Raw genomic sequence first — 71,878 nt, forward strand, 5'->3', positions numbered from 1 at the left:
CTGAGCGCTTCAGGTATATGAGGAATATTCAATCTAAATTTAGCACAAAAAGTAAGGAAATTTGTGTTTGGTAGATTCTTGGCAATAAATCATATATATGTGGGTAGAGCAGTAGAGTTGAGTATGTGGGTTGCACCCATGAAAAATTTGCCAAATCTTCTCTGCCAATGCCAAACAGCTTATTTTGCTGTTGCTATTGACTCTTGTTTTGAGCTTCTGGTACCAGGTGCTGCCAATCAGGTGCCTGATTGGCAGCACCTGTGAGCATGGGCCCTGCTACAGTGGTCAGTAGGTGTCTGCTCCAAGAGTCGGCATGCCACGTTTGACTGATCTGGATAGGGCAACTTCAAGCTGGTGTTCCGCAAAACCAAGTTGCGGAATTATTTGGAGTGAGCCCTAGTACCATCTCCAAACTGAAGGCCAAGTTCCATATAACGGGGGATGTCAGAGACAGAGATTTGGCACATTTTCCATGGGCGCAACGAGCGCAATGAGATGTAAGAACACAGCATTTCACCTGGTATGCAGCAGCAGGAAGACACATGCGAGGTGTGCACCAGATTCATAGACTGGGCAAAAAAACAAACTCCTCTTATTGAGTGATTTAAAGGTTGATGAGCAGGTGGTCAATACAAGGAAGTATGCATAGACTGTCAATGAATGCAGTAGAAAACAAATGATCTGTAGTGTAAAATAAATATAATATGTGGAGACAATGAATGACAAAAGACATACAGAGCTCCATAATAATAATAATAACAGAGGTCAATAATCAGGAAAATAAGCGGTGAGCAATATGAAAGTCATGTTTGCATCACCAAAGCAATCATTCACCTCTACCTAAGGACAGCAACAGCCTCAGGTGAAGTAGGTGTAAACCATTTCAGCCTATGAAATATGCAGCCAATATTATAGGCTACATAGGTTAAAATCAATGTACCACAATGCACACCCATGACAACAAGAACATCACTCCCAACTCACGCAAATAACTGTTACCACAGCCGCACAAAGCTCTGCAGATAGCAGCGGAGGCTGGCTATCAGTTAGCAAGTGCCGTCACTTGGCCCACGAGCGCATGAACACACAAGCAACTACTGGAAAAAGAGCCAAAACATCCACCGACTAACACGCGCGTTAAGACAAAGCAGCAAAGACTTAGCTAGTCGCAGTGAAGTAGAGCTCCTCGTGGGCGTCACAGTGGAGACGAAAGCCTTCAGAGTTGAAACCGAAACACTCCGACCATGAAGCCTCTTGACCTCGCAGGTGCGTTGGATGTGCTGCAGGTAATCTGACAAACGGCAGCTGGGGCAAGATAGACTGGATTTACATTGAAGCAATGCATGTGTGACTGGTCACAACATTCATTTTACTATGGGTGTCTAGACTGAAAATTAGAGGTGGACAAGTGAAAACTATTAAATGTTATAAGGGCTTGCCATAAGCAAGCTTTGATTGCATGTGGAGGATGGAGAGCGCTCTGTGGTATTTAGCCCTCTAGCGGACATGAGAGGGATCTCAGAAGGCAGGTAATGGCATACAGTGTGATACAGACTAAAATATGTAAAACAGAGAATGTAGCTTCTTCACACCTGTTATTTATTCTTAGGCTTTTCATCTTTATTTCCCTCCAAAACAGCAGACAGAAGCAGTCTGATGAGGCCTACAGCTGTACTTCTGTAATGAAACCCTTTGGGAGGAGAGTGTCATTTGTTCAGTTGCCTGAAGGAACGGATTAGATTTTTAAAACATGGTGGAGCGGGTAAACAGTAAATGCTGTGTGCAGCAGAGGGGAGCTGCTTCATTATTCATGAGGTAAAGACGGACGTGTGAACATGGAGAGCGGATTTCGAGAGTGTTTGCTCATGTGTCTTGCTAGAAGTTAGACAGGTGCCAATGACAGTATGTAGGTGAATGCTCCATCAAAGGTTAAACACCTGCTAATGACACCGTCAGGACACGGGCTAATGTTAGCCTCATTAACATACTGGAGTAGAGCTAAAAACACACCACACAGTCCGCTGACACACTCACCCATTCTCTCTCACATTGACAGGTAACAGCAACCTGTCGACACCTTGATCAACATGTGTTAACAGTTAATAAATGTCCTTCTTGGGTCAGTCAGTGGAATGTTGATCTTCCCACGTCACAGTTGTGAGATGTGTTGTTCCTTTTGTGACACTGATATCGTTTATTGCTGCCTGGTTTCACATTCATACGTTGAAAACTTGCAATATAACTTTCATTTGAGCCAGCAAAGACCTCCCGGGGAAGTTAAAGTTTCAGGTCCTGAGTTACACAAAGCTAAAGAGTGAAAATGTCTTTCCAAAAATGCTTTAGAGCCTTCCTGTGACCTCGCCAGCAGCTGAACAACTGCACAATTTAAAATGATTTGGACAATCCCTGCAAGCAATTTAGCATCTACACATAACAGGAATAATAGCTGGCAAGTAAAGGAAGCACAGTTGTGTGTGTCCATTCTACATGACTGGCTGTATACCTTAAGCTCTTTTTGACTATATTTTTTTATCTCAAATAGTTTTATGATTTGAATGTTGTAGTAAGGACACAGCAGAGGTTATGCTTAATGGTGTGGGTATTAGTTGAAGGTTACATCTTCAAGGTTCAGAGAGAGAGAGAGTGAGAGAGAGAGAGAGAGAGAGAGAGAGAGTTAAAAGCTAAAGCCTGCCCTCACACCTTTAATGGACCTTTTAAAAACAATTGCATTAGCACTTCATGTTATTAGTTCAGTCTGCGGCTCACCCCATTTAATGTATGAATGCCGTTCAGCCTTTTCATAAGACTCAACACATTGAATGTCAGTTTGAAAATGAGCTTGTAGAGTCTAACATTTGACTCAGGCTTTTTAAACAGACCTTAAACCTGTTAAATTCCAGCATTTCTTCAACTTTAAGGCAGTTTCTATCATGAAAAACCCCCACCTACAGTATTTATACCCATTATATTCAGTAGATCTGTACTCTATATATAGAAGTTACAGAACCAATACATTACATATTGATTTGGTTATAAATGCAGAGATATTAAAAGTATCATCATAAATTAAAAAGATCATGAATGTTTCTCATGTTTAACCCTCCTGTTATGTTGCGGGTCAAATTGACCCGTTTCAAAGTTTGAAAATCTAGAAAAAATATTTTAAAGTACTTTTTCTGTATGAAACTTCTTCTGCTTGCCTTAATTAGGGTAATCAACGTGAAAAAAATTAAATAAAAAATATCATGTATGTGCAACCCCCCCCTGCAGGTTTATATAACAGAGATGATGTTCGGGTTAATTTGACCCGGCAGTGAAAGTGGAGGCTATAAGGGGTCAGAAGGGTCAAGTTTAGACCATTTCTTTCTTTGAAAATGTGAGACAAAGTATCTCTTACTCCTCCCAACATGTTTCACCCCATTTCACACACACACATACACACATACACACACACACACACACACGTGCGGTCTCACTACCGCACCTGTGCGAGAAAGATACTATTTTGGCGAGAACCTTTTTTTTTCTCGCGGGAAAACTCCGCCCACACTTAGCAGGAGAGGGGAGAAACATATGAAAGGGTTGCTTGGGAGTCCGACCAACATTACACTCTGCAGATACATTACATGCAACACAGTAGCTTACTGGAGGACAACATGAGCAACAGAAACAAAAGGATGACAGCCCTGGAGGCTCTGGAGCACATCCTTGATCACGACAGTGAAATAGAGGAGGATGTGTCCGAACATGAAGACCATCTTGAGGTCAATTCAGATTACAATGTTACTGATTATGAACCATCAGATGAGGAAACTGATATACCTGATCCTCCAAGCGAGACATTTGTGTCAAAAAATTGTGAAATACAGTGTTCATCCTCACCCAACACACGTATACCGAAAATATTATAAAGACAGTGGCAACATGTATCAGCACAAAGCACACCGTGATGACATGTCACTCGTGTGCTGTGTAGACAGACACACACACACACACACACACACACACACACACACACACACACACACACACACACACACACACACACACACACACACACACACACACACACACACACACACAGACACACACATACACACACACACACCTCGTTCATTGTGTTCATATCTTGTTAATTTTTGTAAATGTCTGTTCCTTAACACTACAAGTAAACATGAGTACAGTTTAATTTCAATACAAATCCTCATGACTCATTTGGCTTGATTTTGAGTGAGCGGGTCAATATGACCCTGAACAGCAGAGGTGTCTCATCTCCATTTATCTACATCACCCCATGAAAAAAATAATGTTTCAAAATGTAAAAATAATTTAGAGAAAAATACATGTTATGGTAGACTAATGCAATTTACATCTAGGCTTTTCAAATGTACCTAAAAAATTGTTTTAACATGTATTTTTCATTAAAACGAGTGAGTTACCCTCATTGAACTATGATCTATGGAGGGGTGAATAACTTCATTCCACTAAATACTGATTGAATTGTTAGTAAGGGTGTTGGTGATGAGGTACAAACTATATTTATTAGGATTTTTTGGTTTCTGACAACTTTTGGATGATTAAACATGCACCGGGTCATATTGACCCACGAACATCATGGCTGTACCTAAGAAACGAACATAACAGAAGGGTTAATATTCAGATCATGTATAATCACAACATCATGTATTTGACTACTGTATTTTTTGTAGAAACAGACAAATGTTTGTTCTGATCTCTCAGATCGAAAAGCAATAATTTGTTTCCCCTAAACTCTACCAGCAACGTCTTTCTTGTCACATGTCAGCTGGTGCACATGCATCACACAAAATAAATGCCCAATAAATGTCTCACAATTACATTCTGACCCATTTCTGACTCATTTTCTCAGAAGTCCAGCAGTGATCATTGCTGGTGCAGTATGAAGAAAAGAAAGCCCCAGACAGAAATCCATTTCCTTTATGAAATTGCAATGGCCTGTCATACCCAAGCAAAGCCAGTGTCATTTCGCCCTCGCTGAAATTGGAAGGGCACTGACCTCCATGTTGCTTCTGCTCACTGAGAAAGAAAAACTCAAACCCACTGACAGAATGAAAGCATTTTACTTTTCATATTCTACATTATCTATCTACATCTGTGTCTATGCATACATAATACAAATTCACGGAAGATATTTTTTCTCTTGGACTTTTTTTCTCTTTGTAACTCTAAATGTCGCAACCTCCCTGTCTCATGTATACGCATATCTGTCCATCTAGCAGTATCTGTGTGTGTGTGTGCGTGTGTGTGTGTGTGTGAGTGTGTTACTTAGATGCTGACACGCAGCAATACATTCGTTCAGTTTCCAAAACTGTCAATGTGTTCTTCACACAGGTGAGCGAGGTGGGGGTGCACAATTAAAGCTGCCACCTTTGTCATGACCCTTTTTTCACAGAGTGTTTGTGTGTGTGTGTGTGTGTGTGTGTGTGTGTGTGTTTGTGTGTGTTTGTGTGTGTGTGTTTGTGTTTGTGTGTGTGTGTGTGTGTGTGTGTGTGTGTGTGTGTTTGCGTCCTACAATGCGTCAGTGCCTTCAGTTTCTGCGCCAGCAGCAGGCTCCTCCCATGTGTCCAGACCCCTCCCCCTTCCTGTGTGTCAGTATAAAAAATGATCTCCTCTCTTGCTCACTCACTCTCAGTCTGAACACTGGAGGAGCAAAGATCAGCATCTTCAGACTCAGCATCTCTTGGTCCATTGCAACAACTGCAGGTAAGAATAAAAAAAACGGATTCTGAAATGTGTGTCCCTGGTTGTTTGTGTGTTTCTGTTGAATGAGGACAAATGGTTCTTGAAATGAGTTTTCTTTTTTAATCATTTGTCCTTTTTTTTCTTGGACAGATACAGAAATTGTGCGTTTAATCTGAAAAGTTCAGAGGAAGAGGTTTTCAAATTTGGTTATCATATTTAGTTTGATTGATTTTTTTAATCTTTTCACAATAAATGTATTATTATTTTTCTCACAGTTTCTTTAGTTATCTGAGTTGTAGCTTAAAGGGAAAATATAATCTCGAACGTGTAATGTGGATATATTGGAAACCACTGACACGTGTTGAAGTTTGTTAAGGACAGTACATTTAAAATATGTAACAACGAATAAGTGCATAATGACAGGTGGCCAATTTACAACTGTTAGAATAATCAGGCTGTTTAAGGTCCTCTGACTATCTGAGTGTGCAAATAATCAGATCATTACTTTGGAAATGTGTGTCTTCGCTTAAGTTTCAAGACAAAATCTTGTGTCTATATAATATTTATCATATTTTCTTTGTTAGGTTATTATTGCAGCAAATATCACAGGCAAGATCGTGCTCATTAATAAAAGTAGGTGAAAAATGCAAATGAAAGTTAAAAAAAATGTCATCTCTGAGCAACAAGTGAACATAGACGTGTTTCAATCATTTTTTTAAAAGGAATTCCCTTTGAATTTTTGAATTTTAATTTTTTCTGAGAAGGGGAGAGGAGTACAGTACCACATCATTACCAGCTCACTGAATAATGAATTAGAGACAATGACCAGCTGCTAACAGGAATTCTATTAGCATCAAGAGAATGACTGCTTACACCACTGCTGTGTCAATTTAAACACAATTATTCAAACGGACCGTTGCATCGAGTTACATTGAAAAAAATGACACTGATATCATTTCTAGATATAATTTTGGTTGAAAGGCGTTCCAAGGTTTCATTTCAATGCTGCATGTTCAGGTTGATGAAGAGAGCTGATAATCATGTCCAGCGTTAGAGGAGATAAAGAACTGCTCATCCAAGCTGCTGAGGGATGAACACACATTACTTGAAGGACACATCATTAAGAGTTTTGATTCTGTTGAAATATTCACTGAAAAAAATGTTAAAACTAGTTAATGACTTCTCCTGGCTGAACTCACCGTTTTACCCACCTCTGTGTTTGTGTGTGTGTGTGTGTCAGTGCTTTACTACGCAAAAGGACCATTCTTTGAATTGTAAAGAAATAGAGTTGAAAAATAACAAACAAATATTCTGTAATAGTAGCACAGAGCCAGTCGGAGAGAGTGGGTTTTGAACTGTTGGAGATTGACAACCTCAGAGCGACTGGTGTTGTTGATTTGATCTAATTGGATGATTTGCTCTGGAAGAATGTTCTGGCACAAAGCATCGTTCATCAGAACTAATATGCTGCTTTGGGCTCCAGAATAAATATTGTGTTAGAAACCTGGCTAATCAGTCTGACAAATGTAATATCGTGCCATTGTTTAAACTACATCCGCTGTTTATTATCTAAGCAGATATACGACAGTAGATTTTTAGGGCAGCAAAACAGATATGTTTATTTATTTCTCTCCCTCATTATTTTTTTTTTCCCCAATACATTTATGTTTTGACCTTTTTATACGAGCAAAAGAATAAATAAAATGGTAAAAAAATGTACATAAAAACATTGACTCTTATGTGAACACTGCGAAGAAAAGCATGGAGAGCCAAATGAAGATTTAGAGATAATTGGTGTTTCCTTTGTGATTATGTCAACGCTGACAGTGTACATTCATCACAACTACGCCACACACCAACTCTGTGGGTGTGTGTTAAATACTGATTTGTTCTGAAAGAAAAAAAATTATGTTTGCCTTATAGGTTCCAGTGGAACCAGCAAAGGTTAATCTCCCTTTAACGACTGTAAAATAGATTTATTGCTGCTTTCTGCAAAACCTACATTGCCTGTGGTTTTTCCCCTTCAGAGTCACACACTCAACGAGCTGAAGGGAGACAATAAAAGCAGGCAGTGGAGAGACAGTAAAGAGCAACGAGTGGCCTAATAAGAAAATTACCACAAAGATGTAGATGATTTCTTTTAACTGCATTTTGTCCCCCTCTCTCTCTCTTCTCTCTCTCTCTCTCTGTCTCTGTGTCTCTGTGTGTGTGTCTCTCTCTCTCTAGTCATGAATGTAGGTATCTGTGTGTGTGTTCTCCTGGCGGCTTTGTCCAGCAGTTCGCTGAGTCTGCCCTCACAGTTCATGGTAAGACACACACACACACACGTAGCTAGAACTGTCCTGAAATCTGTCTGCATGGATTTGCAAAATAATGTTAAACCTGAATTATTCTAAAGACAGCACCACTCACATTATTCAGTCTTTTCATAAACAGTCGGTACAACCGAAAGTGGTATATGTTTTAATCCTACACACATTCATTAACCCTCCTGTTATGTTGCGGGTCAAATTGACCCGTTTCAAAGTTTGAAAATCTAGAAAAAATATTTTAAAGTACTTTTTCTGTATGAAACTTCTTCTGCTTGCCTTAATTAGGGTAATCAACGTGAAAAAAAATTAAATAAAAAATATCATGTATGTGCAACCCCCCCCCTGCAGGTTTATATAACAGAGATGATGTTCGGGTCAATTTGACCCGGCAGTGAAAGTGGAGGCTATAAGGGGTCAGAAGGGTCAAGTTTAGACCATTTCTTTCTTTGAAAATGTGAGACAAAGTATCTCTTACTCCTCCCAACATGTTTCACCCCATTTCACACACACACATACACACACACACACACACACACACACACACGTGCGTTCTCACTACCGCACCTGTGCGAGAAAGATACTATTTTGGCGAGAACCTTTTTTTTTCTCGCGGGAAAACTCCGCCCACACTTAGCAGGAGAGGGGAGAAACATACGAAAGGGTTGCTTGGGAGTCCTACCAACATTACACTCTGCAGATACATGCAACACAGTAGCTTACTGGAGGACAACATGAGCAACAGAAACAAAAGGATGACAGCCCTGGAGGCTCTGGAGCACATCCTTGATCACGACAGTGAAATAGAGGAGGATGTGTCTGAACATGAAGACCATCTTGAGGTCAATTCAGATTACAATGTTACTGATTATGAACCATCAGATGAGGAAACTGATATACCTGATCCTCCAAGCGAGACATTCGTGTCAAAAAATTGTGAAATACAGTGTTCATCCTCACCCAATACACGTATACCGAAAATATTATAAAGACAGTGGCAACATGTATTAGCACAAAGCACACCGTGACGACATGTCACTCGTGTACACACCCACACACACACACACACACACACACACACACACACACACACACATACACCTCGTTCATTGTGTTCATATCTTGTTAATTTTTGTAAATGTCTGTTCCTTAACACTATAAGTAAACATGAGTACAGTTTAATTTCAATACAAATCCTCATGACTCATTTGGCTTGATTTTGAGTGAGCGGGTCAATATGACCCTGAACAGCAGAGGTGTCTCATCTCCATTTATCTACATCACCCCATGAAAAAAATAATGTTTCAAAATGTAAAAATAATTTAGAGAAAAATACATGTTTTGGTAGACTAATGCAATTTACATCTAGGCTTTTGCAATGTACCTAAAAAATTGTTTTAACATGTATTTTTCATTAAAACGAGTGAGTTACCCTCATTGAACTATGATCTATGGAGGGGTGAATAACTTCATTCCACTAAATACTGATTGAATTGTTAGGGTGTTGGTGATGAGGTACAAACTATATTTATTAGGATTTTTTGGTTTCTGACAACTTTTGGATGATTAAACATGCACCGGGTCATATTGACCCGCGAACATCATGGCTGTACCTAAGAAACGAACATAACAGAAGGGTTAAGTATTTAGCGTGAGGATGTGTTTTTGGAAAACACACAAGTGTACTTATTCTTATTGGGTTGAGGTAGATACACTTATATATATTTCAGGTTTTGGTTTTAGACCTTTTCCTCATCTCTCTTCTCTCTGTTTTTCTCGTCCTGTAATGTCACAGAGAGCCGAGGGTGAGGCTCTCGTGTCGGACGACCTGCCTCCCCCCTCGTCCCTCCACACACGCCAGGCCCGCTCGGCCCCGGAGCCCCCCTCAGGGCCCTTAGTCAACTACAACCAACTCAAGGACGAAGCAAACGCTCGCAACAGCCTGAGACAGCTGCTGGCCAGAATCATCTACAGGAAAGGTGGGCGGGCAGATGTACAGCATGAGATGAAACTGAAAGTGTAATTAGAGCAAAAGTCTTTTCCTCTATATTCATCTCACGTCATGACACACAGAATGTTTCCCTCCTCCTTATTCTGCTCCCGGTCTTGTTATTTCTATCGTCCCAACATCCATCACCCATGCTGAGTCCTGTAGTCCAACCATCTGGCATTTTACCGCCTCCCTCTAGCGCTCTCTCTCCTCCCTGCATCTTTCCGTACCTCCTCCTCCACCCGTCTCCCTGCCTCCTGTCCTCCCTCTAGCTCTCTCTCTCTGTCACTGTGCATCTCTGTGTCTCTTTCAAGTCAACACGGTGTTGACTGGGAGACCTGCTGAGCTCACTGGTCTCACTGAAACACACAAAGACAAAACAAGTCGGCATGAGTTACTTCAACCCCCTCATTCAGAGTTCTATATTTTCATTATAGCGCTCAGTCAGTATAGGTTGTAAAATGTGCCCACATCATCAGTTTGAGGAAGAGTGACGGGTGTGTCTCTGTCTCCTCAAGGCTCCCCCTACGAGACCAGATCCTCCCTCACCACCAGAGCCAGCGGTCTGGCCCCCGGCCACAGGATAAAGGACAGAGACTACGAAGGCTGGATGGACTTTGGAAAACGCAGTGCAGAGGAGTATGAATACGCCTCCTAAAGGCATGGCCTGCTTTCGCTGCAACCTGAGTTACAACCCTTATCACCGCCAATAAAAAGCCCACAAAAAAGAATGAGCCCTTTTCACACTGCACTTACTGTAACCAAGGGCTGACTTGACTGGACCCCAGAGTGAGTTTAGCATCATAATATATAAATGGGGGGCATATCCTGCAATCTGTGGACCCTCATTCTCCATGCTGAAGTAAAGAGCACCTGCCAAACCGCTACTCACACTACGTCAGAATTGTATTCAAATGTTAGATAATGCTGACAATATTCTATATTGTTGTTATTGTCAGGAAATCCTGTGAAAAAAAATGAAATAAAAACCAACAGTGCGTTAGTTCATCTCCCAATATTTTCTGACTTCTCTACCTTATATGAGGCTGTCAAGCCCTTTTGTTCCAATTGAAAACATAAATCATTAAAAACAGCTCCCAAATAAATGGTTTCATTCTTACAAAGACTCAGTAATGTAGAAACTTTGAATATATGTAAATTCCAGCCTTTTCTCCCTGTCTTACGAATGCATGTCACTCAAAACTATTAAAGGGTCTCATTCTACTGACGATTAGGAATGTATCGAAGGCCTTTATATTGGACCGAGTCTAATCATATCATACCATCTCTAATGAAAAAACAGTGCGATACATCATTACATCACAGTACCAGTATGGAGTCAGTAAGAATTGGAACAAAAGTTGCTTTAAACAGCCCCAACCTTTCACCCCCTACCCTGCCTGCTGACGGTAACCCTGGGCTCAAAATGTGCAGTGTGAAAAGCACAAGACACGTCCGAGAAAGCACAAGGTGTCGTCTGCTGTATATGAGATGCTTGGAAGTCGCCCTGTCATTGCATTATAGACCTCAGAGGCAGAAAGTACTGCAGATATGAAAAGGAGAGTTTTGTTCTTTTTTTTGAAAGACCATGTATGTATGCACTCTGATGATACATTATATCTTTTAACCAACTTTCAGATTCAACAAAAGTCAAAATAAAGCTCCATTTCCCCCTGACGTCAGCAAGAAATGAAAATGCTTTTGTTTGGGATTATGATGTTATTATGTTTCGAGGGCACAGTTGGTGGGCTGATCCCAAGCATTTCATGCATCCTCTGACTGCGGCTGCCATGTTAGTCTGCGGGTGTCCTTCCACATGAGCATTTGGCGTAATTCACCAGGGCATCCTCGACTACATGAAAGCCACGACATTATCATTGGACTATTGTTTACAAAGATCAGGCTTTCCCAGGATTAGCACTTGGAATAATGAGCCAGTGTCCCGAACAGGGAATCCATTTAAATTGAAAACATTTTAGAAGTGACTCCGAAACACATCTTGAATTTAAATTTGTTATATAAGTTTTAAAAGGTTAATATCAGCCATCTTTGTTGGTCAATTGTTAAACCTGGGAAATGAAACTGAGCTTTAATACACTGCAAAAAGTTAGGGAATCATACAGCGGACTTCAACCGTCATACCAGTTTTTAACATATGATTTTATGCCTCCGGTTGATTTAAATCAAACGCTAATGAGGAGCAGAGGAGCAAAAGTGAAAGTGAGGGATTCTCTGCATCGCTGGAAACCTGAATGCACCCTGTTCGCAGAGAGAACATGTAATATAATAAAGCTTTTAGTTTGCAAACACAACAGAAAATAGATGGTCATATATCTAATGTAAATCTGTTTGTACGGACATGAAGCAATATAAGTGTATGTGTATATAATTTTTTGATGAAAAATAGGGTTTTATGTGTTCAAAGTGAAGCAAAGACGGGTCTTGATTCATCAATTACTCTGGCTTGGAATGAATAAAATACTATATTGACTTGTGAATAAAACTCAACTGCCTTCACACGTCCCGCTGCATAATGTCCCCACAGAAAACACACATTACACTTTCTCTTCACCCACTGAGTGCATCATCAGACCGGTTTACAGACAGGAGATTAACTGTGCTCTCAAGCTCCATTAAACAAAGAGACTATATAAATACATACACAAGAAGCAAAAGATGGGAGATGTATTCAGATAATTAACTTGACTAAAAGTACAAATACCACACTGTAAAAAATACTCCATTATAAGTAAAAAAAAAAACAACAAAAAACTTTATCTAGCTTAAGAAGTAGAAGAGTTTTCTCAGCACATAAACTAAAACCTGATCAGTCTCTCAGAAACATTCAAATTCACCAAAATTGGACACAAGGTTTTCGCTGGACAGGCGTTGTATACAACTTGTAATATAAAAAGTAACAATTAACACATTTAAAAATGTGTCTCTGAGATGTAGAAGAATACAGTTGCATTCAAATTTAAATATTAAATCAAAGTACAAGTACCTTGAATTTGCAGTACTTGAGTAAATGTAGACCTTCTTTGCACCACTGACAGAATCTCACATTTTTAGTACTTGTTTTTTAATTTCTGCATCAGAACAATTCAGTCGCAAGAAGGTGTACCAATTCATGAAAAACATTTTTCACGCTACATCCGGAGATAGGATGCAACAGACTGTAGGGACACACAGCAACACACAATATACAGCGCGAAGAATGACGTCTGTTGTTAACGGGTTGTCATCCTCCTGTCTGAAACACACAATAGTTGTGTTTACTGACCGTCTGTCTGTAAGCGCTCATACTAGAGCTCAAGTGGCTCATATTTACTCTGCTGCTGCTAAAGCACACGAACAGAGAGAACAATCGCAAATTCAGTCGATGTAAAACTCCTCGTTCTAGTTTCAGATGGGTCAGACCAACAGCTCCAATATGAGATCATGTGAACAACATGATACACAGCTGGTCGCAAAATAAATTCACAAAACATCACTAAGGCTTGAGCACACTTTTTAATACACTAAAACATTAACATCGACAATGGATTTGATCAAAAAGCATGCAGACGACCCAAGGGATATAAATGATATATATATATATATATATATATATATATACACACACAAACACACACCGATATAAATCAGTGATGGAAAAATGCTGCATTTATAGGCTGAGAGCATGTGTGACTAACCTGTGTGTTTAAACTAAGTTGTCCAATCTATTGTGACATGAATTGAAATGGTCTGATCACAAAGCCTTGCTCTTTACTGCGCTCATATGGATACAGAGTGAAGTACACTCACGTCAGACATTTTAGCAAACCAAAGAAATCACCAATCTTACTTTTAATGGATCTTTTTATTTCTTTATTTTAAATACATTGATTGCAATCATCCACTCTGTCTTCTGGTCCAGCGACACATGAGAAGTGACATGCACACATTCAAACATGTAGCCATGTGTCAAACATACAGCGACATTCATTAACAGCAATAAACATAATAAAATAACAAAAGAAAAACAAGTAGATGACATGGGAACAAATCATATCAGTAGTATAAAGTTAATAACAGTTTTTAAAACTAAGTACATAATAATTACTATTTACCATTCACCCTAAACCAGCCATAGTGTAGCTACGAGTCCCTGTTTGTAGAACATCCAATACAACCGATAGCAGCCTTTTACATTTGATAGACGAATCTACAGCATGAATGGGCTTTTTAATCGTTTTTCCTACCCACAAAGAACTCATTATGGGGAACATTTACTCTTCTGTTCCACTTGAAATAACCGAAAAAAAACTATATAAAAGCATCTTTTTCAGTTATCTAAGGGCAAAAAACAAAAAAACATTTGAGTCTGGTGAAGAAAAATTAAGATAATAAAAAAATAATAAACAGGTTGAGCTACTTGTTTGCCTTTTGGTTTTTAAATCAGGGACTACATGACAGAGTGCAACAGAAATATTTAAGGCAAACATACATATATTAATTTATTCTAGGAACAAACAATGTATTGCTGTCACCGGACTCTGGACATAATCTGTCACCAAATGTATTTAAATGAAGATGCACAATGGATTATTTTTGCATCCTTCTTTGTTGGCATTTGAGTGAGTTCATTTGGAGACATAAAAGTTAAAGTTACGTGCACAGACATGATACACATTCACACACATATTTACACGACAGTAAGAGGTCTGCAAACCTACAACTGTAGTCTAAAACTGTACAAACTCAAACATGTAATGCAATAACGACCTGGAAACAACATTAAGTGCATTCAAAGTGAGAGTGAGAGAGAGAGAAAATCATTTACAGCATCTCTATGGCGCTATTATAATACATGTTATCAATGAACATTTGGCACAAATTGTTTTCAGCATGGCTACACTGGTCTGCTCTGCCTAACAACACTGGTGAGTAATGGTTTTATTGGCTGGAACTGGCTGGTTCAGACTTCTCAGTTAGGTCTCACAGAAATAGTTACACGAGGATGCAAAGCCAGACTGAAGAGGAAAAAGGCTCCCCTCTTCAAAATGATCCTGATCTGTGATTTGGCTGGTGTGTGTATTTATGATGGCTGCCACAAGATGTCTGGAAATGGTTCTGGTGGTAATTAACGTTCCTGCAGAACATGGCTGAACACTCATGTGACCTGTAATGTGAAACTGAATCAATAAACTGTGTGCAGATTAAACAGGAAGTGGTCAAAGCAGCTGCCTGTGGTGGACCAAAGGAATTATTGTTACACCAGGAAGTGTCCAGTGTGGCCATTTAGTTGTAGTGCTGGTAGTGATTTATAAACAGCATCATCATGGCTTAGAAACGGGGGGCGGGGAGTTTGGCACCAACATGTTTATGGTTGTTGCTTAACTGTCTTGACTCTGTTCTGAACAAGCCAGTTCACATGTTAGCTACTGTCCTGCTCCAAAAACAGGACTATTAAGCCTGGGTTGTTCTTTTGACAAGGACGGTCGCACGGAAAGGAAACATTTGGATCTTTAAAACTCTGAGCGGGTTTCTCCTCGAGGCTAACCAACATTTTTAACCTCAAAATTTTACATTTTCTCCTGCCGCACAGGTTCCCCGCAAAGGGCCGCGTCTGATGGTGTGACGTCACTTTGGCTGCGTGGACACTTGCAAGCATAAATCATAAATGAGCACAAGTCCTGCTGTTACAGATTGGTTATTAAAGTGGATACCGTCTGTTTATTGCTGGCTGATTTACCAGAGTCAGCTAGATGATCTGGACTACTGTACACTGCGATGAGATCGTAACCATCCCGTTTTCTTTCAATTACATCCTTCAGACTCACACACACACACGCACGCACAATCTGAGGGAGGGTCTTTAAACACAAAAACCAAGCCCTCTTTATTGGAACCATCTCTGAAATCTCTGAAAGAGAGTATAACTGAAACTAACATCCACAACACTATCATGAAATGCTGGTATGACGACACACACTCACTCACGCACACACACACACCTCAGCATGTCATGTGGATTTGTTGTCATGAACTTTAAATGTGCATTACTATTATATTTTTCAGATAATATTTGAAGAAACTATATTTATTCTAAAAAACATTTTACTCAAGTGTTTTTAACTGTTGCATTAGAAACTTCTCGGCGCACGGTACATGTTGACAGAACGGAAGTATATCTCTGGTACCGTCACTGACAGAACGCTAAACACGACAGACCACGTCGATCTGCATGGAGCAACACAGTCTTTGGTCACTGAAGTATCAGAAGAATCAACACTTCCTTTCAAGTACCACAGTAAAGTGTCAAAAGAAGCTTAGCAAAGCTGCTAACTGCTAAATATATGTGCATGTGTGCGTATGAATAAGTACCAGTCTTCATTTTGTATGATTTCGTTACATTGGTAAATCTGACAGTTTGGCTTCTGGCTCCGCAGTTGTTCCCACTTTGGTCCCTGTTTTTGGTTCTAATAAAGGTTGCAGTTGCGATATTTGAATACGTTATAGTATCTGTACATTTAATAGTGGGCCAAATCCTAAATATTCTTTGTATTTTTTGTCTTCTTACGTAGTGGTGACTAAGATTTGTATGTAGCTCTTTGTCTTTGTGTGTGTGTCAGTGGAAATGTCCCATGGCCTCAGCAGCCTTCATTCTCACCACAGGATCTGGATCTTGGAGAAGCATCACTAAACCTGGGGATGAACACACAGACACACACACACACACACACACACACACACACACACACACACACACACACAGTCAATACAACAGAATGAGTTTACATGTCTGAAGAAAGAGAAGGTTGTGCAGTGAATCACCTTTAGTGATGGTGCCCATGTTGAGGTGGGAGAAATGCTCCTCTTGAAGATTCCCCAGCAGAAACCCTGAAACACACAAACCTTATGATCAGGTCACGTCATATACAACAGGAACGCACTGTTTCTGACCCATACATCCACTCAGGTTCACTGACAGAAATGTTCATTTTGCAGTCATACCTATAAACATGGCAGCTCCTGCTCTGACCTCGGCCCAGTTGCTCTTGAAGAACTGGATGACTGATATGTGATAAAAGTTCAGCATGCCTGGAAAGTCCTGAATCTATGAACCACAAAACATTCACTGAACGTCAAACACGAATAAGCACTTCTCATGTATGTCAACAACATCATCTATTCTGACTTTGCAAATAATCTGTGAGGTTGATCCTTAAGTTCACTTTGTGTTAAAGACAGTAAATGTACAACTACTTTAGATATTTGTGTGTGTGTGTGTGTCTCACCAGGTACTTGGTGAGGTCATTGATAAACTCTCCATAGTGCAAACTCTTCTCTTCGTGAAGGTGGTTCTGAAACATGGTTGTGATCTGCTCTGATCCCACGACAGGAGCACACACTCGCATTGAATACTTACACGCCTGGACAGATGAGAAAACAAGATCCACATTAGTATGAAACAATACAGTAGTTATATAACTTACTTTTGTCCCAGTTCTATTTAATGATAATAACCCTGACATGAATGCACATTTCCTACTTACCTTGACCACCTGTGGGTTTGGGTCAACCAGGTGTAACAGCAGGCTGACCAGGACATTGTGGATCTGGTCTTTGAACACTGGCTCTCCTGAGCCAAACTTGGACAGGTTCCCCATGAGATGGATGGAAGCACAGCGGATCTCGTCGTTCTCCTGGACGAGCACAGAGACAGAAAAGTACTGTTAGCGTTACACGTGTCTCTATGTGAGGGGAAACAACTTCACCTTCTAGGCTCAACGGACTAACAAACCTAAGCTCTGAATAATTAAAAAGACACAAATTTAGATACTTTTGATTACTCTGAAAATAATCGTCACAATATATAACATCACAAAACATGTTGAAAGATTTAAAGGAAACTTACACTCTCCAGGAATGGTTTGATCTTCATGAAGATATAGACCACCAGTAAGTGGACGTTCTTCTTGTCCAGATAGAGGAGAACTTTGGAAAGACCCGACATGGCTTCGAGGGTAATCAGCTTACCTGCAGGAAACGTAAAAAAGAGCATTTCTACAAAAAACAACCAATCCAGGACGAGAGGCTGAACATGTAGTACGACAAACATGATGGAAGTGAAACCCAAATCACTAGACTGTAAGCTTTAGGAATCACTGCAATCAATCATGTCTACTGACCTGGATCGTCTTTCTCCTCCATGCCTGAACTCATGGCTGCCAGCAGCTCCTTGGCATATTTGTTCACCTGGTGGGAGAAGGAAGTGAGAGTAGGAAAGAGGACGCACGGAAAACTCATCCATCAGTGATCTAACAGCAGAGCATGTGCTCTTGTACCTTCTCAGGTGATCCCACGGCGATATTGCCCAACCCCCGAACCGCCAGCATGCGGACAGTGCAACAGGGATCCGATATCCTCTCCATCATGTTGTTCATCAACACATCTATCAACATCAACTCCGTCACCACGTGATGGTTTAAGAGCTGGAGTCAGTAAATGAGAGAGACGACAGGTTATTCATGTTCTTCATCGGTTGGTCAACGAAAGCTGATTTGATATTATCATCTTAAATAAGTGTTGATTGAAAAGTATGACGCAATATTTCATGGTGCATCACCTCGGAGAAGAAAGCAGTGACGGTGATTCTCTGGCACTCGTAGATGTTGTTCAAGGAGGGACACAGGCACTCCACGATGGAGGGCAACCTGGGACCAGCATGCTTAGCCATTGCCCTACACACAAGACAAACATGCTAGAATTTACAAAGGCTTTGTATAAAGGGGGGATTCATTATTTAGACACATATTTTCTTTATGAGAGAGAGAGAAACACGAGCGGAATGCAGTGAAGGAAATGTATTTTAATCCTCGTTAGAATAGATTTGTGTTTCATTTACTTTTTAACATCATGTCCCAAACATATTCTTTTATCAAATGGATTTTACACATTTAGTTTCCAATACTTTTGAATATACAAGTCACGTTTATCACAACAGTATTGATGAGCAGCTTGGCAGAACTGTGTTGATCCAGCATTTATCTGCAGTGAATCTCTGATTGAGATCTCAAACTGGACTCATCCAGCTTAGCGAGTGTGTACGTACCTTGCCAGTAGTGTAACTCCAGTAGTGTGCGTATTTGGTTCCTTCATCGCGTCCCAGGCGTTATCTTCATCCAGTCTTTTAATCACCTCATCTAACTGGGCCCGTGCTAACAAGATTCGCAGAGCATCGGCTGCGACCCTGAATCACACAAAGGAGGACACCAAAATGTTAGCTACACCTGAAACTAACTGACTTTAGAACTAGATTTGAATAGATCAAAAGAGGAAGAAGATGCCCACCCTGCTACATGGATGGAGGCAGTTTGTTTAGTGTTGTTGTCCTTCGGTGCAGAGACTCCGACACTTGCTCCCAGTCTGACAGTGAGACAGGAGAAGAGCTGAGGAAACAAGCTGACTGCCGGCTCCTGACTGTGGCCATTCATCAACAGCTCTTTGAGACCACATGTCATCTGGAAACAGAAAAAAACACACACACACACACACACATACACACACACACACACACAAAATGTGGGTGACCTACTCCCAATACCATCCCTGAACACTTCCTGTGTTGATACACACACACACACACACACAGGACTAAAGCTGCTGCTCTGCTATGTGCTGCTTTCGCTATGCAGGCTGTGTAGACATTGTGTAAATTAAGAAAATGGCTGATGATCATTGGGAAAAATACAAATTCAACAACAGTACCTTGCCAGAGGACATCAAACTGAAGACCCTACAACCTTTACAGGTAAATGCTACTTTATGATTTGCCTTAAATGGCAATGCTTTCTTATTTATATTTAGTGTGAATTGTGTGAGTTGAAATAAAAAGGACTCATGCATGAATATCATCCTCTTTATCTAGAACTTAATACATACGATGTATTTAGCGACATGTCTGTGAGAGTCTGTGACTTACAGCCAGCGGCTGACTGGTGGCCACCTTTTTCGTCCCTCCTCTCATCATTGACTCCCTCTGGTCTACGTAGGGCGCCATGATGAGAAGCTTCTCAATCACCATCTCAATGATCTGATTGGCTATAATGGGGTCTGCTCCCAGGGCCATCCACATCTCACTGGTCCAGCTGGCCAGAGAGACAGAAAAAGTCAACAACTCAAGCGTCTTTCATTGAAAACACAAAATTCTTTGTCCTGCGAAAGACACAAAACGAGCAACTCACAATCTAAAGAACAAGGTTACTGAATTTAATGTGTTAGGTAGTAAATATAATTATAGGTTTTGTGACTATACCTGTCATAAGGGAGTGGTTGGTTAACTAGTGTGTTGATAACAGCCTGTAGATGCTGAGAAGCCAGGATTAGTACGGTCTGTCCCACCGCCACTCTCACCTAAACACAGGTACAGTAACAAACAGTTCTTACAGTGCGGGTATAGCTCATAGATGGTTAATATTTTGCTCATAGGTGGTTAACAAGATATAATTACACAATGAGCAGATCATTATTGCAAAATACCCCACACAAGGGTGAGTGGGTTACTCAAAACAGTATTAGAATAACAAAAAAAAGCTCTTAAAAAAATGAATCTTTGCTGAATATCGTCACACTGATGTGTGTTCATACCTGCTCCTCTGTGATGCTCTGCAGACGCACATGTAGCACCTCCATCATCTCTGGGACCTAACATACAAACAAGCACTGTGTTTGCTATTCCAGATGTGTGTGTGTGTCAAATAACTGAATTAATCAGCAGATGCAACAAAGGGCTGTGTGAGAAGTATATGTTTGTGTGTGTGTGTGTGTGTTTGCTACCAGCTCTTGTAGTCCTCCTCCTCTGTTCTTCAGCAGAGTATTTAGGATGACAGATGAGGCTCTGCAGCAGTTTGCCTGACTGTCGACCAGCCCTTCAAACAACATGAACACCAACGTCGTCAGCTGCTCCTGAGGCAGACGCTTACTCATCACCTGACACACACACACACACACACACACACACACACACACACACACACACACACACACACACACACACACACACACACACACACACACACACACACACACACACACACACACACACACAGGAATAGACGCAATAGAACGGTTTCACTGTATGGCTTACGACTGTTCATACTAATTTGAAATGAACATAAAGAAAAGAGGTAACAATGATTGTATGACTATATTAAGGTGGACCTATTTAAGCAGAATAAAAGCAAAACAACTGAACGGTTTGTCATCGAGTGCTGTTACTAAAGGTCACAATAATCTATCTGGGCAAGGAAATGGAAAGGAAGTACAGGTAATTGATTTCTGAAGACAGACTTGCTGAGTGGTACAAAGTGTACCTTGGTGAGGTCGGAGCAGGTCTTATATAGAACTGAATGGTCAGGGTTATCTAGCCGGTCTTTTAGGGGCACCAGACTGTCCACACCGTCATCCTTATAATCTAGGGAGAAACCTACACACAAAGAGTCGAAACATTTTAGGTCAAAGCTGGACTATTTAGGTTAAATGAGAAATGTATTAACCACCGTTTTAACAATTATTAAGTGATTGCAAATAAAATGACAAAAGGTGAAAGGTCAGGGCTCTGTGTCTCTGTACCTTCATAGCGCAGCTGAATGTAAAGCAGATAGTAGATACAGTCCACAGCAGCAGTGCGTACAGCAGGGTGAGGGTCGGAACATCGTGGAGACAGTCGACCCAGCAGAGCTCCAAGGTTGTGGAAAGACACCATGTTCTACACAAAGGTGCACAGAAAGGAAAGAAAGGAAAGGCACAAAATGTCAGTTTTAACATCAAGTGAAGACAAAATAACATCCGCACTGACGTGATACTTTAGTGACCTTCAATGGCTGAATACACGTCATACTTTGGAGCATTTCGATTTGAACGAGTTACAATTCACCCATTATCAAAACTAAGATCTGGGGTGTGTCCGGGACAGTTAAGTTGTCAGAAATAAAACAAACAAGAGATGCAGATATACGTTTGAGTGTGTGTGTGTGCGAGTATGTGTGTACCTTGACAGTCAGGTTATCCAGGTAGAAAGCCAGCATGTGAGCAGTAGTTGTGACAGCTCTCTCTCTCTCGTGGTCCTGTCCGGAGCTCAACCATGATTCAATGTGCTGCACAGAATAATAACATACATTGTGTCAGACTGCACAGTGTTGCAGCGTCACACAGCTCCGTCTCGATGTACGGCAGTTCACCGAAGCCAGTTGTTATTTTTCAACTAGACATTTTTCAAATGCACAATTAGAAAACAGAATAACGTGGTGATACAAACATTACTGGGACTTAATAATACGTTTAAGCCAAAAGAGCGGATTCATCTGAAACACCAAGCTTCACCTTGAAGACACTCTGCAGGCCATCAGGAGTGGGATCCTTGGCCAGAACACTTTTCAGCAGCTCCTGCAGTGCAGCCAACGTGTCTTTGTACAATGCCTGTACATATTTACCAGGACACGTTAGTTTGACAACATGACAGCCTTTGACAAATGTTGCACAACAGTTGTGAGCGTTAAAATGGCACAAGACAGATATACAGCAGATTTGTGAAGTATACTGTGAACACTTCTCGGTCTGATTTACGTCACCTTTCTCTGCTTGGGGTCCAGTGTCTCCTCTTCTTTCATTTTCTCTGGCGTGTGTGTCTCGGGTGGCAGAGAGAACACACTGTTCACACAAACCTTTAGCAAGTCAAAGTTGTCATTCTCACTCAGCGCAGGGTCCAGAGGCCTGAAGCACTAAAGGTCAAAGAAATAAAAACACTTGGAAATGACAGAACCTCCAGTGCAAGAATGCAGGGATACCACAGCTTTCTGTGTCGTCACTGAAGCTGAAGGATACATTAGGTTGGCACACGTGGTCATCACAAGATGGCGCACTGGAGTCCTCAACGAATCAGCTGGCTCTGCCTTGATAAAATCCTGACCAGCGTAGACGAAACAGCAGGAAGACAGAACAGAAAATAAAAACATTGTTGTTTTAATCGGCAATTAAACATTTATGACTCGTTTTAACGAACTGAAACGACAGACTACTGACCAGCATAACAGTAACGAGCTCCTGTTTGCGAGAGAAGACGTAGCCTTGTTTCTTCACACACTCACTGATGGCTCTGGCTATGAGCCCAACGCTCTGGATCAAACTGAGTTTCATAGTCAGGTCCTGAAATGAGGGGAAGACACACACAACACAAGATGCACAAGACGGACAAACAGGATAAATGAAAGGGCATACACAGATCATGAGATTCAGGTCAGGAGGAAAAGTAGGCTAAATATGAAGACAATTAGATAATTGCATTTTCCAAATTGTCAGGAATGCAAACGAGGCCAACTGCAGCACCGGTTCAGCAGATGCAACTCTACAAGCGACTGAGTGGAAGCAAACACAAACCAAAATCATTCCAGCAATATGAAAATGAAGCAATCAATCCACTCAGTCCATCAATCAATCGAATAGCGATATTGATCTTCCATGCCTATTGGATGGAGAGAAGTTTAAAATCAGAGTTGTGAGATTAGAAATTAGAGATCGGTTGAACGGCACACCACCTGCAAGCTCTGCTCTACGAAGAGCTGTTAAAAGAGTTAGCAGGAAATTACAGAAGCCCTTTTACACTCGGCGCGAGTCATTTGTGAGAAATCAAAAGAACAATCCACCATTAAGCAACGGAGAGAAGAAAGAATGACGGGTTCAGAAAACACAGAGGCTTTTGTGGAATTGTGGCTGCTATCAAGATTAGATTAGATTCAAGGTTGGAAAATCCATCTAGTAACCATGTCACTGGTTTTACATTCCTGCAGTAGAGTGATAATCGACTGTAAAAGGTGTTTTGATACTTTTTCTTGGTGAAGATTGGCTGGAATCCTTTATAACGGACTCAATTCAAGCTGACCACAGAAACTGTTGTCAATCAATGTGGAAAGGACACACTTGTGAACAGCCTCCTTTCAAGCCTTCTGTGGGTGTCTGCTGTAAAGCTACAGTTCACAGAGGAAGAGCATTTTCACTTAGTACAATGAGGACAGTTATAGTCAACTTGCAGCATTAGTGTTGGTCTGTGTTTTCTTATCAAAATTGCTCCCAACCGATCATTTTCTGCACAAGAGCACTAACTATGACCCCAGTTGGCCTTGTTGGTATGTTAGGGATGAATGCCTTGAAGATACGGTTACTGTACAGTTACTGTATGAAGCTTTGTTTTCTTGGCTTGAAGAGTTTCAGTAAAGGTTTTAGTGACAGTATCACCACAATGTGTGCAGCAGTGTAAGAAAGAAGAGCAAGACGAAAGGGAGGAAAATTTCACGAGCAAAGTAAAACAAAGAAAACTGAGAGAGACGGCCCCTGTATTCCTGTGACAATACCTTTGTCTCTACTTTAATCCCCAGAACCTGCATGAAATAGAGGTGATATAGTCATGAGTGCACATACAAATACAGCAGCCTTACCTGCAAGTTTCTAGGCACTATTGTTCTCACACAAGAGCAACGACAAACACAGATCAATAGGCGTTGAAGCTCACCGTGTGTGCGTCTCCGAGCACATGCGCTATTTTGGATCATATCTTAAAATGTGAGCAGCATTTGAATCAAAAAGATTTAAAGTATAAAACATGACCAGGATGTGAGCCGCTGTAATCCAACGTTTTACGTCAACATTGAGTTATAACTGACCAGTCTGGTGTGTGTGTGTGTGTTGGTGTGTGTGTGTGTGTGTGTGTGTGTGGATATTATTGGCATTCTGGAGTTATTTACATGTAATCTAATTAAGGTAAGCACAGTAGACGGCTCTGTGTAACAGTATTTCTCAAATCTGCAGATTGACCCACATGTGTGTCCTGCTGCCTTCAGACGGCTGCAGGGATTTAATGACCTGAAGAACAGATTTGTATTCAGCATGAAGCAGCTGTGGAAAGCAAACCGCTGTTTTAATGTGTAGATAAAGGCAGACTGCTTTTCCAGCGTTCATGTTAACTACATTTAACGTTATTTTTTTTTAGACAATTTTAAAGACATCTACTGGTTGGAGTGTGTCTAATTCAAGTATTTTATTCATATTTTAAGCATAATTTCGTTATAGTTACTCTCCATTTGCTCTTGTTGGTAAAATCCCCACACCAGAAACAGACGTGGTTCTGAGACGTCTATGAGTGTGAAGAACCTCCCACCTGTTTGTGCCTCTCTTCCTACATGTGGACATTGCACTGCCACAAAAACAGGACCCTTTAAGGATAATATGATGCTGACTCAGCCAAGAAGGACAAATCCCAATAGGTGTGACGCAACATGTTTACCACAACTTTTCCACCATTTACTCTTAATCCATGTCACAAACACACACAAAGTACAAGGGTCAGTGCTGGCTTCAATGTGGCCACATTTTACACCAACGTCAGAGGGTCCATTTCACTGCAACGTTGGGAAACAGACATGTAGCAAAAAAATCTGTATTGACATGAGTGAAGAATGCTTAGATTTGCCTACTAGCAACCATAGATGAGCACTGAGTGGGCTGAAATCATACATGCTACAATACAACGGATCCAGTTGGAATATAGAAAACTATTGTAACTCCAACTGGAATATGTTTTCATGACAATCAGCCCTGTTCCTCTTAATGAACATCGCTTTCAGTACAACCTGCTACAGTTGTTTGTCCTCATCATCAGTGTAATTGTTTTCTCAGACAGCAAAATATTTGTCTGAAATTCCCTCTTTAATAACAAAGCCATGTGACCCTATTATTTACATTACCTTGGTATTGAAGTGTTTACTGATGCAGCGAAGGATGTCTTGATCAATGCGGGTCAGTATCTTTTCTGGAGGTGCGTTCAGAGCCACTTGACCATAACACAAGATTAGAGTGCTTTTCACCTTCTCTACCTCGACATCATTACGTTCCTGAGGAGAGGAGAGGAAGGCGAGATGAAGAACGTTTCTTTACCATCAATAGTAACTCAAAATCATCTTAATTTTCTAAACATGATAAAAGTTCCAAGTACCTTGAGAAGGTTGAAGATGCTTGGTGACTTCTTGAAGGCGTCCGACTTGCCGAACTCTTCCAGCTTGGCCAGAGTTCCCTCCAGGTGGCTATTGGCACACAGACCAACACCCATTGCAACTCCCTGATAGATACAGATGACAGACACCACAAGTTAGATCGTTAACTTGTCCAGGTGTGAAACAATCCAGCCAATCATTGAGAAGATGCTTTCCGTTTTGTTTTGAAAAACCACAACACCAGAGAAATGATCACATGACATCTATCGTTACCTCTCTTTCGACAGCATCATTGTGTCGCGCCGCGAGGAGGATTTCCTGCAGCTGTTTTTTAACCAACTCCTTGTTGAAACACTGTTGTAGAATCACTCCTATACATCGATACAGGAAACTCTAGAGAGAGTGAAAAAGGCTCATTATATTATTCACCATATGTACTCAACTGTACTCAGTACAGTTTTCCTTGTCAATGGTTATAAGATCATGTCAGGGTGTCACGAAAATAACAATTTGACTATACAAATTTACAACCACTTCTGAACATTTGTCAAGATTTTGACATATTATTGTTAAATAAAAAGCGTAACATATCTACACTTCACCCTTTGATGGGGGTGAGTTGAACTGTTCAGCTCTCGGTGTACAAATACACGGAGTAATGAGGAGGCATGGCTCCGTTTAACGAAGTTATGTGCCTCAACGGATGATGACCACTTTTAAACACAAATTATGACCAACCTGAAGCTCTAAATTAGGCTTGCTGCGTGGGTTTAGCAACTCGACAAACCACTAAACTATGTCCATTCATTTAATGTACTGGACTAACGTTGGTAACTACAACAAAGCAATCAGTTCGCTCCCGATTTGTGGGTGGAAACGCTGTTGAAAACACTTACTTTCTCTTCTAAGGCGTTGTTATACGTGGAGAGATATCTTGTTGCCTCAGCTGCCAACTGACACACCCACTTGTCATCATCAATAGCAGCCAGGGTTTTAGACAAGAGCTGGAGACAATTTCATCTTGTTTAGAATGACAATTGAATATGTTCAACATCAACACAGGCAATTAAACCATTAATGCACAATAAATGGGAATTATCTAATATCTGAAATCTAATATAAGGTCAAAAGAAGTAATCTTTCTGTCCATTATCCTCAGATTTTGGTTTTATTCAAATGCTAAACACTGACACATTCTGTTGGAATGAGATAATATTCCCATAAACAGTAGACAAACACACCTTCAGCAACGTTTCCTCCCAGTGTTTCTTATCCAGGCTCTCTGTCGTTGACTCTGGAAACAACAACACGCAGTCAGACTTCTATACTATAGAGGAGGGAAACTACTGTACATGAGGAATGAAAAGGAAGTAGTGCAGACTTAAGTGTTGTCTCTGGTGTCACTACAGGGAATCAGAGCTTCCTCCAAAACTATTACTTTATTTATTTGTTTGCTATATTTCCATACCCTCTAGCATGGAAAGCAGAGGAGGTATGTCTTTCTCCCACAGTATCTCTGTATTGGGGTGGATGTTGATGCTGAGGATTTGAAGGAGAGAGAGGGACGGAGCTCCATGACCTCTGCTACTGAACGGGAATGCTGCATTCACCTGGGACACACAGAGGAAAACCAGTCAGGGACGTTGTCAATTATGAATACATTTTACTTATTTAAGCAAGTAAACTGCACCACTTTAGTGGGATTACTGTGTAACTCCATTCATGCATCCTCTATGTTGAATACACAGTAAAAGTAGCTCTAAAAGTCAATATAATTATTACAAAGTAACAGATTGTTGCTGAAGCATTAAAGAGGAAATCAGATTTAGCAGGATTCTTTGGCAAGACAAACAACTGACACTACAATTCATCAATAACAATCGGTTTGATGTTCAGTGAACCTTTGTTTTAAACTCTAGACACAAAAGGAAAGAGAGTTTGAAAATTGAGTTATAGACTTGGATTTACTTACCAGCAGTCTGAGCATAAGTATTTGAGGGGAGGGCAGATTGACTGGAGGAGATACAAGAAAACATTTAGCTTGTAATGGATCACACAGAACAACAAGAATGGTAACTTTTAAAATGGTTAATAATTCATTTGTGATATTTTGTAACTTGCATCTAACATGGAACACACAGGGCAGATAACCTTCACATAGATGCACCTGGTCAGTAAATATTCCTCCTACCTTCCTGTGTGAAGTCTATGTTGAAGCTGGGCTCCTGGTTAGTCTTCTTCTTGTTGCCCAGCACTATCAGACTCTTACACAGAGGAGTGGTGGCAATGCTGTACTGTGAAGGGGTCAGATAGAACAGCAGCTTTGGCCATAGTACCTGCAAACAACAAAACAAACACGTCAAGTTTCTAAACACACAAACAACAACTTACTCTAATCCTAACTCATTTGTTGTAAAGCTAAAGCTTAATAAATATGCAGATCAGACAGTAGATATCTACGTACATCTGCTAGTCGTCCAACAGTGGTGGTCAGGAGGTGAAGAGTGTTGTCGCACATCGTCCTCAGTGCCTCGTTAGTCACCTCCTCTGGATCTGTGGGCCTCTGGTCTCGCTGGAGACACACAGACACAAAAATAAATGTCTCGTATTCCATCCCCGCAGATGTTCTTCTGTCATGCAAAAAGTTTCAAGTTTGAACAGCTTGATTTGCAAGCCCCGGCTTCAGCTATGAAGCACAACATCATCTGTTGCATCACGCAGCGCATTGGTTGTGGTGTATCTCACATATCGTCCATCGGCCTCATGCACAGTATGTGTTTGATGGCTTAATTGCTTTCTGCTTTGTGTCGTTCATTAGCTTTGTTGAACACAAGAAGGAAAATTGTTTAAATGACTTGAGCAGTAATTCTCTTTCAGGAAGATACATAAAGTAACTAAAACTAGCACTCAAGCTACCACAATCACACAAGCCACATATACACGAGCATACATGCATGAATAAAATAGTTTTGAGACATAACTTCCACACAAATCCACTTTTTAAAAACTTTTAAAAGTTGTACCCGATACGTGTCAGGTAAGGCACAGTGTTGAACGATGAATCGAACCAGCAGCTCGCCTCCCTCCAGCTCCAGGTAGCCGTGATGAGCCATCGCACTGATCACCTGGACCACACGCTTCTTGACCTGGGACACCGAGTGTGAGACATCACAACGTCATCAGAACAAAACAACTTCTTCAGGACAAATTTAACTTATAAAACATTTGAAGAAAGAAATGTATATTTTGGTGATTAAGCGGTAATAGCGTGTGCAGGTGTGTTACCTTGTTGCTGTGGTCAGCCATTGGTTGTCTGATGCTGGCCAGAATCAGCAGCTTCTTAGTCTCCATTGTGGACGCTGAAAAAACACATTACGACACACACAGAGAAGATTAGCGGATAAATAACGGAGGATTGTGTAGTTTATACGACTCCGCTGTAATTCAGGGCACATTGAACAGCTTATCAACGGTCAAATCGATCTCTGATGCTTGTGGAGTAACAGACATGCGTGTTTGGGATGAGTTGGGGATGCATGTGTTTGTGTATTGTCTCACTGGTAGAGTTGATGAGGTGACGCAGGACCGCCAGGGAGCCCATCCTGTTTCGCTCATTACTGTTCTCTAACTTCTGAAGAACAAACATGACCAGTCGGTCTGGGAAGGAGTTAGCTAGAAGGAAAAGAGTGGAGAGGAGAAACAAATTAAAACAATGTAAAATGCTTAAATTGTCACAGAAATACAAGACCAGGGGAAAGAGAAGCAAGACAAGAGAGAAAGGGTGAGAAGTAGACCATCTGTCACAGTTAATATGATTATGTTGTGGAGGACACAGAGTCTCGCACACTAATGGATGATCTCATTACTGGTCTTGTGACTCCATAGAGCTAAAACAGATAGAACGGCTTCTGGACAACTTTCAGCTAATATCCCACACTGAACTTGGTCGCCACAGACTTTCTTAATCAACTATCAGGATTTAATGTAGTGGCAACACACAGCACATTTAACTTAAAACATCAACACCAAGCGCTGCTGTACCCAGTAAGCTGAAGCAGCGCAGGACCTCGTTGTGGTTCTTGACAGTAGGAGAGTTACTGTAATCAACGGGGGCAGACACCTGGGGGAGAGAGAGGAACGGTTACACTGTTCTCTGTGACAGCCATGTTTCAACTTGTGCTCCCTCAAAACACCATTATGATGCGAGTCCCGGCATTATAAAAAAATAATTACAACAATAGAATACGTTTTTTTAAACTCAATGGAAATGTCTTACTGGAACACCTAAATCTACTCATGCAGCGGTAGAAATAATAATAATAATAATAATAATGATAATGAGGAAACTAATAGTATGAATTGTAACGTAAGTTTGCAGTGACTATTATTTGTTTGTCTAGGGGAGCGGCTGAATAAACATGTTATTTTTATACTGTAGGAAGCTAGTAAGACGTGAGAAGTTTCAAACAATCTCTTACTTGGGCTCAGTTTATGAATAACTATATATAGGAAATGAGACATTTGTTAAGGGCCACCGTTTTCAAAGCCAACCTTTTTAAAATTGTGAGAACTTGCGTTCGCAAGCAGCTGCCGTAATTTGGACCTGCCAAACTGCTATCAACTCTGTCAACAGTTTAGTGTTAACAAATAAAGTTATGAGATTCTGTGTAAGATAATTGCAATGGGAATGACAACTGTAACGGTCAGATACTGCTGCTCTATCATTCTGATGAAATACTCTCCACCAGACAACCCAGATCACACACAGATGCCGCTGGTAGAGTCATTGTGGTAAAATGTTGCAACAGTCAAGGCACGGGGCCAAGTGTCAGCTGAGTCACAGCGTTATGAAAACATCTAACTGCAGCGACTCTCTGACAGCCATGTGACACGTCTTAAAGATAGCAGTGAATATAAGATGCAAAAGGAGTAATCCAGTCTGCCCACAGATTTGTGGTTTCAGGGGGGGGGGGGGGGGGGGGTCTGTCACTGAGCAGGAATAACTAAGACACCATGACCATGCGTTACAGTTGGTGTGACAGAAACCTAGTCTCGTGATAGAAAGTGCTGTTGGGAACCAGCAACTGACAGCGGTCAGATCAGACAGATCCAGCTGTAGCTAATGTAATGTCGTAGTGTTGGTAAGTCTTTTATGCATGCATTTTTCTCAATACTGGGCTCCTCTACTGCTCTTTTTTCACTCAACGGCTCTGTGTTGGTAGAGTGTTGGCTGCCCCTCTCTTGGCCACTGGTTGAATAAACCTAACTTCAAGTTTGGCTCTTGAGAAACTACAGTAGAAGAAGAGTTTTACAATGTCTGGGAAATGTTTTTGGAACATCCGTGTCATGTCTCAGTCACCTGGTTCACTCAAGGTTAAAGCTGCAGTGTTGAATTTAGCATGCATGTATGTACCTGTTGATGCAGTGCCAAGAGTAGACCGTCCAGTTGTGTCTCCAGCACCCTGCTGCCCATGCTGACAGAAGCATCGAGCACTAGGCACAGACTCTGAGTGGAGACAAAAAATTAACCTCTGAGAAAGCTCATATAATTCAGCATTTTACACACACTGTGACTGGGAACCTGTGTTAAACCACAAGCACTACTGAGGCACGTTAAACAAGAGATTCATTCATTAAGAGCCAGGAGGCAGTTTAGAGGGAGAGAGATGGTCTACAGTTTGTTAACACAAATTATCCATGTAATTAAATCCATAACAAACAGTCCACCACACTCATGCTGCAGCCCCCACACCCACCTTGCTGATGAGATAGTGCTCGTTGTTTTTCTTGTACAGGGACAAGATGGCCGGAATGAGTTTAGGAATCTGCTCCTCCAGCTTATCGCTGGCCATCAGATGGCACATAGAGCCCACTGCCTCAGCCACTGTTAGCCTCAACTGAACCCACAGGGACAGAAAGACAGGAAAGACATTAGATTACATAAGATTCATACGTGTAACAAATAGATGAGTGTAAATAGAGAAGGGATAAAAAGGGGGAACACACTACATACAATTAAATACATTTAAATAAATCATGTTGGTCAAAAGACAATACAACTTGTGGTCATTCCCTGTCATTGCTGTTCGTGGCCATCTCATCACAGTTCTAGTCTGTACGACTGTACTCTATTCTTAATGTATTATTCAGGTGGAAGAATAGACAACAGAACAAGACTTTTTTTTATTAAAGCAAATGTTCTGTCACTGCATGAATATGCTTCTGAGATCATTTGTTTTCCAGTTGTCAAAAAAGGTCCCTGCCTTCTGTAATGCAGCACGAGGGTACAGTGGGTACATTGTTAGACTAGGACTTATAACAGCTTCATAATTCTGGATGAGATGTGAACAAAATTAAGTTAATGACTCCTCGGAAAACAATTAAACTAAAAAGTCTGCCTTGTGCTAACAATATGAAGGCCTGACAGGTATGGTGAATGCCTGAGGCTCCTGGGTGAGCGAGTGTGTGGTCAGGTGGAAACGATTTTCTGGTAGTTGTCATGGCCGGGAAAGCTTAATCACATTTGTTGGTGTTAATCTGTAGTGCAAAGATGTGGCTGCCTTTTTCTCTCGGCAGCCGCATACGAAAAAAAGACGCTGGTTCTCGCTACGCTCAGCATTAGATGGCTTACCTCGGCTCAACTACTTCTTTTTGAACATGACTTGTTCATAGTTGCATAGTCCACTCCACTGTATATCAAACCCTCTTGCTGGACCCCCAACATGGACCTACAGTGAGCTTACCTTAGACTCCCTGCTTTGTAGCCAGTTATTGAAGAGGATGTCAAAAGCAGCAAAGATTTCACTGGAAAATGTGTCCTTTCTCACTGTGGGATCTGGAGCCTTGTCCAGGTTGGCGAGGTACTCCAAGATACTGTCGCTGAAATGACACAGAGCTGGAGAAAGACAAACAAAACAGAGGGCAAAGGGAAATTAAGGAGAGAAGAAAACAATGGCCATGTATCCATTCAATTGTTACTTTTAAAATGTCGGAAAACAAATATATGTGAAAAAGGTGCATTTCCATCGACTGGTTTTGAGCGAATAAACTCAGCTACACTGTGGTTTGGTCCGAAGTTTGCTCTGTAGGCTATGAAAGGCTGTAATCTGTCAATATATGTTTCATACAGTCTGGTGACAAAGACAAGCATCTGCACGATATGGGAATATACAAGAAGACGGCAACAGCGGAAACAGCTGATCAGTCATGTCAATCAGAATTAATTTGGCAAAGGCGTTTCTATAATCCATTTAGCGGTAAAGCATCATCTGTTTTTGGACAAATGCAAAAACCACCTCAAGTGAACTTAAAAACTTTTCACAATTCAGGAGATTTTATTGAATTTTGCAATTTACATTCAGATTTCCTAACACAATAAATACATGAATATGTGAATGGAAGGAGGCTAATGCAATGATAAAAGCCTGTAGAGAGGTTCTTACCAGAGGCGAAGACCCACTTTATGTTGTCCTGTCTGGCCATGCTCAACATTGGCAACAAGGTGCCCAGAATAGCATTCAGGAAGGGTACCATGCCATAAACTAGAGAACAAGGAACAATACTGCATTAATGGGACGTTATTCTTTTACCACTTCCTCTGTAAAGCAGGGAGACATACACGTAGTACTGTACTGAGTAAGAGATAATGTGCAAGCGTTAAAAGAAAAGCATGGAGCAAGATTTTCATAGTCACAGGTGAAATCCATCTTTTGTAAAAAATGTCATTATGCATCAAAATACGGTAAATATCATTTCAATGTATCTCTGTACTGGTCAATGACTCACAGTTATTAAAACACAAACGACAGCTACAGTTATCAGACACACAATGACCAGGATGCTGCTTAGCCCCTGATCTATATCAGAGTCATTTAATATCATTTACTCATTAACTATTTGCTCATATTGAGTCCCGAATGCTGTACAAAATGTGGCTGCAACGGAGCAATTGTGTTCTCACTTCACGGTCAGAGTGGTTATCATTAACTGAAACTATGTATTTGTACATGTCCTCCCCTGCTAATCCTTTAGTAGTAGGATAGAGAGTTAAAAATGAGTGCAACGGGGCAACATACATAGGATTAGAAATAAATCAGGCTTCAAATATCCAATGCTAATCACATAAAAATGTTCAATCAGTTCAGTGGCTTTGAGCATCCCTAACTGCAGCAAGTGTGAGTGCCAGAGTTGCCATTTTTGGACAGGTTTAACAGGTTTGTGTGTTCCTCAACAACCGGTGTGTGTGTGTGTGTGTGTGTGTGTGTGTGTTCTTCCTTATGGCCTTAACAAATGTGTGCGTTCTTTGTCTTTGTGGGTGTAAATATTGTCTTACCGTTGGAATCAGAAAGGTTGGCCAGTGTCTGGACCACAAAGAAGTGCGGTAGGAGCCCTGGCTGAAACTTGCTTAGTATTTCCTCCATGATGTCATTGATGTGCTTGTTACCCACGGCAACCAAAATATTACTGGCCGCCTGCTGCCAATCAGGGATGACCTCCTGAACGGAAGATGTAGAGAACAAAGTGAGGAACATCATTTATCATCAGCGTCCCGAAATGGAACAAAACATGAATGATTAAAAGCTGAAGTTTTACTTTTGATCGTGTCATCTCATCTGAAGCCAGGGAGATGATACTTTTTATTCTGGGGGAACTGATCTCCTCTATCCTGCAGCCAACAACCAGCTCAATAGTTTGAAGAATCACAACTCTGTGGCTCACGACCAGCTAGAGGAGGACGAGGAAAGAAGAAGAATTAGAAGAAGAGAGACACGGCATAACGGTTAAGAGCACATCTAAAACAAAATGCTAATTACGGCGTATGCAAATGTGTTGCAAGTAAAAGAAGGAGGACTGATCCTATTCTATGTATTCTCTCAGCCCATGCAGGTGAAATGTTAAATTAGGATTGGGCAGCATGAGTCACTTTGTATCTCAATAATAGTATTTTCAAGAAATTAAATTGACAAAACATTTACAAACTAAAAAAACTAAAATCAGACTCTCTCTGTAATATAAGTGCATAAACAGCTATTTATGGCAACATTTACATCTTGTAAATGTGTGAAACCAAACCATACACTAGGGGCTCTACCAGATTTACCGGATTAGCAACACAAACCACAAACATTTCCATCATCTAGTACCACTCTTTGGTGTTTGCTGCAATTCTGCTTTTTATTCAACATGGGGGACTTCCCCTGCAGCTTCCACTCTGTGTGTGCACAGGGGGATACCACATGACACCAATACTAACACAAGCACTGCAGGCTAGAGGAGTTAAATGATAGTGTTGACATGCTCATGCATAGCAGGCATGCTTATCTGGCCTTTTGACCAGAGGTACAAGAGCGTGTACTGATAATTAGTTCCAGGTCACTCTGCTGTGATTTATTAGAGCAGGCCTGAGGCTGACACGCTGAGAGTTGTTTGACATACAGTGTAACAGAGGTGTTTTACCTTTGGGTGTTTCAGAAGGTAGTCCTGACACATGGCTAACACTCTGTCTGGCTGCTGTTTTCCCAGAGTCAACATAGACTTTCTGACCTGATCCTGGACCTCCGAGTCTTTATCAGTGGCCGCATCTAGCAGAGCCAGGGTCACCTCTAGAGGAAAAAACAAGACAGGATGGAGACAACTCTGAGCAGGAAAAGTGAAACGTAGAAAGGTGGAAGAAAACACAAATGGCTAAACAGAGTTTGAGACCAATTTGTCTAACAGAGCACATTATTTATTGTAGCTGAATGGAGGCAGACAGAGGAGAGGAGAGGAGAAAGGAGAAGTCAAGAGCAGTAAAGAGAAGAAGCTCACGTTCAACATCAGTCTCGTCCATGGTGGACAGCAAGAGGGCTGGCTTCCTGGAGCCTGTGGCCGGGGATGTAGCTTCCCTCCTGGGGTACAGGTTGGGCACAGGCTGCCTGCCAGACAACCCAGATAGAGGAGAGTTACAGCTGAGAGATTACAGCTTCACCAGAGAAAAAACATTGAGGGGACAACTTTGTTGTCAACCAAAAGCAATCTGAATACAATGTAGCTTAATGTCTCTTCATCTGTCTACGCTGTAGCTGACCTTACCTGTTCAACACACTTCTTCAGCTACGCACACTACCACTAAAACAAATACCAAGTATTTAGCTAACTGGTGCAGTAACTTTATAAGATTACGAAGCTCTATAAAGATGACATGAATCCAAACACAACCAGCAGTGTTAGCCGAGTAAACTCTAAGCCTCGTGCCTTTCTTTAGTTGGTGTTATAATATAATATCTGGCTTAGACCTGCTCGGGTGGTGATGCTGCAGCAGCAGCGAGCTAACTGTCTGTGACACACGTTAGCATGCTAACCTAGCAGCTGCTGCTACGGAAGAGCCGACAGCGTCCTCACGTCACAGACTGGAGGAAAACAACAGCCGTGCTAATACTTACCGAGTCCCCGTGAGCGTCCGCTAAACAACTATCCCTCACGACAAAAGTGCTTCTTATCTCGGGTTAAACGAAAGGCTGTCCTGTCAGTGACACAGTCAGAGTGGGCGCTGCGTGTCTTTCTGTCACTGCAGGTGTAAACACGCCTGGTCATGTGCTTCTAGTCAGCAGGGGGCGTGGCCAACGCGTCAGTATCACAGCACTGAGGCAGATAGAGCTGCTCCTCAACATCAACACTGTCTGCTACAGCTTTGCATGAGACGGCTTTATATTATGGAGACTACTGTTATGCAGGACTCAACTTCATATTCAAACTTTTTTTTTAAGTGTGTCTCATATTTGCATGTCTCTGTGTATCGACCATTACTGTTTCTTCTTGGTTTAATTCTGCATAATGAAGCAGTGGAGAAATAAATATTGAGATACTAGTGCCAGGATATAAAAACACTCCATCACAGATTTAAAAAATATTACTGAGTATAACATACGTGGCAAAATGTATTTGCAGTAATAAATATATACCCCTACTGATAAAAAACAGTCACTGTAATTATCATAAGAATAAGATTTGTTTTATGTTAGATAGGTAGAACTCATATTAGATACTTAATATTGTGCTGGGTTGTTTGAATTGTAACAATCCATATTTTATAATATGATTGTATAAAGATTAAAATAAGCACAGTAATAGAAACTACAGCTGTCAGATGAAAAGTAAAACAAGTTAAAGGTAAGCTTAAAATAGAAATACTTCAGTCAAGTACAAGTGCCTCAAAATCGCACTTAGTCATGCTTGTCAATGTGCAGTTCAGTCTCATTTGAAAAGATAATTTTGATAAAAGTGTTAAATGATACAATGTGTCACGCACCCCTCAGCACCTTCAGAGTCTCGATTGCCACATCTTTTATTACTCATTCTTGAATGACGGTCTGACTCAGCTTTGACTCAGGCATCTCTGCTAACCCTCCACTTCCTCCCTGAACTCATGTCTGTGCAAGACCAACATCAGAGCTCTAACAGTTTCATCATCCTCCTGATGAGTGACACACGGCTGTCAAAGTGTGAAAGCATTTCACAACAGGGTCCCAAAACCCAAATCAGGGAAATTTCATAACCAGAAAAACTACACTGATAGCCGTAGTTTTCGACAGCTTTGCTAAATATTCCAAACCTCTCGATTCAAGTTTGAACATTTTTGACAGCCCTGAAAGACCTTAACTGTAAATTATTATTTTACTGTATGAAGAGGTTAAAACATTTGGTGAGCACCATACGCCCACCCACCGGCCCTCCTATTTCCACCCTGTTGTGACGGAGGTTTTGTTGAGCACAAAAGACATAAAGCTATTTTACAGTCTATGTTTTTATCGAACACAAAGATGTAATAACATGTATATGTACAGTGTACAGTGTTTAATGCAATATTACATCAATATCAAAACACTTCATTAACATGGTGAGGCAATTTGCAAACATGACATAATTATGTCAAAGTATCTCAAATCAAAAAAGCTGCAAGTTAAATATTTGACTTAAAACATTTTCACTTGAACATATTTGATTAGTGGAAATATAGTGACTATAAAAACAAAATGCTTACAGCATTAATACATTTGGTTAGGTTTGTATATGTTTTACATATTACATATTATTACAGGTACTTTAAAAGGTTCTCGTAATAAAAGCTGATTTTAATTACAGGTTCCCTACATGGCCAGTGTCATTTGCCGACCGATTATAAAGTTCGTCCACAAAAAAGTGCTCAACAGTTTATTAGTTGGTTACAAAGTCAAATATGGCTTCAAGTTCAAAGCCTCTCATGATGTATAATAATAAAAATATCTCTTGTGTAGTGTTTGAAAACAATACATATTAGTGCATGATAATTATATAAAGGTTAGATGGGTTAAGTTAATGCTGAATACAGTGTTAAATACACTGTTGTTTGATTTTTTAAATATGTTTACGCTTACATAATCATCAGAAGAGCAGCCACAACGCATGTCGATAAAAAGTAAAAAACAATTAAAAGATATATATGAAAAACATCGTTAACTTAACAGAGGAATATTTCCAATGCATTACGCAGGATATCATGATACAATAACAAACAGTAAAAACAAGACCATGTGTCTGTGTACAACATTCAAAATGCAGAAGGTAAAAACATTTTTGTGACTTTTAGTAAATATAGCAAATAAAAATATTATATATAACACCAACAAGTTTACCCTGTAAAACACAGACAACACGATTACCCTGTAAAATGAGACTTTGTCATTTGAGCCAATCTAAATCAGAGCGCACAGAACAACACAAAAAACACAAAATGACATCATCTCCTGCCTGCAGCCTGTGTCAGTCTTCATGTGAACTGGAAGCTGTGAGATTTCAAACACGCCATCCTCTCACTCCAACAGCACAGACGTCTTTCCCATAGCAGTTGTATTGAATGTAGAGATCGCCGACGGTTCTGACTCACTCATTCATACCGAGTGGTTGTTTGATATCTTCTCTAGCTGTCTGTACATCGTCCTTGTTTTCTCACACTTCTTCTTTCTTGTTTCTCAGGTTTCTGGCCTTATGCGTTGGCGGTGTGCACGTCTCTGCCCGCCTGCGTTTTCCTGTGGGAAAGAAAATAAGACAATGGTATAAAAACATATGAATGTCGATCAATCATTTACTCTGCGGTAGAGATTTGATCTCCATGGGCTAGTCTAAATGAGCAGAAATAGCCGTAAGACAGAGTTTTATCATTTCCTCGAGTCAAACAGAGTTGTTGCCAGATTTTTAAGGATATTTTCTTCATAACTACATGTAGTCTTTGATTTCAACATCGATTTCTGTTCCATTACACATGTTTAACTTTTTAATAATTTAGCCAACATCTCTGCATGGTGGGCAGGGACACTGACTTTTATGTCAGGATATAATTGGGTTTACAGCTCATTCCTTTAATTGTCTGAGGATGGAGAACGCTTTGTTATCAGAGTGAAAGGAAACAGATTACAGCCGGTGTTTAGACTTCTCAACAAGTAGGTTTGCTGTTTATGGGAATGAGTGAACATACTCGTTTTTGGTAAGCGGGGCTTTGTCGCAGGTGATCTCTGTGAGCTGCCCCCCCTCCTTAGTGAGTGTCTGCACCCCCGCCTCGGAATGTTGCACGCTGCCTCTCGGAGTGGATATACCCTTCAGCTTCACTTCTCTGCCGTCAAACAAAGGTTTGAAATATGATGATGACAATTTAATGACGGACAAAAGTAGTGGAAATATACATGAATACTTTTCCAACACCTACTCACCCGTTGGTTCCTTCTCCTTCTCCAAGCATTTGGAGGCCTGGGACTTTCTGCCCAAAGACTTTCACAGCGATGGACATGAGCAGGCCGCAGCGGTTTCTGTAGCAGCAGGTGGCGTCGACCACCAGGAATACCACCAGGAAGATCGCCATGACGATGGCAACCACGCGGCCTTTGGTCATGCTGCTCACTTTGACTGGATGAGGGAGATGAAAGAGTCAAGGTGACCGAACTGAAAGTATGGCAAACATCTCCATTGTGGCAAGCAACACATTTTTTGTGAGTGGATCTGTCACGCCACAATGTCGAGGTGCAGTTAATCTCTAATTGTGTCACCGCTCCCAGTTCATAGTTTAGGCCAGTTTAAGTGTGTGATATAAGGAGTGAAAGGCCCCATACCAGGCTGATCTGCAATGGTGAAGTTGAACATGGCAGGGATAGAGGAACCATTCGAGTTGACGGACAAAACTTCCAGTTGATAGTCTGAGCCGTAGGACAGATCTTGAAGGGAGACAGAGTCAGCATTGGACGGCAGCTGAATCTCTTTCCAGTCAGTTCCCTCTTTATCCTGAGAGAGCATAGGAACCGAAGGATGAAAGTAAGGAAACAACACAAACAAAAGGAGAGATTCATTGAGAAAGATAGAGACAGGCTCACACGGGGTCTCTTACCTGTCTGTATCGTACGTCAAAGTGCAGCAGAGGAGTTCCACCATCATCAGTCTGTTTAAGGGGGACAGAGAAGGAGTTGCCCTCTACTTTCATCTCATTGGACAACAACACAGCGCTGTCTGGTTCACCTACGGACAGGAGGCAAAGAGAAAAGAAAGAATTTCTGACCAACTGATGAGCTTCCATGATATAGACAAATATATACAGGTTGACTGGGCATGTCAGTTTATTTTGTCATTGTTTAGTGGATCACTGTGGGTACTTTACCTCCTGAGGATGGATCACAGGGGATTAAATGGTGTCATCAGCAGCATGAATGAACGTCAGGCAGCAGATGACAGTTGCATGAAAGATGAATAAGAATAATGAGTGATGGCAGATGAGGAGGAAAAGCCTTGCTTGTAAGACATATCAACACAAGCATGCAGGAATACTTGCACCTACACTAAACACACATTGTACATCATGTAAATATGTATACAATGCTCCACACATATGATATATGGATGTGGTGTGTGTTGACAGTGATTGTTGCTAATGTAGTGTGTGTACCACTTACGTAATCCCTGGGTGCGGACGGTGTTTTTGTCTGAGAACTGTCCCACTCCCACTGCATTCAAGGCAGCCAAACGCACTGTGTACAACGTGTACGGCTTGAGGGAGGGGATGGCTAGGAGATCTACAGAATGATTGAATGTGAGTTGATGGTATAAGCAGTTTAAAGTATAGATGATTCACTCACTGATCTGATTTTCTCCTGAGAGTCATGATACACAACTATAAAAGCCCCTTTGAAAAACAGATGTTTCACCTGAAGCTGGGATTGTGATCTCCTTCCACTGCTCCGCTGCACTTTGCCTCCACTGCAGGACGAAGCTTGTGATCGGTGTTCCTCCACTGATGGGTGGGGTTTTGAGGGAGAAGAGGACTGAGGTTAGTCCAGGTGAGACTGACAGGTAGTGAGGCGGACCAGGCTGGGCTGTGTGTAAGGAGGCAGGTCAGAGAAAGATAGAAACGTGTAAGTGTCACGGTTATAAGTAAAGATTAAATCTACTCAAAGGCAAAGACAGACATAAACTCTTACTGTGTATTGCAACGTCTCTCGATGCGTTTCCGGAGGTGCTGACAGCCATGCAAGAATATATTCCACCATCAGAGGGCACTACCTCATTAATCACCAACGCACCATCAACAACATGGACAAGACCAGAGGCAGAGTCCTGACAGAGGGAGGCACAAAAGGAAATGTCCAATCATATATTGGACCAATCTTAAGTCTATAAATGCTCAAATATAACGTTGTTGAAAGTGTTGAAAGTTAACATGCGGCAACAGTAACATGGAGTTAACTAGACTGGACTGTCAGAGCTGTAGGGGCTGAACAATACTGGCTACAAATGTCAGATTGATTGAGACTTGCAGCTGATGCTGTGTGTGTGTGTGTGTGTGTGTGTGTGTGTGTGTGTGTGTGTGTGTGTGTGTGTGTGTGTGTGTGTCTGTGTGTGTGTACCATAAACTCTTACCAGTGTGCGTCCGTTGTGCTTGTTGAGCCAGTATTGCTCAGGTTGAGGATGGCCAGAGACGTTACAGGACACGGACACTCTCTCGCCCACTGATACACTCTGCTGCTCTGCTGACACAAACACCTCTGGGGCCTCTGAAATGAAACATCTCAAGTGTCATCATAGCACAACAGGATACAGTAAACATGTCCCCAATAGCAGGTTCATGTAGTGATTATAAGTTCATTTTTATTGTGTGTCGTTGTTTGTTGTGTTTTGGTGATCTAATGAAGGGGTGGAAAAATATCATATAAAAATTGAACTTACCATAAACATGAAGCATAATGGTGGCACTGCTCTCAGCTATCTTGTTGGTGGCGGTGCAGATGTACTCTCCGTAGTCGTTCCTGGTAACAGACCTGATGGTCAACTCGCTGCTGTCTGAGTTAAACTGATGATGTGAAGGGTCAAACGTCGCCGGCCTGGGAGGAGGACAAGCAGAGCAGAACACATAATGAGTAATGCTACGGGGATTTGTTATTCATATGGATTTTAAACACTGGGGCATGTCATGCAGATATTTGATATTGCCAGAGACCACACACACACACACACACACACACGCACACACACACCTCCCAAAGTCAGATGATGACTTACATGATCCAGGTGATGTTGGGTTTTGGTAGACCATCCACCAAACACACCAGGGAAACATTCGTTTCTGGTCCGGCAATCACTTTTTTCACCACTTCTCTCAGATGCACAGAAGGAGGAGCTGCAGGAGGGAATTGCATTTTTTATTCCAAATCATGCATTGTTTACACTTCAGTTTTATTACGGCATCATTATGACTCAAAGCTAAATTAAGCCATCCCTAACCATAACACTCATTGGCACAATTATGTTATATATCAGAGCCAGAAAAGATCTTTGTGTCATAAACTGTCTGTCAACCCCTGACCACTATTTAATATTCATGTGTAAAAGAAACCGACCATTGACAACAACAGTGATGGAGAGATGCTGATTGATGGACCTTCCTCTGATCTGAGCCTCACACACGTACGTCCCAGCATCCTCTCGCTTCACTTTCTCAATGAGGACTGAGTTATCAGGCAGCCGATGCACACGACGTCTGGCTGAAGTCAGAGATGGCAGGACAGAAATGCAGAGACAGACAGAGTGATTTTAAAGATTAGAAAAATGGTAACGGCAGAGGCAAAAAACACAAAAAAAGACAGAAAAGAAAGTTATGTTGCTGCATGAGAGTCCAATATTCAGTCATGTCAAATTTACAAAATGTGAAAAGCTTTTTTGTAAACTACGAAATAACCCTTCAAACATCAGGAGAGGTCCATGCCCAGGGTGCTGGTCCTACCATCAGAGGAGATTCCTTCTCTGTGTCTGAGCCAGTGAACATCTACGGCTGGCTGGCCGGTCACCAGACATGGCACCAATCCATCAGTGCCGTTCAGAAACTCATGGTAGGTTTTGGTGCTCCCAAATGATGGACCCTCTGACAAAAGAAGAGAATGCTTAAGATGCTTACTTTCTATGCAACACAGAAAGAAAGTGAAGGGTATCATCAACAAAATGTGGGTTGGTTCATTAAACAATATGCTGAATATTACCAATTTCTATTTCCAAGCTAAATAAAAGATTAGTTACAGTAGACGGGTTCAGCAACAACTGCCATCTGTTACGTACCATAAACATACAGCATTGTGAAAACTTCATCTTTGCCTCCGTTGTCGAATTCACACAGACAGGTATATCTGCCCGCATCCTGCATCGTAGCCTTCTGAATGACCAATGTAGAAGTAGACTCATCCATCCTTGACACCCCGTCTTCAACGTCATTCCCGTCCTTCGTCCACGTTATATCGCCCTCTCCCCCAGCTAGGACAGGAGAGGAGCAGCGAAGTAGGAAGAGACAGAGTGAAAATAAATGCTTTAACATGCTTACTTTGAAACATCTAGAGGAACTTTTCAAACTGAAAAATGTCATTCACATGGACGAGCTTCATTAGTCATCAAATTAAATTGAAATGACTCACCTTTACACAACAGTAAGAGCTCTTCTCCCACCTCAATGTCCGGCTTAGCAATGATGTTCATCGTTGCATCTAGAGGAAGAGGAGAAGAGTTTTGTTTTTGTTTTCCGAAAAAAAGCATTTAGAACCCAATAGTTATGAAATATATGTGTTCCCGATTAATGCTCTGCAGGAGAGCAAACATTGAGCTGATGACCAAACAGTTTGATTTAACGTCCACATTGTAAATCCTTGTGATTACTACACTTACTTTGGCAGAAATAAATTAACAACAAAAATACAAATTCACTGAGAGTAAATAAAATTATTTATCTTTTTTAAACATAAAGAATAGGCTGAAATAACACATGTAGCCATGTTATTAGTACATTATGACATAATGTCTGTTGAAAAATAACAAAGTAGGTCAGGTTGCAAAAAAGAGGTTTGAAGCACCTGACATTAAGATCATCTGAACTGAGGACATCAACAAAAGCTGATCCCAAAATGTAAGCTCAATATCTTGCTTATTTATTATTAAAACTATAAAACTAATTTAATCTAATTTATCAGCTTTTTAAGCAGCAAAAAGATGTCAACTGTTTTATCTGGGGGGGTTTTCTAACTGTTTAAACCGGCAGAATCCAACTGATACTTGTCTTTTCCTTGTTTATACAAACCACAAACTTTATATTTGGGACAAAACAGTCAGATATTGGTTATTTCCCAAAATATTCCTGCTTACAATTTAAATCACCAACATAAACCTACTTTTGCTCTAAGTCTCCATATTCTAGCCATGCAGTGTGTATTAAAACATATCATTATGACTCTGTCTTTCTTGCAGAAATCTCAATAAAGTCAACAGATCTTACCTGTGCCGTGCAGCAGCAGCATCAAGGCCATCTTTAGGATGACAGCTGATTGCTTCGTCATGTTCACCCGGCTGCTGATTGGCAATCCTGTATGACTTGAGATCAAAACTCTGCAGTTTGTCTGTTGAGTCTGAAGGTTTTCCAGTCAGCACAGCTGGACAGAATGCCCAAATACTTTTCTGATAAAGTAACCTCACACCTCAAGTATATGTGACTCACACTGACAAGCAGACACCTGCTATTTCCTAACCACCTAACATGAGCATGATAGGGAGAGGGTCCTTGTCAGAGGTTATATAGGAGCAGAAGAGATGAGAGGAAACAAGAGAGGGGTGGGGGAGAGAGAGAGAGCGAGAGAGAGAAAGAAAGCATTGCTCTCTCATCCTCCTTTAACCCCAACCAAGTTACTGTTGGAGAAATGGGAGGAGGTGACTGAATGACGTCCGTGCCCCTCTCATTCCAATCTTTTTCTCTCTTTTCCTTGACTAACAATTGTCCCTATACCTGTCCTTTGTCTGTCCCTTTTTTTCTAGTTTTTTTACCTCTCCTCTCTCTGTCTCTCGCCTTCTCTCACTCCACCCTGTTCCCTCTCTCTTCCTCCAGGCCACCGGATGAAAGCCCCCTCAGGGGAAGAAGAGATGGGGAAAAGATATTTTTATCATTCCAACAAACTGCTCACCCAGCGTGCCGAACACTGCCATCGTTCACATTTCCTGAAAACGTACGTCCTTTAGGATGCTGAAATCAACGACCTCAATGACACCCATTCTACTGCAAAGAAAACATTTTCTTAACTTAACTTAACAGCTCAGACCCGGTGATTGCAAAATAAACTGTATGTGAGGGTGTTGATCGTGACTTAGGCCTAGAACATTTAATCATCTAATTCATGTAGTCAAGTCAAAGTCACATCAAAGTAGACTTAAAAGTAACATTTTGATTAAAGTCAGTGGTGTGTTGACGCCGGTGGCTTTTTGAATTAGCATCATTAGGCTTTATAAATTTGAATCAAATTCATTTTAAACAGCAGACATTTTGAGTTAGTAGGAAAAACACTAGTCTTACTTATAACATTAAGAATGGCTCCGCTCTATTCAAGTTTCCCCATAAGCCATGACAGTGTGACTGTGAGCCAGCGTGACCAATACCAGGAGCCTGAAAACGGAAGCAGCTAGATGAAGTTCAGCCTTCATTCTTTACACCTGTGCTTTTCTACTGTGACATGTCAAAGTGCCTGCTGTGAACCACTGGGATCATCTGGGGGGGAAGAATCATGCATTGGGTTCATCACAAAACTCTGAACATCAGTTTTGGTCTTTTGCCAAATGGTGATGCTTCGTGCTTTACGTAAAAGGGATTAAGGGGTCAGCAAAATGAGTATCCCAAACTGAAACACCCAATCCCACAGCTTACTGTACGTCACTACTCTTTCATCGTGTGGCGTTAGTGCCTGTTGCCAGTCAAGTTGCGTTCCTCTGGGTCCTATCACTTCTATTGGCCAACAGCCAGCCAGCCCCTCCCACCTCCCCCGTGATAGCCTATCAGTGTCTCTACGCCGCCGTCCGACCAGCCAATGAAACGGGCAGAGAGTCCGAAGGGGCCACCTATCAGGTTGATTATCAGGAAGCGCTATTATGGCTCATTAGGTCGGAGTGTGCTCATAACGAGGGCTGTTAACGAGGGCCATTAACGAGGGTGGGCACACACACAGCTGCCCTGCATCACATATCGTTTGAGCACTTCTTGTTGACTCTCGTAAATGTTTCAATTGATTCTGCTGTGCACATTGTGTTACTGCAGGCCCAAGGCTCAACAACAACAACAACAAATCGATACTCAAACATTATGCAGTCACTCAGAGACTATATGTTTTGAGGACATGTTGAAGTCATTATGAGCATCATTCTGGCCTACTCCATCTTATTCTTATTCTCCAAAGTGTTTTGGTCAATATATACATCTACACATTAAATTTAAAACATTTTAAATACGTTTTTAACCGGAACCAGTGTGGACAGACAAAGTTACTTGTCTTCTCCACCCACACAGAGAAAGCAGCTCATTACAGTTACAGTCCTTCGTTAGCACCTAAACTGGATCTGTTTAGGTGCTTGCTTATGCGTTTTGAAAATACGGTCACGTACTTGAAACACGTGACTACACAACATTTTCGAGTTAAGGACAAAAAAGATGCTTGCGTTGCAGTTACGTCTGTAAAACGTGAGTGAAGCTCGAGCTGTTTTGGTGTAGAGTGCTGCATCAGCTAAAATGGTTGTGTATCTATAAAACGATGCTGAAGCACGTCCTGTGGAGGAACCCTCTTCAGAGGTGCATTAACCGATAATCTTTAACAATGATTTAAACCTGTTAACCCACAGCTAACCTTAATAATAAAAAAACATTAATGATAGTTTGTTAGTGCAGCTTTAGGTAACATATTATTCTTCCCAATGATCCGGTGTCAGAAAACCACATGGATGCATTGGAGCATAGCTTCTACTGTATCATAAAAACTCTTATGTTCAGTCTTTATATATATATAATTGATACAGACACAACAATGTATACACAAACAGCTACATGTAACACACAGACAATGATGTGACAGTTGAAGACAGGAGGACGAGACAGGCAGGAAGAGAGACAGACTCTCGTGACTGGAGAAAACACACCCTCACGCTCTGGATAAAACAGACCTGCGTGTGTGTGTGTGTGTGTGCATGTCTTCAAGTATCCTGGCTATGATAAGCTTGGCTTTATGGTTTATGTAACTTTAACCTCAGTAAACTGTGTTGTCAAAGGCAAAACACTACACACATAATTGTTTGTCCCCTTTTGGATATCATGTTGGGATATTAGGATATTCTTGCACTGAACACAGACGTATTGTTCCTTTTATGTTTGACTGAGCTCTGATCAGTGGTGTTTGCAATATTGTGCTTGACAAACGGACGGATGCAGATTCACAGTCCCAGTCTTACATTCAGAAGAAAATATGAGGATTAAGATAAGGATTAACCTTCACTTGTGCAAACCCTTCTGCAGAAAGTATATCTCAATTATTCAACAATTGCTAGAGCTTCCTTGTCTCCACTTTATAACAATTTAAATAATAAAAAAGGAATCAAATTCCTACGGCTGACAGGATATTAAATATTTCCCTTCAAAGTAAAAAAAAACTAAAGTATTAATAATGTAGAAAATAAATCAAAATTAGGAGCAATCATACCATCGTTCCAATACAGTGCAACAATGTCGTCACTCTATAGTATTACTGTAACATCAAGATGCAGGAAGAACTCAAAAAGATAATAATCAGTGCTTAGCTTGCACACGTGACACCAGAATGGTTTGTGCGTAATGCCACTGCCAGACTTATCCTCTCCACCCAGCGGAAAGTATGTTTGACGTAAACTAAAGAGCAGCACCATCACCGTGTGTGTGTGTTCTCTTCACAAGATTAGCTCACTGAAATGAGCTCTGAACAGTTTGATATCATTAATCATTAAAAAGGCTAGATGTGGATTTGGAGTTAAAAGGTTCAATCGGACTCATTAAAAGTGAGCAGTTACTTTCAAAGTGTCTTTGAAAGCTTGTTCAGGGCGATTATTGGAGAAGATTAGAGCAAATAACAGCCTAAACTACCAAAGTGTTCAATATTTGAGACAGGAGTATTCATTTCTTTGATTCTTTTGCTTCCACACCCTTCAGTCAAGCTCCAGCAATCTCCAAGGTCAAGCTATGATCATCTGTAAAATTAAAAAATACTGATTTGATCAGTTAAAAGTCAAACTCAAAAAGGTGAAACTGAAAACATTAGATTGACTCAGACTGTGAAAATCTTTTGTTGGGCAGTTGTTTTCGTCACACATTTCCCTTTACAGTAACTAATATAACTGCGTTTGTATTCATTGTGTCTCTGTTTCAAGATAAATGAATGGACACATAACTTTACACTGATTTGAATAAACGTTTAAGGATGTCAGAATAATTTTCATGATTACTTTAGTCCCACTTTGTTGCAGCCCTCTATTTATCACTCTGCTCTGTTACAATATACTGAGTATTTAGTAATTATACGACAACTGGTTAGCACATATCATCTTACCTTTAATATGTATGCAAAATGTATACAATTTACTTAAGAGGACAAAAATGTAAACTACCAGGATCTTTTAGTTTGCAAAAACCATCATGCAACAGTGCAGTTGTAATTAACATCACACTAATCCAAGTGCTGCTTATTCCTCGCACGCAGAGCCATGGTTTGTGCTCACATCTGTAACATAATCACCGTTACTAAAATAGTGTCAGACCGGACGACTCTAAACAAAAGAAAAACTTCACTTCTCCTCTAGATTCTCGATTGTTACCACTGTGAAAGTGACAGCAGTGCAGCGTCTGGCTATATTTATCCAGCGTATATTTATACACAGAGAAGACAGTGAACGAGACGCCCTGAGGTCATCTAAACCTCCGTTTACGCCAACCATTGTTGTCACATAAACAACTAATAAACAAACACAGCGGTGTGTTCTCCTCCTGTACACCATGTGTGCGTGCATAGTGTGTTTTTACTGTGTTGTGTCTATTCTGGACCGGACCGTTCCAGCGTTTAGCCAGACCTCTGCACCGTCTTCAGCTAATAATGGGAGTGACCCGGTCTACGTCCTGCTCTGTGCTCCTCTCTTCCTGGCCTCTTGTGCTATACAGGAAACTCATCGTGGATCAGCCGAGGCCACAGGCAGGTGATAGACACAGGCTTCTAAAATCTGTCCGTCTGCTCGGTTAGCATCTGGGATTTTTTGTCAGGGCCCAACCGCAGTGCACAGGCAGGATGAACTTCATTTAGATAAACTATGGCTGTGCAAGCCAAAAGTCAGGGGCACAGCACCCCACTATGCCCACCGAAAGAAGAGGAGGAGGATATGAGGAGGCGAGAGTGGCAAAAAGGGATTCCTCATCAAACAGTTAGGCAGTCTAAACAATCCTGATGTCGCCATCAGATATTTCATCTGAACATCTAAGTCGAGACTCTGGCGGATCCAGCTGCAGATGTTCCATCGCTCCGATTAAATTATAGCCTCGCAACAACAATCAGAGTGTGAGAACTGAGCACTACAGAGCGCACTATAGGAATTACTTCATTTTACATCAAGAGGAACAACTGATCGAAATGGTACTGAAGCATTTATGAACACACAGCAATAGGATGTTTGAGAATAATCTGGGTCTGACATAAATGTTTGGTGCTTAAATCTAGAGCTGTTTTCCACTAAGTTCTCATCTTCAAGTCGTTTTTTTAATTGTGTAATGTGCGATGGCAATTTAGATCTGTTGACAAGTTGAAGGAAAATGTGCTATATTTAGTGAAGAAATGATGAAGTACTCACTCACACACATTCAATCCATCATCAATCTGTCATCTGAAGCCAGCCTCTGTCATTGTTACTGTAAGTCACTGAAATTCAAAATACAATCAGCAACAACAATAGTAGGAAGACAGATGGTAGGCTGGTAGCTTGTCTAGAAACCAAGCATCTTTAAATGTGCTTAGAATAATCAACTGTCTTTATTGTAGACAAACAAAGCAGCGTGTCATATGAGTTTCTGGTTTGGCCCTAACTTTCTCTTCTTACTTGCTGCTCAGATGAACTTAGCCCCATAAACCTGCTCAGGCAAGTTTCAAATTAGATTTGTTTTCCATTTAGAATCAGTAAGTTACCAAAGCATTAAATCTTATACAATGGGGAACGTTTCCATTGACATTTTGAACTGAAGGGGAAGCTGTTGACCCTATCCCAGCTAAGTAATACAAACAATGTTTACTAGACTGGAGCCCTGTTTATTTGAATCATAGTTTATTTTGCATGCCATCCACGCTGAATGAATTCATGTCAAACACCGCAGCTGGCAGCGAGCGGTTTGCCAGCAGCTGATATTTTACTAGAGTTTCCGTTAAGGATGTTTTCTTCCAAACACATGCAGCGTCTCATTTAGCAGACATCATTACAACGGCCTGCTGTGCTTTTCAGTCAGTTGCCTGATGATGTTGAGAGAATGAGAGAAAAACTTTTATCTAGTAGGGAACTGGTGCGTACAGGATTTTTGGTTGGAAAGTGGAAGCATTTAAGTTGACGCAATGTAAAGAACAACAACAGATATTTATTTACATTTAAGAAGTGGACGGGGTGACGGTTCAGTGACAGTGTTGGGTATACTGGAACGTAGCCTCTCCATGCTACATTAGTGCAAGTTATTTGTTAGCGGGCCTTATCTAAGCTTCTAGTGTTGACTGAAACCTTTTCTTTTGTTGAGCTGTTGCCTTGGAGAGTTGGTGAAGGGAAAAGGGAATGTTTCATACATAAACATACAGTACATTCTCTCTCACACACACACACACACTCACAATAAAATACTTTCGTAGCGGTTCAGTAGGTCGTGGTTGGTGTGAAGAGAGGCTCGTGAGGAGCGGCATACAAACTGAGGCTATACTGTATCGCATGAAATCAAACAGCTCAGCTCTATTTGACCAAAACAGAATGTGTCATCATCGTTGAAGCCTAGCACTCACCCTCAGCTTCCCACTCAAGTACACACTGTTAGCTCTGCCAGCACGTTTGCTGTATTTTGTACTGTTAGCACTGTTAGCACTGTTAGCAATGAGCCACTGGCTTAGGCGTCGCCATGTTGAGAGCCATTGAGGGGCAAACGAAATGCTCCCAATCTCGTATTTAGCACCTTAAATATGAGGCTTCAACAGGCTGAGTTATAAAAATCAAGTAGGCATCTTCCAATCTTATAACCTTTTAAATACAATATTGTCTTTGTCTGTTTTTCTGTTCCCTTGTAGAGCGATAGATTCAAGATAAAAGAGAACATTTTATACTAAAAAATATAAAATATACCCACTTTATTTGAGTAACTCAACCTGTTGAAGCCACATATTGAGCTTTTTTACAGACAATGCAGGTGTTAGCTTATAAAACTAAGGCTGTAGGTATTATTTTCAACTGCATCTGTTTTCAACTGCATCGTCGCACCACGAGAAGCTCCACTTTGACATTTAGGCATTTCAGTGTTCGCTCACAGGCACATTGAAAATACATCAATAACCAGTTTGATATATATAGTTATTTAGCATCAGCTACATTCTGAGCTCCAAGACAATCCCATAGTATGACTATTTTTTAATCAGTCTTTGAAATACTCAACTTGCTGTGTGTAACAACAATCTCGCCGGATGTTGATATAAATGCTGCGTAAATACAATCACAGCGGACCATAAAAGCCACCATCCACGTGCGCCTGCCAGTCTGCCGATGTGACCTGCAGCTGGTCAAACCTACGTGACTGTTGTTGTGTCTGAGCGTCATTCAGGGATTTCTGCTGTTTATTTTGTTTGGTCTTTTTTGGGCCTCTCTGATCACTTCCTCTTACGCTCTGCAGTGCTACTCATATCGTCATCCCTTTTGCCCCCTCCCAAAAAACACACCCACCCAGACACCCAACAGGCATGTGTGTAGTGTCACGCATACAGGAAGAGAGACGGGCTGCTGAAACAATAGAGAGACATTGTAGCTGCAGCCAGGAGCTGCAGCCCAGACGAGGCAGTGGCCTCGTCTACATAATATAGAGACATGTTAATTCAAGGAATCATTTTTGCTGGTTTATATATTGCTGATTGATTTCTTAGTAAGTGTGTATGTTATAGTTTTGTATTTGTTTTTTGAGAATCTCTGATCAATGAATGACAACAGATAGAAAGAAGCAAAAAAAAGAACCTTTAAGTTTTATACTTACAGACAATATGGGACTAAACACCATATATCCTGGCTCCCTAAAGTCTCTTGTTTATTTTATTTAAGATGGCGCCCAGCAGGTGAATAATATGGCTGTCCTCTCAGGACATTTGTCTGGGGGCTTTGGCTCTTTTGACCCTCCTCCCTCCCAGTCTCTCTGCCTGACTGTCTGTGTCTCTACGTGACCGGTCCAGAGTGCCAGTGGAGGCCGCCATGGCAGCAGATAACACTAACTAGTTTCCTGCCATTACTGCTAATTGCCCCACGGCCCGGAACTGCAGACACCCTGGGTGGGGCGTGACTGAAGAGTGTGCGTGTGTCTGTGTGTGGGAAATGTACGTTCTTCACATATCTGCAAATGTTACCTACCTGTTTACATGGCTGAATTTATCTCTGTATATGTCCCCTGTGCGGGGGAAACATATGGTTTTATGTGTTGTGTCAGTATCGTTGGTGCATTCATAGTGAACGGAAGAGAGGATGATGGGTATGTAGACAGCGGAGGGAAGGATGGTATGGAGCCAGACAGTATGTATGTTAATATGTATCGAAGATTGTAAAACCAGGATAAGTCTGTTGTTTGTTTCTTTTATGTGAAATTTCTTATTTTTTGTTGCTGTTTTAAGCCCACTGTTTGTTCTTTTTATGCTTTTTATGCTGCCATCTTGGCAAGGAGTCCCTCAAAAAAGAAATTTTGAATCTCAATGGGAAATATTCCTGGAAGGTTAAAATAAAAATAAAAACAAAATCTTGTCTGTGTCTAAAACGGCTAAATAGCTCTGAGTCGGTTGACGTGAGTTCAATCAGGGAGAATCAGTTGTTCACCAGAGAAAAACTTGTGTTTTTGACACATTATCATAATGTCATGTACTGTATACAACAAGAAAGCATACAAGGGCGATGGTGCATCAGTGTTCTTAATGACTTTCTTATATCATACAAAAAGGGAGGAAGATGTTTAGATGTGTCACTGTATGTTGTCACTGGTTCCATCTGCATATGTCTTCATCAGGCTATATGACCCTGGGGAGGGCTGAGGGCTGTATATATATAACAAGTACATCAAGCACGGCCGATTTAGCTCTGCAAATGTTCCAGAAACATCGTGGATAAAATAGTCAGCTTAGGGGACTAAAGGTTTAATTAAAAAAAATGAAATCTAAAGATTTATTGCTCATTTTCAGCTTTAAATGTAGCTAGAGTCGGCAGTCAGTTAGCTTAGCCTAGCTTAAAGACGGGGACACGGGGAAACTGCTAGCCTTGCTCTTTCACTGACACTACTAAACACGTTATATCTTGTCAGTTTAGTCCGTACAAAGGTTTTAAAACGGGAATTCCCCATTTTAGGAGGGGTAAATGTGTCGAACAATGACTTGGCTGGGAGCAGTTGCGGGGCAACCAGTGGAGAATCTGGAAGTTATACTGCTCCTGGCCAAGAAATACTCCAGAACATACCTGTACAGTTGCACTTTCTGTATAGATTATGCAAGATGTTATACAAAATTTAGAGATGATAAAGATGTTGTTACTTTTGGACAAAGCCAGGCAAGCTGATTCCAGTCTTTGTGCTAGCTAAGCAGCTGCTGGCTGTAGCTTCGTATTTACTGCACAGACAACCATCTCATTGAACTGTCTGCTGAAAGTTAATAAGCATTTTCCCCAAAACGTCAAAGTAGTCCTTTTAACCAGGGGAAGAACATACAAAAACAGATGATGATTCAAGCACTTAACCCTGGACAATTAACTAACCAAGGATTCCTGCCAGTTTGGAGCTGACTTTCACGCAGCTGGTTTAGTGATTGGAACTGGCAACCTCCTTTGTTCACTTGCATGTCCTTCATTTGAATTCAATTGTTAGGCTAATTGAGAAAAAAGGTTACAGGTACATTGCTTGGATCCCTCTCCATTTGGCAGAAGACCTCAGAGTGAATTTCACAACCGTTGGACCCAAGCAGCCTATTCCAAACACTGCAACTGATCAAAAATGTTTGCCCGTCCTTGGCTAAAGCTTCCTCGGATAAATGTGAGCATTTCTCCGGGCGGAGGAAGTCAACAGACGTAAGAAGACGTGGCTGACTGAGTGTTACAGACTTTACAAAGATTACAGGATCTTCTGAGGAGTTATTGGCTTTCTTGTGCGAGTGTGTATGTCTACAGTGCGTTGATGACAAGAGGGCTTCAAAGCAGGCCAGCATCCTGTGGGCAGCCCAGGGCAGGACCAGTGGGCACAAGGCGGCAGCGAGGTGGGTGTCCTGGAGCAGGCACCACACCGTCTGCCTCAACAGATACACTGAAACGCACACACACACACACACACACACACACCCACACACCCTGCCCAAGGCACAAAAGGCCACCATGTAATTGAGGTAGTGTCAGAACTCAGGGGAGGGAGAGATGGATAGATGGGAGGGACACACAAACACACACTCAGAGGGGCGATACTACAGTATTAACCAATTCAACCTAGAAAATAATGTTGCATTTACAAGGTTGTGTACAATTTGACGCTAAAATTAAGGACAAACACAATGACTGAGTAGCATGCATTAAGACTTTTAATTGGCTTGTGACATGTAAATATACATTGTGTCGTTATGTTAAATCTATCGTGCTGCTGAGCTGACAAATAGAAATTAAATGAAGTGCTCATGTAATTAATGATACACTACATCACTGGGGCAGTAGTGTCGGCAGTAGAGCTCCTGATTGCGATTGATCAGATATATACATGATTTATATGAATAGTACTAATGTTCAGTCTGGCTTGGCTCGCCAAACAAATGTTTTCTGAAGACGCATGGACACGGAATTTGTAACAAGTGTGGGAGTTGCAGTGTGTATAAATGCATGTATCTTATAGAGAAATTTGTTCAGTTGAGTAAATGTATTATAGATAATTTTACTGGACCGGTTTTTAAATAAAATAACTAGATAGAGCTGAAGGCAAAAGTAGACAAACTCGCACACAAAGTATTTAAGTCAGCAGGAATTATAAGTTCAGAAATTAATTAGGGTGGTCAAACTGAGTAAAAGCTTTTATCAGTATTCAAGCATTGTAATATTCATTTATTTTATTTAGCTAAAATCAATGTCAATGACAAATTCGACATCTACTTAATGCAGGTTACAAGGAACAAAACTATCAAGATTGGGAGACGCAATCATTTACAAATTTGCCAGTGTCTGGCCTCATAATAATTCCACAGCGTAAGGAATACCTGGAAGGCTGTGTAGCTGATCCTTTAATATTGTCTTCTTGTAGTGTTTTAGATCTCCAACAAGACATTTTAAAATGTAAATGTGTCAGTAAAAACAGCAACAGCCTAAGTTTCTAACAGCAGCACCACTAAACAGAATCTCAGGTTCCTGAGAATGCACACAGACTCTATAAATAAAGTTTTACTGTCATTATGATTGTGTGTGTGTGTGTGTGTGTGTGTGTGTGTGTGTCTATGAATCTGTCAGCCCATGTCTTTGTCCTGATATGTTCATGAGTGAATGTATTTGTATTTTGTGAGTGATTTGCTACTGAACAGAAACAGTGATGATGTGTGGCTGCCATCTATTGGTTGGAATCTGATCTGTTTAAAGCAGGGGTGTCCAAACTTTTTTCAAAGAGGGCCAGATTTGATAATGTGAAGATGCCCAAGGGCCAACAGTCCCTGCTGACATTATTTTAAACAATACAAGTTGCCTATACATACACTATTATTTAATAATTATATTTTCAATGACACAGCAGGGATAATTTTATTTTAAATATGATCTTTAAAATGTAGCATTCTGGTGTACTCTGAGAAGAAAATTAAGTGATAAGACATTTACTTTAAGCAAAAAACTAATTTATTATTCAGTTATTAATCAGTATTTCAGCTCTGGTTGAACAGCTGGATAGTTTTTTTTCAATCTATTATTATTATTAACCTTTTATGTAGACAAAATCCATTGAGAACGAGGTCTCATTTTCAAAAGTTTGTCATTTAAAAACAAAGATAGCAAGAGTAGTGAGAACCATCGCCTGTACAAATAAAGTGATTAGTTTTCATTGAACCCCGTTACTGTATTAACTTCCACTGTTACTGTAAAGCTGTTAGAATTGTGGCCTATCTTCTATTTGCAAATAATATGCATTCAATCCAGTTCAATTATTTAAATTAGAATGAAGAGTAAAGTAATAGCTGTGATCTATACACACCTCTGCATTAGCAACCCGCTGAAATGAAGATACAGGCACCTTAACCCTCTCTATCATTACTTCAGGGCCCTGTTGGGACCGGAAGTACCCTGGCTGTGGTCATCACAGTGAACAGTGTCTGAGAGTATGATGAGAGGGCACGTGAGCCCTTGTTACTGTAGTTCATCTCCTTGGAGCAGACGCAGCATTTAGCATACCCTGCCTTATCAATATTTCTAAAACACTGCGACAGCAGGAAGCTGTACTCACGTCTGTTTAGAGTAGACCTCCACCTTTATCCAGGCCCAGCTCCTTCACATCTCAGCCCTGCATCAAGCTGCGCTACACAAACAGCGTCCTCTCCCTGAAGCTCTTTGACCTCATCATCTCATCAGTATCTGGGCCTCATCATCGTGATCTTAAAAGTTATTGTCACCACGAAATCATCCTCATTCTACTTTGAGTTAAAAACAACAACCTGCCAGCAGATCCGCCGGTGTTCGACCAAATAGACCAAATTTAGTTTGAGATACTGTGAGCAAAAACATATTTGAAATTGTTCCTTTCAGAGATTTTAGTAAGACTTACTTTTCCCAGCAGGCTTATGATTATTAATTAAAAGTCTTTTGCACATCTATTGGGTAGAACAATTCTCATACAATATATGTTCAAATGAAAATCTAAAAGAATCTAAACATTAAATGAATCAAAAGTTAAAATAGAGGAATAACATAGACAAAATAATAACAAAATAGATAGTATATGAACATAGTATATATAAAGAATATTATTACATAGGAGTGATGTTAGGTGCATGATTGATGAGGTTCAGCAGAGTTAGTTCTGCCACCGCTCCTCCAGTCTGCGAGTAGTAAGGTGCTCGTAGTATCACAAAGTCCTGATAAAGGACACGTCCGCATATTCAGATCTATGTGTAGAATGCATTTGAGCTTTCGGTCTAACAGACCTACATGAGAGCATTCAGGATTCAACAGGACAGGCAGGAAAAATAACCAATCCCATTCCAGTCATTGAATGCAACACACTTGTGCACTCCCTGGTGGTAGAAGCTCCACCCCCTGGGAACTGCAGCCTTTGGCCCAATCACAATGTCCCCCGAAGGCCTTAAACCCTGAACCCTCAGGGTCTTAACTGGTAAATGGTTGAGTGGGTTTCATGGATTGGAGGCTGCATGGATTTCAAATGGGATAAATACTGATGGGACTGCACTTTGCTCCGACATATCATGTTACCGTGACAACTTTATAACATGTTATGTACAATTGTGGGTTTTGTTTCCTATTTTTTACTGCCTGATTTGAACTGGTTGATTAATAAAGCAGGTGTGTCACATGGTCTCTGCGTGCATTCCTCTGCTGACATGTGTTTGTATGTACCATCTTAAATTGGTGTACTGTGAGTCATACCGATGGAAGCTACACTGGCACAACACAGAAAAAGGGTGGAGCACAGTTAATACAGAAAAAAACATTATAGCACTATCATACAATTGCACAACATATTAAATGGGCTTTTAGAGGGATCAGGCTTGAGCCACTGTTAATCAGATATCCCCAGATCTTTAAGAAAAAACAAACCTCTAAAAACAGAAATAGAACAAAGGGCTGGGCCCTAAAAGACACAAGATTACCTAATCCTACCTGTCTGGTTTTGCATGCCGAAGTAAGACAATTGTGGTTTGTATTCATTCAATCAAACTCTATAGCAGTGGTTGTGTACATAGATCTGCACTCTACTGAGTTCACTTTTCTAGTTTTAATCATGTTTAGTGTTTTTAAAATCAATAAAGGGCTTTTAGTCATATGCGTAACATTAAAACCAAATGTAACAGAGAATTTTGTTGCAGTTAGCAGCATTTCCCTACTTGCCTTGATTAATATTTCTACAGCTCTTTCCCTCTCTGCTATGGCTGATGATCAATCCAGGCTCCACGGCAGAGAGAAGCTCTCGCCCTCCAGCTCTTTGCGAATGACCGATGTGAATCTGGCCAGTTGCTCTGGGCTGAAATGGTTTTTCCAGTCTCCCACAACACCTAATACAAAACACACACACACACACACACACACACACACACACACACACACACACACACACACACACACACACACACACACACACACGTGTGAACACAATGTTTTGCTGAGACTGAAAATCCACTAACATATCTGATTTAATCTCACTCCTTACTCCTAATAATCCAATTTGAGCCTCACCTTTTCTGAGGAATGGAGATATGTCAGAGTTCATGTATTTCTTAGGGACCAGGCTGAAGTTGGACATGTTGTTGTTCTTCATGGTCTTGAAGGAGCAATGCTCTGCTATCTTCTGAATGGCTTCTTCACTCAGGTTACGGCCCAGGAAGTCTGAAATATGCCTGAGAGCTGCAGGGAGGTCCTAAAAGAGCGGCACATTTATGTAAAAGTAACAAGTGATCATGAGCTTCTGCAAGATCTCTACAATGAGGGCTCGTTGAGAAGCCCCATATGATGATGAAGTTTGACTGGTCATATTTAAGAAGCATCTCATTGCTGTGGCTGTATTTATGCTTAGTCTACACGGGAGGCTTTTAAGCAGTTTTTTTTTTCCAGTCGTCCGTCACACTTGTCTGACTGAACAATACTTTCGATTTTAATCAATATTGTTGTCTACACCGGCCGTGGAAGTTTATTTTCCTCTGTTTTCCGTGCATAACCACAGAAAAAACGCGGGAGACCTACACTAAATGCTGTGCCTGAACGCCTCCTGTGTAGACACAGACTGATGCTGCTGCAGCTGTGTTACAGATGTGCTCCTTTCACTGCTCACTGTCTAGAGCAGGGGTCTTCAATTAAAATTCCGAAAGGTCCAGATTGAGACAATCTCCTCGTGCAAAGGTCCGGAACATTATAATATCTAACTTGCGCTATTTAGTGCAGTATATATATTCAAGAAGCCTAGTAGTAACAAAGTCTCTGTGTCGTCAACAACTGTCAAATCAAATAAAGAAAGTACACATCAATTATATTTTAAAATAATATATAATTACGTTTTAACATATAACTGGATGGATTATAAATAATACATAGAAATACAAAAATAAATGTTCTCTCATTTCAAGTAAAATAAGGGATCCATCTAAAAATAAAATACACAAATGAATTTTTGAAAAACTTGCATCTTAAAAGAAAGTGCTTGATTTTTGAAAAATTAATGAAAAGGAAAAAAAAGAAAGTGTGGCTGGAGTGAACTCTTTTCTTCTCTTTTGTTAAATCCATTTCACATCATAACTGTCTCAGTGAACTTTATAATAAACAATCTCTACTGTGGAGAATTTAAGAATTAAAAGCATTATTTAGTAGAATTTATAGCACCCCTAGTGGTGAATGAAATTGTCACAATGATGAGAATGTAAATTATGTTAAGAGTCACAATATATTTACTTATGGAATGTAATATAGGTTTATAGGATGTTTACTTATAGAAGATATAATATGTTTGCAATAAGTTTACTTGTAGGAGTCTTTAACATAATCATTGGAAGTGTTGAACCAAAGTACAGTCACATAGTTAGGGGGTTCTGAGCCATGAGGAAGAGACATCAAAGGGGACACAGAGGTGCTGGACAAATGGCCAAGGAAGGAGGAGGAGAACCGGAGACAACTGATGAGGAAGCAGACGGCCATAAAATAACAGAGAGGACTCCTGAGTAACACCATGCGGCCGCAGGACAGACGGCAGGTCAGAGGTGATGTCAGAGGTGATGTCACAAGGGGTCCAGCCATTGAGATGAGCAGTGGATCGATGAAGGAGGCGTCAGAGCGATTGGAAGCCAATCACTGACCCCAGAAGACGGCCTTTGTGTTTTACGACAGATTTCGGACACTTTCCGACCATCAAAGGACATAAAAGGACTGTTTGCGAGGACGTGCGCCAGGCAATGGTAGTTCGCTTTGCAGGATCCGACTTGGTCGGGCCTGTGAGGGGAGTTGCACGTGGTCTCTGCTCTCGAGATGCATACTATCGATAGTGTATTATAGATTGTAATTGTCATCATCAGTTTACAGTCGTCATTGTTTAATTAAATACTGTTTTGAATTTGGACCGGATCGAGTTACTTTATGATGCGCCTGCGCAGAAAGAAGTAAACACAGCAGCGGCCTTGCGATTCCTCCACTAGCTTCAGCCTCAACACTACACATCTCAACATCTTGCCCTCAGTTCAGAATGGAGTGTTTGGTGTCTAAAGATGTGTGTTTGGTCTCGTAGTGGCGTTTCACATCGGCGCATTTAATAATGTCCACGGTATCTGAACATACGAGTCGTTTAGTAGCGCCAGCAGGATGAATGAATAAATAAGAATTCGTCCATTCTTTGTTAAAAGCACTGTTTTCGTGGTCCACTTCTCTTTTTAGAGCACGCCATGTAAAGTTCTCTGACTTACTTCTCCCACTGCTCTCTCCGTCTCTCCTGTCTGTATGCAAATCTCACTCGGCTCACGATGCTTTTCAGAATACAGATATTCGATTGGCTGAGTAGCGTCACGTGAGATGATTTACAACGTATGTGATTGGTCGGTGTATTTCCTGGACTGCTGAACGAGTGCCGTAAAGGCTGGAAAAGCTGTGCAGGTTAAAATAGAAGCGCTCCACCAAAATGTATAATTCTCAATTATCCATCAGCTACACGTACGGGTCCGGATAGGACAGCGTCTGGGTCCGGATCCGGACCGCGGTCCGCCTATTGGTGACCCCTGGTCTAGAGGTTTTGTCAAACTTCTTTCTATGAAGCCACTGAAACAATGCGATGTGTCTTACAACAGTGAACAGTGGTGTGTTACTGTGTAAAAGAGACCGCCTTCCATCAGTCAAAATACTAGTAACAATTGTAATGCAATTGCATTAAATATCAATATATGTAACAGTTTTCTAAAATTATATCTTGATTATATTCAGTTTACCTGAACCATTTCTTCATATGTGATGTACATTATTCTGTCTCCCAGATCTGCGCCTCTCCAGCTCTTCACGTGGTCCGTCCATTTTCCAAACATCACTGCAGACAACACGGACAATGGAGCACAGTACGTAAACACAAACAACCACTGCTCTACTTTAGTGGACACGACAGACAAAAAGGACTTTCAACAGCTGAAATCTGTCCACGTGGTAATACACCAGAATGCTTAACCGCTCTGCTGGAATTCAAACATTTATCAAATTAAACTCATCTATATTTTATGAGACCTCTGACCTTTGCCCTTAAGGAATTTCTCCATGAACTCATCAAATGTTCCTGGAGACTCGAGGAATTCGGCCATCTTATGGTAGTAGTATGAAGACACCACGATGTCCTTAGGGTTCCTCATGACATAGATCGCCTACGGCAAAGACAGGAGAGACTAATTCAATAACATAACAGGTGTTATTTGTATTAACCCTGTTTCTCACGTACAACAATGCACAGATTGCATAGAAGAGCTCACACAGGAATGTCACACAAAGCCTCCACCCTCTTACCTTGGCTTTGGAGGAGTGGAAGGAGGGGGGCATGAGGTGGTAAGGAAAATGTGTGACCAGCCCCCGCGGAGACTCCAACTTATCCACAACCAATGCTAATCTTCTCTCCTCCAACCAGGGGACCCTGTCCCAGTTCGGAATGGTTTGGATCGGCGTCAGGTCCCCCCCATTCAGAACCAGCGGGAGGATCTCCTGCATCCAGATAGTACCTGCAAAAAATAATTAAACGGCGGATTAAACATAACAAGAATGCTGCAAGTACTTACTTCTACTAGAAGTGAAATACACCAACATGCTGATGAAAGCAACAATACATGGTCAAAAATCGGGACACCTCCCACTTGAGCCCTGTTTTTCAGCCGATAGTAGTTGACATTTTGGCAAATTGGCACCATTTAAAGTATGCAGTATTAGCAATTAGCAGTTCCTGTTTGCATTGTATACATGGATGTACAGACAACTATCAGTGGATTACATTGATACTGGAGAATGTTCTGTGGTTGAAAGGAGTGTCGTTACTCTAATCTAAACAGATTTATGGATATTTATTCGTGATGGACATTGAAGACAATGACCTCCCTGTAAAGCCTTCGTCCCTGTGAGCCTGAATGGGAATAAGGAGGTATGGAAAGTAAATCAATGAATGAGCAAAAGAGCACATTCTTTTTCAAGCACAATAAACTATGTGCTTGTCTTACCCTAATAACAAGCACACAATCTCAACCACAGTTAAAATTCTTCAAAAAAAATCCACAAGCCAATAGCAAACAATGTCAGCGTGGCTCACCAATGACTTTCACGTGGAAGCATGACATATTATGGTTAAATAAAACCACATGGCTGAGCTTAAATCAATTTGGTTGTGTAGTGACTGCCTTCATTCACTCTCACAACCGTTCACACATGCTGGAAAATGGTCTGTATGGAACGAAGGGTCTGAGTTGATCCTGTGCATTTCTTATGTGCTGTGTCAGCCAAAATCCTGTGAATGTGCAACAGTTTGGCTGCAGTCGTGTCCTGCTAAAGTCTGAAGTGAAGCAATAACTTTGATATAAGATTAATCTATTCATAATTTAATAGATGACACACTTTGCTTTTCATTTACATAAACATTAATCATTACATGCAACGAGGCAAACAGATTATACATTTGGGGAGACAGACTATTGAATCTGTATAATTTGCTGTATATGTTTGTGATTTGGGTTAAGAATACCACAGAGACATGCTGTAGGAGTGTCCCCGACTAAAAATGTACATAGATGAATCTGATTAATCAAGTCTGAACAAACAAACCCAATTAAACATTTTGTCATCTTGATTTGGCAAAATAATTTATTTTACAATAGACGTGTTTCATACAAGACAATAGAATAAACATTCAAAGATCCTTTACCATTATAAAATGAGGATTTTAATGACATAAAGTGCAAAACAACATCCACACAAAAGTAAAATATAATGTAAAACAATTGGATCAAATATAAATAACAAATAATAAGATAGGTCTAATCTTTTGGCTAAATAATTTCACAATGTTGGCAAATCAAATTAAAGCCTGCCTAATAGATTAATTAATTATTTCATAAATTAAGAAGAAAAATAACAAAACAAAAGTCAGTATAGAGCGCAGGGTGCATAACAAATAGTTCTTACACTGCAGAGACCTAACAGGCTCTAAGCACAGCAGTGGGTATCCACCTGTAGGCTCAACGATTTCACAATTTTCAAAAAACTAATTAAAACCACATAAAATGATTTAAAATCACAAAAATATATCCTATAAGCCCCTACATCAATGCTTACATTAAGAATAACAAGAGAGGCTCAGAACAGTGTCGCTTTAGCCCCAGCAAGACACAAATTGCATTTGACTGTTTTGGAGATCATCTTTGACATTGTGAGCTATTAGGTCGCTAAAAAGATTTAAAGAACAGCCAAGAATCTGCTCTGATGGTCCCGCTGATTTGGATGGTGCCACCCACTCTACAGAACATTTGACTTTGAGTGTAACTTGTGTTAAATGTTGTATTATGTATCCGTGAATCATCAACGTTTGTAAGTTCAACAGGCTGACCTGCAACATAAACAGTAAAACAACATCATAATGGCAAAACGTACAGCTTGCGGGTCTGAAGTTGGGTCACAGACATTCGGTTTCGATCCATTCTTCTCACAGAAACACTCACCTGACTTCGGGTACACGACAGCCGTGACGTCCTCGTCTTTAAACGTGAACTCCTGCGCGAACTTCAAGCTCTCTAAGGAGTGAGCCAATTTGGGAAGCATAAGTCCGCGATGCAGCAGATACATTTCTTCAGAAGACATCGTGTTGCGAGCAATAACACAAGTTACTGAAAGCTGCAAAGCGCAGATCAATCACGGAGAGAGACTGCTTCGCTGCTGCTGCTGATGCGTTCAGGTACGTGGGGGGAAATCGTAACTGACACAGAATCGCACATGGAAAGATCAACAAATTACAAAAACTTCATGACCCCACGAACATCGACCTCCAAATTCCTCCCATGTGTATTTCTTATCATTGTTTTGTGTTATTCTTACTTCAAGTATAAATGATTTACCGGAGCACAAATGCTTTAAAGTTCTGCCGCATCTCTCAGATGTATAGACAGTCAGTAAAGCGTCCGTTTCGTAATTATGACCTGAGAAAAAACAACTAAATGCATAATAACCATTTTATTCAAACGATATTATTGTACTGCCAACTTTCCGAACGCGACCTGAAGGCAGCACATTACTTCTGCCTGATCAGATACTAACAAAAAGCCCATATCTGATTTCTGTTTATTGTGTTCATTTTAACAATCAGAACAGCTTATCTAATTATTGAGAGGCTAATCTAAAGCCGCTAACTTGCATAATCCACTGTAAGGCTTTGTGAACCAGTGGGTGAAAAAAGACTTAAATAAAAACAAAGCCATATAGACTAATTTAAAATAATAATAAAATGAATTTAGACAAAATGTGTGTGTATCCCCTTTGACTGGTTTACATGGTTAGTCCCTCCATACGCTGGAGTCAACCCATGTAAAATGCAGTGGTGAAACGGGCTTCCAGATAGAAACCACAAAACAGCTTCACAGTACCAAAGCATACAGGTGTGCAACACACAGAGATCAGTTCTCTTCCTCAGGCAGCATGGATGCTGATCAAACACCTCTTGTTTAAGATGCTCCGAGCACCTGATGTAGCCTATAGTCCATACACGTGGTGCTTTAAGGCAGCAAAACATGCCCAATGTTATATCTATCAGGTATATAAAGCCTATACAGACTTTGATATTGCATTACGGTGAATTTTCAACATGCTTGCTCCTTGTGTAAACAGGTTTGCATCCACAGAAGTTGTTTGAACGTGCTGCTTCTGTCAGGGAATAGTGGAGAAACACGGATGAGAATGAATATACTGTACCTGACTTGGGGTAAGTCACAGCAAACACATCGGAGTCTTCCACAGAGAACTTTTCGGCATACTCCAAGCTCTCCATGCTGTGAGCCTGAGGAGGTAAGAGAATGCCGTGGTACTGAATGTACTCAACTGAGGACATGATGCTTGTGCTTGTTTCGATCTAAAGGACAGAGACACATTATCTGGACTGATGTCACACAGACGCATGGACACGGAATTTGTAACAAGCGTGGGAGTTGCAGTGTGTATAAATTCATGTATCTTATAGAGAAATTTGTTCAGTTGAGTAAATGTATTATAGAGAATTTTACTGGACCGGTTTTTAAAGAAAATAACTAGATAGAGCTGAAGGCAAAAGTAGACAAACTCGCACACAAAGTATTTAAGTCAGCAGGAATTATAAGTTCAGAAATTAATTAGGGTGGTCAAACTGAGTAAAAGCTTTTATCAGTATTCAAGCATTGTAATATTCATTTATTTTATTTAGCTAAAATCAATGTCAATGACAAATTCGACATCTACTTAATGCAGGTTACAAGGAACAAAACTATCAAGATTGGGAGACGCAATCATTTACAAATTTGCCAGTGTCTGGCCTCATAATAATTCCACAGCGTAAGGAATACCTGGAAGGCTGTGTAGCTGATCCTTTAATATTGTCTTCTTGTAGTGTTTTAGATCTCCAACAAGACATTTTAAAATGTAAATGTGTCAGTAAAAACAGCAACAGCCTAAGTTTCTAACAGCAGCACCACTAAACAGAATCTCAGGTTCCTGAGAATGCACACAGACTCTATAAATAAAGTTTCACTGTCGTTATGATTGTGTGTGTGTGTGTGTGTGTGTGTGTGTGTGTGTGTGTGTGTGTGTGTGTGTGTGTGTGTGTGTGTGTGTGTGTATGAATCTGTCAGCCCATGTCTTTGTCCTGATATGTTCATGAGTGAATGTATTTGTATTTTGTGAGTGATTTGCTACTGAACAGAAACAGTGATGATGTGTGGCTGCCATCTATTGGTTGGAATCTGATCTGTTTAAAGTAACTAAGTGATCTGCTGCAACATTTGTTTGACTTTACCATCAGTGAAATTATTTACCTATTTTTTTATATTTCACGTTTCATAACTACTTTTATCACTCCTGCCAACTTTCCAAATGTGTGTGTGTGTCTATATGCATTCAGCCATGTGGAAGCCTGAAAAACAATGTCTCTCGTGGAGACAAGTTTGAACATGTTTGCCTTCGGTCTTCAGGTATTTTTCTTTTTTTTTTGCAAAAGATAAGACAGAAACCCTGAACCAGTTTTTACATCATGAATGGTCATAATTGTAGTATTGATAAACATGATCATACAGTGGTCTGTAGGAATATTATCCAAAGTGTAAACACTGCTATATATTTGAAAACACTTCTATATATTCGTAAACACATTTTGTTCAAGAAGCCCAGTCTTGTGGAGTGCAGTGGACGTTATCCTTAACCGAGCAAGTCTGAACTGTAACGGAGGGAAAGACGGTGTAGACATCTTAACGCTGATTGGCCAAGACTCGACACATCAAAGATGTTTTATTGCGAAGATTACGTCATCACCTTTTTTCCTCATCTCAATCCACACACTTATCTGACTCATCGCTGATCCGATCCGTGTGCCTGAAGGGAGGGACGTCCCTGTGCACCAATGGGGCTCTCAGAAAGTTTTAAACCAGGAGCCGCCTCCACCAATAGTCAACCAATCACAAAATGCCCTTAAGGACTATATAGTTTTCGCCTTTTCTTCACTGTTACTGATAGCTGGACTAGGTCCGTATACATATTGTCTGCTGCGTCAGAATACTCCTGTTATGAATAAACACTTTGTTTGATTTTAAGTATTTTGAGTTCAGTCTTGTCTGTGTCCTCTTTCACTAACAAAAGCCATATGTTCTAAGTGGGCTTCCCTGTCCTTGAATGAGATACATCTCTAAGATATAGACATAGAGTGGGTTTACTGTCAATTTAGCTCTTATTTTCCACGAAGCTGATTGGTATCAAAAGGCCGTCGACAACTTTTTGAAACACGGGAGAAGAAAGAGCTTCAAGACAAACACACACAAACACAGGCCTGATACTATGTCCTGTCTGGTGCTTTTATCTTTCACTGAATGTAAAGGGACTTTGTAATATATAATCTAGAGCGTGGCGATATGGACTTTGTTATGCAGGGTAATGAGAACAGTATGCGGTTAATAGCATGTATTGGCACATGGCGAGTAATTTTCCGGCCGTTTCTAGCAGAGAGACACTTCTTGGCCGTTTCTGAAATGCGATGCAATGCGTCGGGTGGAATATTTGACACAAAATATTGATTTGAAAATGATTTTATTGCAAAAGTGAAGACTTGTCAGTTAGCGGGATCATGACCAAGACATATTAAGGAGAACCCCACATGAAGTAATTTTAAAAGACAAATGGCTTGCTCTCTCAAATTTTATATAATAGTGATTTTAGATAAGAACATGATCTTCTGGCGTGAAATAAACTTTATCGTGTAGTCAGTTTTTACTTTCTTCTTCTTATATATATATATATATATATATATATATATATATATAACATTGATGATAAAATATACAACAAAATAAAAGTTTGTAGACCAAATTTAGTTTGAGATACTGTGAGCAAAAACACATTTGAAATTGTTCCTTTCAGAGATTTTAGTAAGACTTACTTTTCCCAGCAGGCTTATGATTATTAATTAAAAGTCTTTTGCACATCTATTGGGTAGAACAATTCTCATACAATATACGTTCAAATGAAAATCTAAAAGAATCTAAACATTAAATGAATCAAAAGTTAAAATAGAGGAATAACATAGACAAAATAATAACAAAATAGATAGTATATGAACATAGTATATATAAAGAATATTATTACATAGGAGTGATGTTAGGTGCATGATTGGTGAGGTTCAGCAGAGTTAGTTCTGCCACCGCTCCTCCAGTCTGCGAGTAGTATGGTGCTCGTAGTATCACAAAGTCCTGATAAAGGACACGTCCGCATATTCAGATCTATGTGTAGAATGCATTTGAGCTTTCGGTCTAACAGACCTGAGAGCATTCAGGATTCAACAGGACAGGCAGGAAAAATAACCAATCCCATTCCAGTCATTGAATGCAACACACTTGTGCACTCCCTGGTGGTAGAAGCTCCACCCCCTGGGAACTGCAGCCTTTGGCCCAATCACAATGTCCCCCGAAGGCCTTAAACCCTGAACCCTCAGGGTCTTAACTGGTAAATGGTTGAGTGGGTTTCATGGATTGGAGGCTGCATGGATTTCAAATGGGATAAATACTGATGGGACTGCACTTTGCTCCGACATATCATGTTACCGTGACAACTTTATAACATGTTATGTACAATTGTGGGTTTTGTTTCCTATTTTTTACTGCCTGATTTGAACTGGTTGATTAATAAAGCAGGTGTGTCACATGGTCTCTGCGTGCATTCCTCTGCTGACATGTGTTTGTATGTACCATCTTAAATTGGTGTACTGTGAGTCATACAGATGGAAGCTACACTGGCACAACACAGAAAAAGGGTGGAGCACAGTTAATACAGAAGAAAACATTATAGCACTATCATACAATTGCACAACATATTAAATGGGCTTTTAGAGGGATCAGGCTTGAGCCACTGTTAATCAGATATCCCCAGATCTTTAAGAAAAAACAAACCTCTAAAAACAGAAATAGAACAAAGGGCTGGGCCCTAAAAGACACAAGATTACCTAATCCTACCTGTCTGGTTTTGCATGCCGAAGTAAGACAATTGTGGTTTGTATTCATTCAATCAAACTCTATAGCAGTGGTTGTGTACATAGATCTGCACTCTATTTAGTTCACTTTTCTAGTTTTAATCATGTTTAGTGTTTTTAAAATCAATAAAGGGCTTTTAGTCATATGCGTAACATTAAAACCAAATGTAACAGAGAATTTTGTTGCAGTTAGCAGCATTTCCCTACTTGCCTTGATTAATATTTCTACAGCTCTTTCCCTCTCTGCTACGGCTGATGATCAATCCAGGCTCCACGGCAGAGAGAAGCTCTCGCCCTCCAGCTCTTTGCGAATGACCGATGTGAATCTGGCCAGTTGCTCTGGGCTGAAATGGTTTTTCCAGTCTCCCGCAACACCTAATACAAAAACACACACACACACACACACACACACACACACACACACACACACACACACACACACACACACACACACACACACACACACACACACACACACACACACACACACACACACCAAGACAGTCACGTGAACACAATGTTTTGCTGAGACTGAAAATCCACTAACATATCTGATTTAATCTCACTCCTTACTCCTAATAATCCAATTTGAGCCTCACCTTTTCTGAGGAATGGAGATGTGTCAGAGTTCATGTATTTCTTAGGGACCAGGCTGAAGTTGGACATGTTGTTGTTCTTCATGGTCTTGAAGGAGCAATGCTCTGCTATCTTCTGAATGGCTTCTTCACTCAGGTTACGGCCCAGGAAGTCTGAAATATGCCTGAGAGCTGCAGGGAGGTCCTAAAAGAGCGGCACATTTATGTAAAATTTGATGATGAGCTTCTGCATGATCTCTACAATGAGGGCTCGTTGAGAAGCCCCATATGATGATGAAGTTTGACTGGTCTTATTTAAGAAGCATCTCATTGCTGTGGCTGTATTTATGCTTAGTCTACACGGGAGGCTTTTAAGCAGTTTTTTTTTTCCAGTCGTCCGTCACACTTGTCTGACTGAACAATACTTTCGATTTTAATCAATATTGTTGTCTACACCGGCCGTGGAAGTTTATTTTCCTCTGTTTTCCGTGCATAACCACAGAAAAAACGCGGGAGACCTACACTAAATGCTGTGCCTGAACGCCTCCTGTGTAGACACAGACTGATGCTGCTGCAGCTGTGTTACAGATGTGCTCCTTTCACTGCTCACTGTCTAGAGGTTTTGTCAAACTTCTTTCTATGAAGCCACTGAAACAATGCGATGTGTCTTACAACAGTGAACAGTGGTGTGTTACTGTGTAAAAGAGACCGCCTTCCATCAGTCAAAATACTAGTAACAATTGTAATGCAATTGCATTAAATATCAATATACGTAACAGTTTTTTAAAATTATATATTGATTATATTCAGTTTACCTGAACCATTTCTTCATATGTGATGTACATTATTCTGTCTCCCAGATCTGCGCCTCTCCAGCTCTTCACGTGGTCCGTCCATTTTCCAAACAGCACTGCAGACAACACGGACAATGGAGCACAGTACGTAAACACAAACAACCACTGCTCTACTTTAGTGGACACGACAGACAAAAAGGACTTTCAACAGCTGAAATCTGTCCACGTGGTAATACACCAGAATGCTTAACCGCTCTGCTGGAATTCAAACATTTATCAAATTAAACTCATCTATATTTTATGAGACCTCTGACCTTTGCCCTTAAGGAATTTCTCCATGAACTCATCAAATGTTCCTGGAGACTCGAGGAATTCAGCCATCTTATGGAAGTAGTATGAAGACACCACGATGTCCTTAGGGTTCCTCATGACATAGATCACCTACGGCAAAGACACAAGAGACTAATTCAATAACATAACAGGTGTTATTTGTATTAACCCTGTTTCTCATGTACAACAATGCACAGATTGCATAGAAGAGCTCACACAGGAATGTCACACAAAGCCTCCACCCTCTTACCTTGGCTTTGGAGGAGTGGAAGGAGGGGGGCATGAGGTGGTAAGGAAAATGTGTGACCAGCCCCCGTGGAGACTCCAACTTATCCACAACCAATGCTAATCTTCTCTCCTCCAACCAGGGGACCCTGTCCCAGTTCGGAATGGTTTGGATCGGCGTCAGGTCCCCCCCATTCAGAACCAGCGGGAGGATCTCCTGCATCCAGATAGTACCTGCAAAAAATAATTAAACGGCGGATTAAACATAACAAGAATGCTGCAAGTACTTACTTCTACTAGAAGTGAAATACACCAACATGCTGATGAAAGCAACAATACATGGTCAAAAATCGGGACACCTCCCACTTGAGCCCTGTTTTTCAGCCGATA

At 40.8% G+C, this 71,878-nt stretch overlaps 5 protein-coding genes across 6 annotated transcripts in view; 1 reads left to right on the forward strand and 4 right to left on the reverse strand.

Moving 5' to 3' along the window:
• The first annotated feature begins 5,679 nt into the window (after positions 1-5,679).
• LOC306700225 (cholecystokinin-like) lies at positions 5,680-12,531 on the forward strand. Its single transcript, XM_079165179.1, has 4 exons — positions 5,680-5,742; positions 7,948-8,027; positions 9,826-10,009; positions 10,539-12,531. The coding sequence occupies exons 2-4, from the start codon at positions 7,950-7,952 to the stop codon at positions 10,676-10,678; spliced, it is 402 nt and encodes a 133-aa protein (XP_079021305.1). The 5' UTR covers positions 5,680-5,742; positions 7,948-7,949; the 3' UTR covers positions 10,679-12,531.
• A 1,342-nt stretch (positions 12,532-13,873) lies between these two features.
• On the reverse strand, positions 13,874-36,590 carry mroh1 (maestro heat-like repeat family member 1). The gene is made up of 45 exons (XM_079164610.1): positions 36,470-36,590; positions 35,856-35,962; positions 35,505-35,650; positions 34,641-34,772; positions 34,381-34,543; positions 33,491-33,589; positions 32,792-32,943; positions 31,805-31,945; positions 31,462-31,554; positions 30,090-30,168; positions 29,607-29,720; positions 29,334-29,407; positions 29,072-29,194; positions 28,513-28,620; positions 28,240-28,384; positions 28,021-28,061; positions 27,517-27,658; positions 27,290-27,342; positions 26,945-27,052; positions 26,322-26,441; positions 26,051-26,173; positions 25,803-25,949; positions 24,414-24,440; positions 23,089-23,211; positions 22,891-22,970; positions 22,638-22,779; positions 22,390-22,485; positions 22,059-22,163; positions 21,640-21,775; positions 21,381-21,493; positions 20,845-20,997; positions 20,656-20,712; positions 20,324-20,421; positions 19,991-20,156; positions 19,360-19,529; positions 19,121-19,258; positions 18,635-18,749; positions 18,354-18,500; positions 18,198-18,264; positions 17,924-18,045; positions 17,562-17,711; positions 17,304-17,438; positions 17,020-17,122; positions 16,840-16,905; positions 13,874-16,710 (listed from the first exon to the last, which is right to left on the reverse strand). Exons 2-45 carry the CDS (start codon positions 35,875-35,877, stop codon positions 16,634-16,636), a joined length of 4,911 nt encoding a protein of 1,636 aa, XP_079020736.1. The 5' UTR covers positions 35,878-35,962; positions 36,470-36,590; the 3' UTR covers positions 13,874-16,633.
• Positions 36,591-38,878: 2,288 nt separating this feature from the next.
• ncam3 (neural cell adhesion molecule 3) lies at positions 38,879-44,117 on the reverse strand (the record flags this gene model as incomplete). Its single annotated transcript, XM_079165413.1, has 15 exons — positions 38,879-39,091; positions 39,538-39,672; positions 39,770-39,956; positions 40,166-40,334; positions 40,438-40,565; positions 40,997-41,116; positions 41,249-41,416; positions 41,522-41,657; positions 41,961-42,094; positions 42,267-42,421; positions 42,600-42,717; positions 42,938-43,081; positions 43,321-43,458; positions 43,650-43,841; positions 44,000-44,117. The coding sequence occupies 15 exons, from the start codon at positions 44,115-44,117 to the stop codon at positions 39,049-39,051; spliced, it is 2,085 nt and encodes a 694-aa protein (XP_079021539.1). The 3' UTR covers positions 38,879-39,048.
• Positions 44,118-55,221: 11,104 nt separating this feature from the next.
• LOC306699418 (sulfotransferase 2B1-like) lies at positions 55,222-64,715 on the reverse strand. The gene is made up of 6 exons (XM_079164031.1): positions 64,535-64,715; positions 62,346-62,554; positions 62,080-62,206; positions 61,787-61,881; positions 59,064-59,244; positions 55,222-58,882 (listed from the first exon to the last, which is right to left on the reverse strand). Exons 1-6 carry the CDS (start codon positions 64,671-64,673, stop codon positions 58,767-58,769), a joined length of 867 nt encoding a protein of 288 aa, XP_079020157.1. The 5' UTR covers positions 64,674-64,715; the 3' UTR covers positions 55,222-58,766.
• A 3,407-nt stretch (positions 64,716-68,122) lies between these two features.
• The window catches only part of LOC306700351 (sulfotransferase 2B1-like), a 6,974-nt gene continuing 3,218 nt past the window's right edge, over positions 68,123-71,878 (reverse strand). For both annotated transcript variants that reach the window (XM_079165349.1, XM_079165350.1), the window contains exons 2-6: positions 71,514-71,722; positions 71,248-71,374; positions 70,955-71,049; positions 70,164-70,344; positions 68,123-69,939 (exon numbers count right to left, since the gene is read on the reverse strand). In XM_079165349.1, coding sequence (XP_079021475.1) covers positions 69,824-69,939; positions 70,164-70,344; positions 70,955-71,049; positions 71,248-71,374; positions 71,514-71,722 — 728 coding nt within the window. In that variant the 3' untranslated portion in view covers positions 68,123-69,823. The remainder of the gene's footprint in view (positions 69,940-70,163; positions 70,345-70,954; positions 71,050-71,247; positions 71,375-71,513; positions 71,723-71,878) is intronic.

Source organism: Pholis gunnellus (assembly GCF_910591455.1).
Source record: "Pholis gunnellus genome assembly, chromosome: 8".
NCBI lineage: Eukaryota > Metazoa > Chordata > Actinopteri > Perciformes > Pholidae > Pholis > Pholis gunnellus.

Bases quoted from the DNA above. Each gene is read 5' to 3' on its own strand.
- mroh1 (XM_079164610.1), bottom strand. From the start codon at position 35,877: ATGGACGAGACTGATGTTGAAC. The intron at 27,343-27,516 runs GTATGGAAATAT...TGTTGTTTCCAG, and splicing joins TCTGCTTTCCATGCTAGAGG to AGTCAACGACAGAGAGCCTG. The intron at 22,780-22,890 runs GTATCCTTCAGC...TTAGTGCTTCAG, and splicing joins ACCACGTGTGCCAACCTAAT to GCCTCTGGACCCTGCGCTGA.
- LOC306699418 (XM_079164031.1), bottom strand. From the start codon at position 64,673: ATGTCTTCTGAAGAAATGTATCTGCTGCATCGCGGACTTATGCTTCCC. The intron at 61,882-62,079 runs GTCAGAGGTCTC...TGTTGTCTGCAG, and splicing joins GAAATTCCTTAAGGGCAAAG to TGATGTTTGGAAAATGGACG. The intron at 59,245-61,786 runs GTAAACTGAATA...CCGCTCTTTTAG, and splicing joins CATATGAAGAAATGGTTCAG to GACCTCCCTGCAGCTCTCAG.
- LOC306700225 (XM_079165179.1), top strand. From the start codon at position 7,950: ATGAATGTAGGTATCTGTGTGTGTGTTCTCCTGGCGGCTTTGTCCAGC. The intron at 8,028-9,825 runs GTAAGACACACA...GTAATGTCACAG, and splicing joins GTCTGCCCTCACAGTTCATG to AGAGCCGAGGGTGAGGCTCT. The intron at 10,010-10,538 runs GTGGGCGGGCAG...TGTCTCCTCAAG, and splicing joins CAGAATCATCTACAGGAAAG to GCTCCCCCTACGAGACCAGA.